Here is a 72089-nt window from a genome sequence, read left to right as displayed (position 1 = left end):
ATTCATACAAGGTTGGCGCCGGTGGCGACACCTGCAACGTGCTGACATGAGGAAAGTTTCCAACCGGTTTCTCATACACAAACAGCAGTTGACCGGCGTTGCCTGGTGAAGCGTTGTTGTGATGCCTCATGTAAGGAGGAGAAATGCGTACCATCATGTTTCCGACTTTGATCAAGGTCGCATTGTATCCTATCGCGATTGCGGTTTATCGTATCGCGATGTTGTTGCTCGCGTTAGTCGAGATCCAATGACTGTTGACAGAATATGGAATCGTTGGGTTCAGGAGGGTAATACGGAACGCCATGCTGGATCCCAACGGCCTCGTATCACTAGCAGTCGAGATGACAGGCAACTTATCCGTATGGCTGAAACGGATCGTGCAGCCACGTCTCGATCTCTGAGTCAATGTATGGGGACGTTTGCAAGACAACAACCATTTGCACGATCAGTTCGACGACGTTTGCAGCAGCATGGACTATCAGCTCGGAGACCATGGCTGCGGTTACCCTTGACACTGCATCACAGACAGGATCGCCTGCGATGGTGTACTCAACGATGAACCTTAGTGCACGAATGGCAAAACGTTATTTTTTTCGGATGAGACCAGGTTCTCTTTATAGCATCATGATGGTCGCATCCGTGTTTGGCGACATCGCCGTGAACGCGCATTGGAAGCGTGTATTCGTCACCCGGCGTGATGGTATGGGGTGCCATTGGTCACACATCTCGGTCACCTCTTGTTCGCATTGACGATACTTTGAACAGTGAACGCTACATTTCAGATGTGTTACCACCCGCGGCTCTACCCTTCATTCGATCCCTGCGAAACCCTACATTTCAGCAGGATAATGCACCACCGCTTGAGGCAGGTCCCGTATGGGCCTTTCTGGATACAGAAAATGTTCGACTGCTGCCCTGGCCAGCACATTCTCCAGATCTCTCACCAATTGAAAACGTCTGGTCAGTGGTGGCCGAGCAACTGGCTCGTCACAATACGCCAGTCACTACTCTTGATGAACTGTGGTATCGTGTTGAAGCTGCATGGGCAGCTGTACCTGTACACGCCATCCGAGCTCTTTTTTGACTCAATGCCCAGGCGTATCAAGGCCGTTATTACGGCCAGAGGTGGTTGTTCTGGGTACTGATTTCTCAGGATCTATGCGCCCCAATTGCGTGAAAATGTAATCACATGTCAGTTCTAGCATAATATATTTGTCCAATGAATACCCGTTTATCATCTGCATTTCTTCTTGGTGTAGCAATTTTAATGGCCATTAGTGTAACTTCTGGCGGTCCCCTCTCTGGATGATATCACCGCTACCGTGTATGGGTGGGCAACCGTATCCCAGATGCATTAACTCTCAATTATGGAACGGTAAAATGCCACTGCCGAACCTTGGGTTCGCACTGCAGTCATGCGTTTTAATGCTGGTAAAGCGGCTGAAATTAGGAGTACCCGGGATTTTTTTTATGCTGTCCATTGTGATCTTTATGATAGTGCTCGTGGAATCCCTTTAAGAGTTATGGAAGTTCACTGCATGAAGGCGAAACTCCTGTAACTCAAAAGATAATTACACTGAAGAGCCAAAGAAACTGGTATACCTGCCTAATATCGTGTAGGGCCCCTGCGAGCACGCAGAAGTGCCGCAACGAGATGTGGCATGCACTCGACTAATGTCTGAAGTAGTGCTGGAGGGGTATGACACCATGAATCCTGCAAGGCTGTCCATAAATCCGTAGGAGGGGAGGAGATCTCTTCTGAACATCACGTTGCAAGGCATCCCAGATATGCTCAATAATACAAAATTGTTGAGGCTTTCGTGGCCACTTGCTGACAAACTGCCTATTGGCTTCCGTCTCGGGTTCTTCGGCCGACGTTCATCTAATGATTTTTCTGACGTTTCGCCAGCACGAGTGGCTGGCATTGTCAAAGCTACACCCTCCATTGCCGGTGGTGAACTGGAGCCGAGCTCGCGGGCGCAGACTGTATGTACCTGGCGCGCCAACGTCCGAGGGCTTCTCCGCGGTCATTTCCGGTGCGGTTCTCCTCTTGCTACCTGCGTCGGTCGTTCGCTGCAGTACGGGAAGCCAGGATCCGTTTACCTTAAGGCTTTCCTCTTTCTTGTTCAAACTGTTCGCGTGTTTTTGTATCTCTACAGCTTCTCTGAACAAGCGAGTGTGATAGTGGCTCTCTACAGCCAGAACTTCCGTGTCGGTGAATTTTATTACGTGGTCGGTCTCATTCAGTGCGTGATCTGCCACGGCCGATTTCTCCACCTGCCTCAACCTGCAATGTCGCTTATGCTCTTTGATCCTGGTGTTAATGGATCGTCCAGTCATTCCGACATAAACTTTTCCACATGTGCATGGTATGCGGTATATTCCCGACATTGCAAGTGGGTCTCTTTTCTCCTTCGCCGATCTAAGACACGGCGAAAACCTGGGACACAGCGTGTATCGAAAACCGACTCACACGGACCGATACTTGCACAAACTGTCAAACTACCACCCGAGCCAGAAAAGAGGCATGATTAGTACGCTCGTAACGAGAGCAGGACGAATATGTGAGCCGCAACACCTCAAACGAGAAATGCAACACCTGGAAACTGTCCTGAGGAGAAATGGGTACTCCACAAATTATATTAGAAGTGTAACTGAGCCAAACACTCGGCGAAGTAAGGAACCAGAAAAAGAAATGTCGGGTACGGCCTTTCTGCCATACATTCCCAGAGGGACGGACAGAATCGGCCGTATATTCCGCAAACATGGCGTAAAGACGATTTTCAAACCGACAAGGAAAATCAAAGAGTGTCTTAGATCGGCGAAGGAGAAAAGAGACCCACTTGCAATGTCGGGAATATACCGCATACCATGCACATGTGGAAAAGTTTATGTCGGAATGACTGGACGATCCATTAACACCAGGATCAAAGAGCATAAGCGACATTGCAGGTTGGGGCAGGTGGAGAAATCGACCGTGGCAGAGCACGCACTGAATGAGACCGACCACGTAATGAAATTCGCCGACACGGAAGTTCTGGCTGTAGAGAACCACTATCACACGCGCTTGTTCAGAGAAGCTGTAGAGATACAAAAACACGCGAACAGTTTGAACAAGAAAGAGGAAAGCCTTAAGGTAAACGGATCCTGGCTCTCCGTACTGCAGCGAACGACCGTCGCAGGTAGCAAGAGGAGAACCGCACCGGAAATGACCGCGGAGAAGCCCTCGGACGTTAGCGCGCGAGGTACATATAGTCTGCGCCCGCGAGCTCGGCTCCAGTTCACCACCGGCAATGGCGGGTGAAGCTTTGACAATGCCAGCCACTCGTGCTGGCGAAACGTCAGAAAAATCATTAGATGAACGTCGGCCGAAGAACCCGAGACGGAAGCCAATAGGCAGTTTGTCATGCTCAATAATGTTCATGTCTGGGGAATTTGGTGGTCAGGGGAAGTGATTAAACTCAGAAGAGTTGCTGGTGCCACCCTGCTTCCATTGCCCTGCCCAAGTCCGTCAGAATGCACAATGGACATGAATGGATGCAAGTGGTCAGGCAGGGTGCTTACGTACATATCACCGGTGAGAGCCATATCGAGACGTATCAGGGGTCCCATATCACTCCCGCTGCTCACGTCCCACACCATTACACAGCCTCCACCAGCCTAGTCCCATGCTGACATGCAGGGTCCATGGATTCATGGAATCGGGAAAATGCCCACTTCATCGATCCATCGGAGATGCTTTGACCCGTGTAACACCACTTTCAGACTCACTTAAATCTTGATAACTTGCCATTGTAGCAGCAGTAACGAATCTAACAACTGCGCCAGACACTTGTCTTACATAGGCGTTGCCTACCATAGCGCTGTATTTTGCCTGTTTACACATCTCTGTATTTGAATACGAATGCCTATACCAGCTTTTTTGGCTCTTCAATTTAGATGGTCTCCGATTTTGTTCCCAGCCACGTTCGATTCGACAGAATGAGTTGGCGTCTGTATATCATCTTATTAGGGTCCTAACGTGATCTCAAAGGACGTGTTTCACTACCATTCGTTCTATACATGGACGTGACTGATCATACCAACCTGATATAACGCGTGACTTTACCGATGTTTTTTTCCAATGTTTACTCATGAGTGGCATCATATTGTATACCGTCTGCTGATATTACTTCCCTCCTTGATAGTGTTGTTATGCCAGCTCTTCACGAGGAGTTTTTGGTACCTTTTCGCAAGGATGAGGTATCTGACGTTGTAGTTTACTCTCCTTCCCACAGATCGGCGGATTTGGACAGGCATCCCAAAGAATTTTATGTTCGGTTTTGGCCTCTAATAGAGATGCGGTAACATCTAAGGTGAATGAAGTGGTGCAAGGGGTACACATTCCACCCTCCTTTAAGATCGGAAAAATTGTTACAGTTCCCAAAACTACGGGACGTCTGTCCGTCTATCAGGTCCGACGGATAACGCTACTCTACTTTGATTACAAAATCGTCGCACGGACGATATGTGGTGTCACCGCCAGACACCACACTTGCTAGGTGGTAGCTTTAAATCGGCCGCGGTCCATTAGTACATGTCGGACCCGCGTGTCGCCACTGTGTGATCGCAGACCGAGCGCCACCACAAGGCAGGTCTCGAGATACGGACTAGCACTCGCCCCAGTTGTACGACGACATTGCTAGCGACTACACTTACGAAGCCTTTCTCTCATTAGCCGAGCCAATAGTTAGAATAGCCTTCAGCTAAGTCCATGGCTACGACCTAGCAAGGCGGCACTAGTAACATTGCATGTATCTAAAGAGTCTCACTTGTATCGCCACAATCTCCAGATGTACCAAAAGGATGGATTAAAGTTAAGTAGTCCAGAAGCTACGTACTTTTATTTATAGCATTCATTACGTATCCTGTTACAGACCTATAACTTGCCTGCTAAACGCGTGCCTTTCGGCTACTTCCGTGGCGTGGCTGTCTTTCTACGCCACAACACGATAAATAGCCGTTTGTCAGTTTTACTTGCTGACATTGTCACGCGTTATCAATGTTGTCTCCCTGGTCTTACTCTCCTGACACCCGTTACTGAATGTATCGACCTCATCTCCATCACTCCCATTGTTCCTGTTGTGGAAGCTTTACTTTTTATTGATTTTGATCATGCGTTTGAACGAGTTAGTTATGAGATTCTATAGACGTGGCCGTCGCCCGTCGTCGACCGTTGGGTGTTACGATTGATTGTTCTCCGGTGAATACTAGAAGTCCTTAACAGACAGAATTCAATGGGCGATCCTTGAACACGAGCGTCGCTCATTCTCGTTGCTCAATAAAAAGTCACACCTTGGAAACTTTATGTGCTGAGTAAAGCCTACTTTGTTGCCCAAATTTTTCCCCTTCCTGCGTTAATGTTCAGAAAGTTACAAAGACTATAGGACAGTTTATCTGACGAAACTCTATTGTTCGGGTGGGCTACGAGGTTATGGCGAGACCCCCGCTGATGGGAGGTTTGGGCCTCCCTGACGTTTGGGCCAAGGCTTCTGCTTCATTTCTGCGATGCATTGTTTTAACGTGTCTTCGCGTCTCCCAATCACTTACAGTCCTCCCGCGCTCGGGTTCCCGGGTTCGATTCCCGGCGGGGTCAGGGATTTTCTCTGCCTCGTGATGACTGGGTATTGTGTGATGTCCTTAGGTTAGTTAGGTTTGAGTAGTTCTAAGTTCTAGGGGACTGATGACCATAGATGTTAAGTCCCATAGTGCTCAGAGCCATTTGAACCATTTTTGAACTTAGTCCGTCTTTTTACCTGTCTCCAACCTGAGAGCTTAACGCCTCCAACAGACGTTGGTAGGATAGATAATAAGTAAACGCATATTCGATATTTCTTTATTGATGTCAGTTATTTGGAGGTTGATATTCTATCCCAGTCGCATCTCTGTGTAAAAATGCCGTTATGCCGCTGGCCATTTCCAAACCTCTATTCCTTTGAGTAATCCCTATCGCGAGAGACAGCCTGGGAGGTTGTTTGGTACATTTTCAGCCTACCTATGTTCCGATGTAAGTGGCGTCCTCAAGATACCAAGTAATTCATATGCTCTTCGCCAGCAACTTTCGACTTTTTCGCATTGGGCTTAGTGAGACAGACTCATCAGTCTGGCAGTTGCCATGAATCGGGTACATTATGTTATCGGTCGGTCGCCTGCGAACGCAGACGCTGGAGCTGGCTACGGCGACAATTGCCCTTTCTTGCCAGGACGACGGAAGCGGCAGTGAGATTCTTCTGCGTCGCGGTTCAGCCTTCTTTCCCAGAACGAAGACCAATACAATTATGTAGCTTGAAGTGCTTTATTTCTATTGCGTTGTGGTGAGCGGGTATGACCCAGACCATTGTGCTTTTCATCAATATATGCTTACCGCCCATTAGACAAGGCAGAGGGTGCCACGCTATCATGAGCTCTTTACGAATACTCTGTATCTTGTACTTAATGGACGAGGAGTTGGGTGGACTACAGAATCCCTTCTCTGTTCAAATGTTTCATTTCTGCTCCACTGCTTTTGGTAAACTTTCAAAAAAAAATGGAAAACTATAGCAGCCCAACATTGAAACGCCACATTCCCTACATGTGTGATTTGCGAAAACCATTACAATACAAACTCAAGATCCAACTAGTACAGTTTGTAAGAACTATAAGAGATGCATGGCAAAACTCTATAATGTCTTTTTTTCATTGTTATTTCATCCCCCCCCCCGCCCCATATATGGGATGGGCTGTCAGCATACAATACCCCACTCTTGAGCCAAGAGTAGTCTTAAAAATATAACAAAGATGAGAAAGAAATATGAGGACTAATTTCCGTTTTTAAAGTGAAAAATTACAGATAGACAGGTAAAAGGGTGCAAAGTATATACAATAATTTTTTATGGGCCCAGACTGCTGAGGTAATCTGCCCCTAGGCTTACACACTACTTAATCTAACTTACACTATCTTACGCTAAGGACAACATACACACCCATACCCGAGGTAGGATCCAATCCTCCGACAGGGGAAGCCGCGCCAATCGTGACAAGACGGCCGAGACCGCGTGGCTGCCCCGCGCGGCCGCTATATACAATTTAAAACACAATTGTAGTGGGGTGATATTCTACAAAAAAGCATTGCAGCACTATTATTTTACTTAAAATTCGAAGAGCCTGCCTGCACTTGGTGAGAAGTTTTGTGGAAGAAGAGAATATGTTCCATACGTCTGCGGGTTGTGGGTAAATATGAGAGTTGCCCAGGAAGCAATGCACCGCATTTTTTTCTTCAACAACTGTTTATTGAACATAATCAGAATTAAACACACGAAAGAATGATGTTTTATCTGCACACCCTATTTTTCCACTAATCTCCATCCCGTTCTGTAGCTTTCCTCCATAGCGAAACAAGAGCATGTGTGCCCTGTCGGCTGGTGGAGCCAGTGCTTCATTGTATGAATCACCTCCTCATCGTCCTCAAAATGTCTCCCACGAATGGCACCCTTTAAAGGCCCCAACAAGTGGAAGTCCGAGGGGTGACAACAGTGAATGGTCTACCCGACCGATGCAAATCGTGAAGCTCCGCCGAGCCACCTTCTGACGGCCACAGTTTCCATGCCCAGCGACTAACAGTACTTCTGCCGTCAGCAGATGTTCCATAAACTTTGCAAAGCCTTTTGTCAATATTCCCCACAGTTTCTTTCTCTGCAGTGAGAAATTCAATGACGGCACGTTGCTTGTAACGTACATCACCTACAGACGCCATTTTGAAACTGTCCTGCAGCTGCGCGATCTCTCGGAAATGACAGGAACTTGGCGCGCTCGCTCAGGACACTTCAAATAATACATACGTACCTTTTCGCATTCGTAGCATTGTTCTCGGCTGAGAAAAAATGTCGTGTATTACTTTCTGGGCAACCCTCGTACATAGGGGTCCGTTAGCTGGGAAAACGACGGAGATCATTGGGAGGACGTGGATAATACGAATACAGTTGGCGGGAAATACGGAGGGTGAGGTGTAGTGTGGTGTGTGGATAGGGCAGTGGCTTCAAGAGGACAGGGATGGGGGTGGGTGAGAGGTAACAGAGAAGGAAGCCCTGATATGGAGTGGGATAGGAGAGAAAGAGTTAAAGTTGGTAGGAGGGATAAATGTCGGGGTAGATCTCATTGCCTGGAAGAGGGGTTGGTTGACGTTGCGTTGAGACAGTATGTGGAGTTTGTATAATTGTACGGACGGAGACACATGTTTGTGAAGGCGCCCGGAGTACCAGCGTTGGTGATCAGAGGAGAGACGATGGGTTCATAGGTACCTAGTTAACTCTATAATCTCGTCGCTTCTCTCAATGTATAAGTTCATGTCGCCTCCTCCGACCGTCTGCAAGTGCAGGCTTATCTCAGGTACTTTTTTAGGGATTTTGATCCAACTTTTACCAACAGACACACTGATTTTCGAGGTAAGTTTTATATAATTTATAAATATTTCACCCAAATTGTCTGAGTTATAATGAATTGAAGTTGTGAAAACGGCGCTATTGCCATGTAACGAGCAGCGACCGTAACTCGAGAGAGGGGAAGTGGCTTGAGAGAGTGGAAAGCCTGATGCAGTTCGGATCTGTACCATACATGGAACCTAATTAGAGCCCGAAATTCTAAAAAGCACTTTTTAAGTAGATGAGAACATGCTCACAAGTGGATCACGTACTCAGATGGTGTCGGTTGCGCTTATTATGACAAATATACGCGCCACTGTGGTCAATTCCAACTCCCTCCAGAAGCGTCGGTGCTTACTGCGAAGCTCATTGCGTTATACAGGGACTTAAATGAGCTATTTACATAAAGATACAGTCAATATTCTAAAAAATACGCTGCTCATACAGAATCATGTTGTCGGTAGTACCAACAACTACTTGCTATACCAGATTGTAGACCATTTTGATGAATTGCAGCATCGTAAGAAGAAAATCACCATGCTGTGGATAAAGTGGTACCATGGTGTCGAGAACAACGAAATTGTCGACGATTTGGCTAAGAGTACCGTCCTGCACTCGGCAAAGTCGTAAGAACATGTTCGTTACGCAGAACTTCAGCAAGGGCAGCGGCGGCAGAAGAGAACCTTGTGAAGCAGTAAGTGGCATCTATCGTACCACTATAGAGGAAGACGTTCATCTACATCTACATCTACATTTATACTCCGCAAGCCACCCAACGGTGTGTGGCGGAGGGCACTTTACGTGCCACTGTCATTACCTCCCTTTCCTGTTCCAGTCGCGTATGGTTCGCGGGAAGAACGACTGTCTGAAAGCCTCCGTGCGCGCTCTAATCTCTCTAATTTTACATTCGTGATCTCCTCGGGAGGTATAAGTAGGGGGAAACAATATATTCGATACCTCATCCAGAAACGCACCCTCTCGAAACCTGGCGAGCAAGCTTCACCGCGATGCAGAGCGCCTCTCTTGCAGAGTCTGCCACTTGAGTTTATTAAACATCTCCGTAACGCTATCACGGTTACCAAATAACCCTGTGACGAAACGCGCCGCTCTTCTTTGGATCTTCTCTATCTCCTCCGTCAAACCGATCTCGTACGGATCCCACACTGATGAGCAATACTCAAGTATAAGTCGAACGAGTGTTTTGTAAGCCACCTCCTTTGTTGATGGACTACATTTTCTAAGGACTCTCCCAATGAATCTCAACCTGGTACCCGCCTTACCAACAATTAATTTTATATGATCATTCCACTTCCAATCGTTCCGCACGCATACTCCCAGATATTTTACAGAAGTAACTGCTACCAGTGTTTGTTCCGCTATCATACAATCATACAATAAAGGATCCTTCTTTCTATGTATTCGCAATACATTACGTTTGTCTATGTTTAGGGTCAGTTGCCACTCCCTGCACCAAGTGACTATCCGCTGCAGATCTTCCTGCATTTTGCTACAATTTCCTTATGGTGCAACTTCTCTGTATACTACAGCATCATCCGCGAAAAACCGCATGGGACTTCCGACACTATCTACTAGGTCATTTACATATATTGTGAAAAGCAATGGTCCCATAACACTCCCCTGTGGCACGCCAGAGGTTACTTTAACGTCTGTAGACGTCTCTCCATTGATAACAACATGCTGTGTTCTGTTTGCTAAAAATTCTTCAATCCAGCCACACAGCTGGTCTGATATTCCGTAGGCTCTTACTTTGTTTATCAGGCGACAGTGCGGAACTGTATCGAACGCCTTCCGGAAGTCAAGAAAAATAGCGTCTACCTGGGAGCCTCAATCTAATATTTTCTGGGTCTCATGAACAAATAAAGCGAGTTGGGTCTCACACGATCGCTGTTTCCGGAATCCATGTTGATTCCTACATAGTAGATTCTGGGTTTCCAAAAACGACATGATACTCGAGCAAAAAACATGTTCTAAAATTCTACAACAGATGGACGTCAGAGATATAGGTCTATAGTTTTGCGCATCTGCTCGACGACCCTTCTTGAAGACTGGGACTACCTGTGCTCTTTTCCAATCATTTGGAACCTTCCGTTCCTCTAGAGACTTGCGGTACACGGCTGTTAGAAGGGGGGCAAGTTCTTTCGCGTACTCTGTGTAGAATCGAATTGGTGTCCCGTCAGGTCCAGTGGACTTTCCTCTGTTGAGTGATTCCAGTAGCTTTTCTATTCCTTGGACACTTATTTCGATGTCAGCCATTTTTTCGTTTGTGCGAGGATTTAGAGAAGGAACTGCAGTGCGGTCTTCCTCTGTGAAACAGCTTTGGAAAAAGGTGTTTAGTATTTCAGCTATCCTTCCTTGGATCTCGGTATGTTCCACAGAAAATTCCTGGCTACCAAACACCGCTTCCGCTTTAACCACGGATGCTTCCGACCGCACCTGTGTCGGCTACAGCTGATTGACTCATCCGTAGCCGGCCGGTGTGGCCGAGAGGTTCTAGGCGCTTCAGTCTGGACCTGCGTGACCGCTACGGCCGCAGGTTCGAATCCTGCCTCGGGCATGGATGTGTGTGATGTCCTTAGGTTAGTTAGGTTTAAGTAGTTCTAAGTTCTAGGGGACTGATGACCACAGATGTTAAGTCCCATAGTGCTCAGAGCCATTTGAACCAGTTTTTTAACTCATCCGTATGTGATTGTGGCCTAGAGGAGGACATCGATCACGTAGTTTTCGCCTGCCCACTAAGATACCATGTGACAACCAATTTACTACAGTGCTTCGTGGTTCGTGGACAACTTCCCGCGAGAATGAAGACACTACATACAACGAATAAAGTGTCGCTGTATAATCACACATAAAAAATTTTACTGACTCAAAAAGTATAATGTAATTAATAACCGTTTAAATGGAAACACCACGATCAGGTCATGGAAACACCACGATCAGGTCATGAAGACTACACGATAGTCGATCAGTTACTAAAAATGTCTTGCTATAATTCGTACTATGTCATGTATCGCAAGCTGGCAAAGTGGATCATGTCTGAGGGCCACAATAAAATAAAAAATAAATAAAAAAACAATAAATGTGTTGGAGAAACCGGAGAGTGGAGAAGAGAAATTCGCAATAGATATAAGAAATATTAAAGTGGAAAGAGCGTACAGTTTGACAAAAAATGTCTACAGCAGGAAATGCATATCTAACAAAATGCTACAATTAAAGCACTAGAGCACAGTTGTAGGACCAGAATGTTTATACGACTCAACAGAACAGAGGTACAAGTCAATTAAGTGGGCTGAAAACAGCCAACTTTTATGTTTTAGGGTGTGCTGGTAGCGAAAATGTTAATGAAAATGCAAGATTAGCTCTCGTTTCGAAGTTATGAAAACATAATTTGCCTATGTAGGCTTATGCAACCTTGGTGTTATCCCTCAGATGAAGGCCATTGAAGGTGCAACCGCTTTGCCTGGCGTTTGAAGTTTTCTGCTGGTGATTGCCTGGTTCGTGTCCAGCAGTAAACGGCTAACATTGGTGCACTCCACTTTCCTGGTATCTCATTTCCGTGTCCGAAATTTGCTAGTAGAAGCATTCTCCGTGCTCGTCGGATACAGCACCACCGTTGTTAGGAAACAAGTCCAAGTGGGAGTCTAGGAAATGTAACTTTAAGGACATGTTACACCCCACACTATTCTAGCTGTGCAGAAGACTTGCCACAAGATGCTTATAGGTTTCTGACATCTTATTTTCTAGAAAGTTTGTTACAACTCAACAAAGGCATCCCAAACTAACTTTTGATCACCTGTTAGGATAGTGTCGAAATACCCGTCTTTGTACAGTTTGCGTGTTTGGGGACAAACGAAAGTCCCCTCTTTTATTTTCGCTTCACTAAGGCGTCGAAATTTCTAACACAAATACAGAAATGCTTCCGCAGTTTTGTCCATGGCCTTATTGAAGTTTTTCGTTAGGCCGAACTTTATGTGAATAACAGGGAGATTTAAATTCTTGGATTCGACAAGGGCTTCATGCGTAACATTGTGAGATCCTGGTTCAACTGACTGAGGCTTGGGTCACTCTTTCTTTCTATAATAAAGTGCTTTGGCGCGGCTATCCTAGAGGCACAGGAAGCGACAGAATTTGGTGTAGCTGTGTTGTAGCCCAAGTAATGTGCCTATGACTTTCGGATCCCGGGAAATTTGCCAATTAAACTTGTCATGTAAGGTGCATACCCAATCAGAATCAATGGTAACATGATGCCATTATGCAGTAGCATACACTTGATACTTACTTTGGAGGAGTCGATGAATAACTTTCACTGATCACTTTCACAGTCAATGCCCATAGCTGGCATTAGTTCCTGTACGTCACTGCAAAATACTAAGTTCTTTTCACGATCAAAAAACTGAAGGAATGGTATATGGCGGTTACGGAACGCAGTCACATTTACCGTCTTATCAAGACAATTCGAGTGTTGTGGTCGCCAACATTTCACGCTCACCGTTACACACAAAATCAGAATCTTTCGAAGAACTGGTTTTTGATGTTGATGGAGCAGCACTAGTTTCACTACCGCCCTCGTCACTACCACAGTCATGGGAGATCGGAACAGGTAGTCTGTCTCCGTGAGGAACTGGTCGCATGGTCGACGGTATGCTAAGATATGTCAAGGAAGACTTTTTCTTCTCGGAAATGAACTTGTCATACAAAAATATTGTAACAATCATTCACATGGTTTGGTGGTTCTCGCCAGATCATGGATATAGCAAATCCCTTGGAAGATCTTTTACGATTCAACCACGAATGAAGACTCGAGACACAAGTTACGCAACATACGTAGGTTGGGACTTAAATAGTGGCAACACTGCTGTGGAGACGCTACGCAATGGAATCCACTTGATACTGTGTGCTGACAGCACACGTTGTTGACATACCTGCCTTACCTCCTGGCAAATGGACTCGCCCGTTCCACGTCACCAGCGTGCGCACAATCGAGGGAAACACAGTCACTTGTGAGCGAGCGGTCTAACGCAACGGTGTCACTATGTTTTTGAAACAGGAGTTGGATAAAGATTGAACGTGCCAGAGGCCGGACAACACGACAATGGCATCAAGGGTTTCAAGAGGCGTGCGGAGAATCGGCATTGCCGTTCAGAACAATGGCACATTGGATAAAAGCCTTCAACGGAGGTCAGACATGCATCGGGCAGGTCGTCCTAGCGTCTCTGAAGAAAAAGCGGATGCTGTTGTTGCGTTAGTGGACAGTCATCGACACCATATGATTCGTGAGCTCGCCCACGAAACCGGATTAGCGCATACGACTGTGCTTCGCATCCTGAACAAACGCCTGGGCATGCGAAAAATTGCATAACTATCGGTTCCGCAAGACTTGACGGAAATGGATGCGTTAAGACGCTGTTCAGACGCACTTGGAGCGCTATAAGCGCGAACGAGAAGATTTCTTATGCCGTATCGTAACGCTGGATGAGACATGGGCCACATCGTACGAGCCAAAACTAAAACGCCAATCCAACGCATGGCGTCATTATGGGTCGCCGCGAAAGTCGAAAATGCGTCAGAGCCCCAGTATGGTGAAAGTTACTCGTGTACGACTGTGATGGTGTTATCCTAACGCATTACGTTCCTCCACGACAGACCGTCCGTGTACAGTATTACTGTTCGTTTTTGGAGCATCACCTGCGACCAGCTTTGCGAAAGCATCAGGGACACTTTCTGCGCAACCCACCCATCATTTTGCACGACAATGCGCGGGCACATACAGCGCAAACTGTGGCTGCTCTGTTCGGTCGTTGGGACTGGGAAGCACTGTACCGTCCACCATACTCCCCGGACTAGAGTCCTTGTGACTTTGATTTGATTCCGAAGTTGAAGACATCACTTCGTGGCATTCGCTTTAGAACTGTTCCAGAGATTCGACGGGTAGTAGTCCGCTCCATTCGCACCATCAACAGAACAGGCTCTGCTAACAGTATACTACGCCTTCCACATCGCTGGCAATGGGTTCTACACAACGCTGGTGACTACTTTGATGGACAGTAACAGGTGCAAACGTAACTCTTTTGTATCGGTTATGAATAAATAGTTGCCACTATTTAGATTCCAATTCTCGTACATGAAGAACCCAGGGCTTATCCTGGTCCCCGATTTCATAGCCAAAGCAGAGGTTGTACATTTTCCTAATATACTATGTGATCAAAAGTATCCAGACACGTGGCTGAAAATAACTTACAAGTTCATGGCTCCCTCCATAAGGCTGGAATTAAATATGGTGTTGGCCCACCCTTTGCTTTGATGACAGCTTCCACTCTCGCAGGCATACGTTCAATCAGGTGCTGGAAGGTTTCTTGGGGAATGGCAGCCCATTCTTCATGGACTGCTGCGCTGAGGAGAGGTATCGATGTCGGTCGGTGAGGCTTGGCGCAAAGTCGGCGTAGGTCGGCAGTGGGTGGCAGCACAATGCACCTAATATGAAAACGTGTTTTTGTGAGTGTCCGGATACTTTTGATCGGATAGTGTATATGGCGTTATAGGCCGCCTTCGTGATTTCAAAGTGGTCTTTCCGAAAATGTAGCAAAAATTGTCAGCACTGTTTATGCATTTGCGGGACATATTGAATGATAGTAATTATTATGACAACACGCACTAACAACCCTTTAGCAATATGTTATTCCATCACACGGACAGATCAAGGCTTGTAACAGACTGAAACTGATCTTAAATGAAACATGCCGCTCCCTTCCTCTTCCCCTTGCTACTTCGAGCCCGGGCTAAAAATAGCGAGAAAATACACACAGCTATTGTCTCCTGAAGCTTCATCATTCTGTCTACCATCAGCGTGATTTAGAAGTATATATGGGATGGCATTGACAATGAACGCTTAATAACATGACACGACAGCTAATTCGAATTTTTCATTATGATGGTTCAAATGGTTCAAATGGCTCTGAGCACTATGGGACTTAACTACTGAGGTCATCAGTCCCCTAGAACTTAGAAGTACTTAAACCTAACTAACCTAAGGACATCACACACATCCATGCCCGAGGCAGGTTTCGAACCTGCGACCGTAGCGGTCACGCGGTTCCAAACTGACGCGCTTAGAACCGCACGGCCACACCGGCCGGCGTTTCATTATGAGTGTGGTCGATATAGTTACAAATATCTATTTACATTTTCACTGTTGGCTAGTGTTATTAGCACCATAATGGATACAATACACAGTACAGATGGTTTGTAAAAGAGAAACAACTAGGATATCTAGGAAAATACAGAAAAAAAAAATCAGAGGTAATGACAAAGCGAAGATTAGATTTACTTGGGCACTGCTACCGAATGAATGAGAACGGGTTAAAGAAACAAATCGTCCTGTATTTTTGGGAAAGAAATCGACGATAGCATGGATTACAGAAATAAGAAAACACCTAGAAAGCAACAATATCAAAGAACCGGAAATAATAGAAAGAAACATTTACAACAACAATATATTTCATTTTGAAGACTTTCAAGATGTAAGAAATCTGCGAGACAGATTGGAAAGTATTGCAGAAGCAGCAAGGGGAACGCATAAAACTAAACTTGAGCAAGCGTGAAGTCAACAAATGTCGACGTGTGATAGTCCATCTCAGACATTCCGGTATTTGTTAGCAGGCCTGGTGCTAGTTTCCATGGAATAGCAGTAATGAATCCTTACAAACTGAGGAAACATTTTAGGTATCATGGACGACCGAAGTATCACGGAAGGAACAGAAGGATTCATATGGATGTTATGAGTCAAAGAGTAAAAGACTGTGTCAAAATGAATTACAAAGAATTAACTACTTGCAATTACAGCAGCAAAGAGCTTAGGAAGGCCGAATTCGTCGAAGAGGGAAGAGGAATGTGACGGCACGGTCCCGGGCCAAAGGGTCTCTTACATCAATGCGCTAGCTCGTGTTGGGCGCGGCTAGCTACAAAAAACCACGAGCCCTTCGGAACACGACTTACACATCTGCAGCAGCAACACCACAGCAAACCCTCCTTGGTGCGTATAAATACCGCCAAGCGGGTCATTAAATCGACGAGTGAACAAGTGAGCGGCCGGGCGTGACGTTGCCTCAGTCCACCGTCATCTTGACGGGAGGGCCTGCCTGGGGTCCGTCCTCCCTTTGATGAGCAGAGGGTCGAACTGAGTCCCCTCAGCCACAGAGCCACTAGGATCCTTGCAAGAGACAGTCACCACCGATCACCGCCAGTCTCGTACTCGGCGAGCCGTATCTACTTGACGAGGCAGCCCTGATGTAACTCGGCAGCCGGTTGATGATCACGCCTCGTGTGGGCTGCACCGAACATAGTAAGTGCTGGTTGCCTACTCGACGCTTTGCCGCCGTGTCCGTGGATCGAGGCCCACCTTCCAGTGCTGCGAGATGTGAGCATGAGCCTGTCATGCGAACTATTGAAGCAATAAAGGGATGTTAGTGTCTTCCAAAGGCTTTTGATTCATCCTGACCCTCCATCCCCCAACAATGCACTCCCACAAGCTCTACTGCAATGGCCATCTCTACCTTGTGCCAAGCGTACAGTACATAAAGAATTGTCAGCGCATTGATAGTAAGAAAACATGTAATAAGTACTACCACTACCACTGTCTTCTTGTTCCAAGAAATTCTCCTGAGTGTATGATGCTTCCAGGGACGCCATGCGTTGACAGTAGGAGAGAACAGATGGACATTCGGCTGATTCTCAGGCCGTCACTACAGCTCGAGGTAAGTGCTCACACAGATACAAGATTGCTCTACTCCTCCCCACCGTTTAGGCAACATCAGAGATGTATGACATCCACCTGAGATGGTTCAAATGGCTCTGAGCACTATGGGACTCAACTGCTGTGGTCATCAGTCCCCTAGAACTTAGAACTACTTAAACCTAACTAAACTAAGGACATCACACACACCCATGCCCGAGGCAGGATTCGAACCTGCGACCGTAGCAGCAGCGCGGCTCCGGACTGGAGCGCCTAGAACCGCACGGCCACCGCGGCCGGCCACCTGAGATGGCTCAAGTTGTTTATGTTAACTACTTCAGAATGACTTCATTTAAGAACTTAGAACTACATAACCCAGTTTATTGTTAATCATACTACTAAGAAAAAAGGAAGGAAGATTGGGTTTGGCGTCCCGTCGATATTGAGGCCATTAGAGCCATAGCACAAACTCCGATTCTGTCAAGGATGGGGAAGGAAATTGGTCCTGCCCTTTCGAAGGAACCATCCCGTCATTTGCCAGGAGCGATTTAGAGAAATCAATTAAAACCTAAATGTGGATGTCCAGTCGCGGATTTGAATCGTCGTCCTCTCTAATTCTAGTCCACTGTGCTAACCACTGCGCCACGGCGCTGGGTAGCCATACTGCTGTCATCATAAATGCTGCCTTGATGTTCATTGATATCCGATGCTGTTGCATATTGTTTTGATAACCTTCAATAATAACATGCGTTGTTTGTGAGTGAAGTTCAAAAATGGCTCTGAGCACTATGGGACTTAACTTCTAAGGTCATCAGTCCCCTAGAACTTAGAACTAATTAAACCTAACTGACCTAAGGACATCACACACATCCATGCCCGAAGCAGGATTCGAACCTGCGACCGTAGCGGTCGCGCGGTTCCAGACTTTAGCTCCTAGAACCGCTCGGCCCCCCCGGCCGGCGTGAGTGAAGTGCCTAAACGTTGGTTATCTTCTATATATAGATCTGAAATCGACTCAACTGTTCTTAGGCTATTACATGTTCTTAGAACGTGAGGTATGCAGGTCTGTGGCATTTTGCAAATAAAAGTGAGCCAAATACTAGTCAAAAAATATTTCCGTTGGTGGACTTGCATCTTGCTTTTCGAGAAGAGCGGTGTAGCTGTGACGATTCAGATAGTTATCCCGGTGCTGGTACAAATTTTTCAGTTGCCGTTTCAATCTACATATACAGGGTGAGTCTCCTAACGTTACCGCTGGATATATTTCGTAAACACATCAAATACTGACGAACCGATTCCACAGACCGAACGTGAGGAGGGGGGCTAGTGTAATTGTTTAATACAAACCATACAAAAATGCACGGAAGTATGTTTTTTAACACAAACCTACGTATTTTTTAAATGGAAACCCGTTAGTTTTGTTAGCACATCTGAACATATAAACAAATACGTAATCAGTGCCGTTTGTTGCATTTACCTTCTTATAATCCCTTCTTTCGAAGATAAATTGAAGTTTTCCCAAAATATACACCAATCATAGCACCAGATCTATCCACTGATTTCCATCAACCTGGTTGCAACATTGCTAATCTATCATGAGGGAGACCGCCAAATGTCATTACGCAAAAATATGCAGCTTGCTTCTCCGTGCGTCATTAAATACCGCTCGTTTCTTTTTCGAAACCAGTTAAGCACGAAACAAACCTGTCTTGTTACCGTCACTACACCTTTAGACATTCTTAGCTTCCCGCACATGGGAAACAGCTACACAGCTAACAATGTTTTCTCTCCCTGCGCTCATTTCTCCACCGCCTTTAAAAGAATCTGGCAGCGATCCCAGGCCTTAGATCAATACTCAGGATTGAGAACAGCGAGAAAGCCCCAGGCAGTCCCCTCTGAAAATAAATTGCTGTCCCCAGCTGGTGCGATAACAAAGTATTTTATTTAGGAGGAGTGCAAACATAAGTGACCATTAAGGAATTACATCCTCTTCACTTCAGATTTAACACTCGAATAATGTGACTGTGCAATGGTAAATACTAGGAGAGGAAATATGTGTGCAAAACCGATAGCAACAAAGACAAGAGCCACTTTTTTTTAATTTTATTCGTACCACAGACACCTTGTGTGTATCGAATTACATCAATTTCGTCGTATTAAAATCACTTTACTTCTTTATTTATTTCGGTTTGTAGCTATTTTCAAGTGACGGCTACAGTTAAAATCGATATCATGGTATCATGAAGTGATTTTCATCTTCGGCCGAAATTTAGTCGTTCCGTAAACTGAAATACTTTGTTTGGCACAAACAGGTTATTTTTACATTAATTTTCTACTCAGCTGTGTGTTGCTTACGTTACTTGCGATAAATTACAAAGACTTTTACGTATCCGTCTTCAGGAACTTAGGCAGAGTTATTGAAATTAAATAGCACAGCACCATCAGCTTTGGTAAATATGCAGAAACTCTGAAGTTGACCAAACAAAACGTGAAACATCAATTCTCGTCCCCAGATTGTCTGTAGTGTCTGCTGACGACGTTCCGCCACCGTTTATATAAGAAGTACAACTTTGCAAATGATGAAATACACTGACAAACAAAATCACAACACCAAAAAATAATTAAGTACCCTGAAAAACAACAAAGCCAGTAGAAAAGAATCAATTACAACTGTACTTAATAAATGGACTCAACCAAAATTGATAACTAACCTTCAGCTCCTGTTTGAAGAAATATGGGAAACTGAAAAGATACCACAAGACTGGAAAGAGGCTCTCATCCATCCCTTGCACAAGAAAGGTGATAAGCAAAATGTAAATAACTACAGAGGTAAATCTTTGTTGCCAGTGAGTTATAAAATATTTTCAACAATACTACTAAAAATGGTAGAAGCAACACTTGATAGCCGCCGGCCAGTGTGGCCAAGAGGTTCTAGGCGCTTCAGTCTGGAACCGCGCGAAAACTACGGTTGCAGGTTCGAATCCTACTTCGGGCATGGATGAGTGTGACGTCCATAGGTTAGTTACATTTAAGTAGTTCTAAGTTCTAGGCGACTGATGACCTCAGATGTTAAGTCCCATAGTGCTCAGAACTATTTTAACACTTGACAGTCAATTGGGAGAGGATCAGAGTGGATTTAGAAAGGGCAGACTTTGTGCAGAACAGATTTTCAACCTAAAGTCCATAATTCATCACAGACTTACAAACTCCAAAGATATAGTTGTAACATTTATAGATTGTAAAAAGGCATTTGAATCAGTTGATAGGGAAATACTAGATAAAGTGATCAGAGAATTTGCCATCAAATCTAAATTAGCAAACCTTATTCGTGAAACGCTCGCAGACACCAAATCAAAAGTAAAGTTTCAGGGTGAAATATCGAAGGCATTCAACATAAAAACAGGTGTAAGGCAAGGTGAAGGCCTGTCTCCACTCCTCTTTAACTGCATACTAGAGAAAATAGTAAGAGAATGGAAACAAAAACGAAAAGAAGAGAAGCTATCACCAATCAGGCTGGGAACTAAAAACAAAGGTATTGAAATTCACTGTTTTGTGGATGAAATTGCTATTCTTTCTGAAAACCTAACAAATGCTGGAATGCAAATCAACCTCTTAGAAGAAATAGCCAACAAAGCAGGTTTAAGAATATCTGTAGAAAAAACAAAATTTTTGACAAATATAAAAAATGCTCTGGAATCCCTAGCAACAGATATTGGCCAGATAAAGAGGGTAAACAAATTTAAATATTTGGGGGAAATTATCCGAGAATATGGCTTAGAAAAATTTGCTATAAGAGAAAGAGTACATAAAATGGAGAGAGCTTATGGAATAACTAGAAATGTCTACAACAAAAGGTGTCTGTCTAAAGATTTGAAGATACAGCACTACAACACACTAGTAAAACCAAAAGTCTTTATGCAAGTTAATGTTCAGTACTGAACTAAAAATTATACAAACTTGAAGTCGTAGAAAAAAAATCATTCAAAAAATACCTGCACCACCAAAAAATGCAGAGGTATGGAAATTAAGAAGCAATGAAGAAGTTTATCACAACATAGAAAACATAAATGAAACACTACGAAAGAGGAGACTGCTATTTTTTTGGACACTTATACAGAATGAACAGCAACAGGTTAACCAAACAGATTTTTTGGGACAGCAAGTCAACGATGGCCTGGATTCAAGAAGTTAGGAAAGATTTGGAAAGAAACAATATAAGTGAAAAAGATGCAACAGAAAGAGAGAGTTTCAAGAGGAAAGTGTTAAAAATGGAAGGATTCCAAGGCAAGAGGGAGAAGAAGACAAGGTCAAAATCGTCAGAGGAGAGGAAAAGGATACATAGTGAAAAGATGAAAGAATACAAGAGGAAAAAGAAAGAACAACAAAGAAGGAAGCATTGAATTTGGCTCATGATCCCTAGATGACTCAAACGAAGAAAGAAGAATTAATGTAGTGTGAAACATCCCCTTAGCATCCTGGCAGGGTCGCCATGTGAAACGTCCCCTTAGAAAAATTAATGAATTACTGTGCTGATAAACCCCTTACATTATTTGATTTTCAAACATCTGAGCAGAGCTGAACGTACTCAGACATTTCACTCTTTACTTATTCTGATCAACACTAAACTGACACACAATATTTTTAGCGCAACGCAATCTGACTTTCAAAAATCCCTATAAAAGAATGGCCCGAACTAACAATAACCTATACCTTTCACAAATCAATTACCTCACAAAAATCTTCGTTACTCGAACTACTGCAATACAGCGAGCGCCACTACTACCAGCTAAATAAAAGATTCGAACTACTGAAGGCACTAACTACTGATAGGCATACTAAGCAAATGAAAGATTTTGATAGAGAACAAACAATGTATTCACCTTAATAGTGTTCAAAAGTCATAATATATATAGCAGTTCATGACATCCAGTCTTACAAATTTACTGTCTCTGATGGACACATGTCCAGATCATCCGCTTTCAAAACTCCGCCATCTCTCTCCCCACATCCACCACTGCTGGCGGCTCACCTCCAACCGCGTAACGCTACTCGCTGTTAACAGCCAACTGCCCAACACTACAATAGCAAATTTCAACAATGCCACCCAGCCACAGGCAGCACATAGCACAGTCAGTGATTTTCACATAGAGCGCTACGTGGCGTTACCAACACAAAAACCTAAACAGCCTACTTACAAGTGTAATGAAATTTCTTAAGTACATTTGTCTAGGTAACATACTTAAGTGATTGACACTGCATGATCACAGGTTAGTTTAAGCGCAAGGTAAGCCAACGCAAATGTGAAATGCTGATACATTAATAACTGGTGTACTTGCCAAACTGTTGAAAGCAAGCACGCAAACGTGCATGCATTGTGTTGTACAGGTGCCGGATGTCAGTTTGTAGTATGGAGTTCCATGCCAGTTGTACTTGGTCGGTCAATAGAGGGAGAGTTAACGCTCGCCGGCCGGGGTGGCCGAGCGGTTCTAGGCGCTACAATCTGGAACCGCACCACCGCTACGGTCGCAGGTTCGAAACCTGCCTTGGGCATGGATGTGTGTGATGTCCTTAGGTTAGTTAGGTTTAAGTAGTTCTAAGTTCTAGGGGACTGATGACCTCAGAAGTTAAGTTCCATAGTGCTCAGAGCCATTTGAACCATTTAGTTAATGCTGGTTGAGGATGGCACTGGAGTTATCGTCTGATGGTGTCCCAATTGTGTTAGACTGGAGACAGGCCAAGCAAACAAGTCGATACTCTGTGGAGCATGTTGGGTTACAACAGCGGCATGTGGACGAGTGTCGTCCTACTGGAACACCTGCTGGAATGCAGTTCATGAATGGCAGCATTAGAGTGCGAATCACGAGAGTGACGTAGGTTTTTCCAATCAGCGTGCGTGGGATAACCACCAGAGTGCTCTTACTGTCATACGAAATTGCGCCCCTGACCGTAACTCCAGGTATAAGTTAAGAGTGTCTAGCACGGAGACAGGTTGGTTGGCCTCCTAACAATCTCTGGCGCCGAGACAGAACCAGCTTTCAACACAGAACACAACAGACCCTCCACTCTTTCCTCCAATGGGATCTCGCTCGACACCACTGAAGTCGCAGATTGTAGTGGTTTGGGGTAGGTGGAATGCACGCTCCAGGGCGTCTGGCTCGGAGCAGTGATTGAAGTAACAGAGTTGTAACAGTTAGTTGTGTCACTGTGGTGCCAACTCTTGCTGAAACTGTTGCTGGAACTGCTGCTGCAGACACAGTACGACGCGCCACAGCCGTACGCCGAACACGATGTTTTTGCCTATCGGTAGTCCGCAGCCCGTTCTTTTTGCGACTGAACATTTTCATAACCATTGTGGTCAGCAGTAATGTACAGTGGCTACATTCCTGCCAAGTCTTTCTGTAACATCGCCGAAGGAATGTCCAGCTTCTCGTAGCCCTATTACACGACCTTATTCAAACTCAGTGAGATGTTGATAATGGCGTCTTTGTCGCATCTTAATGGCATTCTTGACTAACATCAGGTCACCATGTCCAATCTCAAAGGTAACTAACGCTCATGACCGTCACAGCGTTTATTTAAAGAAAAATCGTATTTACACACTCATAGTGCTGCTACTGGCTCCTTCAGATCACCGAAGTTAAGCACTGTCGAGTTGGGCTAGCACTTGGATGGGTGACCATCCGGCCTGCCGAGCGCTTTTGGCAAGTGGGGTACACTCAGCCCTTGTGAGGCAAACTGAGGAGCTACTTGATTGAGAACTAGCGGCTCCGGTCTCCGAAACTGACATGCGGCCGGGAGAGAGGTGTGCGGACCACATGCCCCTCAATATCCACATCCAATGACGACTATGGGCTGTGGATGACACGGCTGCCGGTCGATACCTTTGGGCCGTCATGGCCTGTTCGGGAGGAGTTTAGTTTTAGTTTTAGTTTTTAATGGTACTATCAGCGTTACTCCTATGCGACTGCTGCGAAATCTGAACAGGCACGATCTTTCAGTTGTAGAAACTGATATTCAAGCTAAATCCAAGACTTTGTATGCGGATTTAATGAAAGAAGAGGACGATCCAGCACCATTCTCGGCCAGTTCAGGTTGGGTTGGGTTGCCGCTCCGAGCATCGTTTTGGCTTCCACAACATTAAAACTACAGGTGATGTAGCTGCTGCAGATGAAGTTTGAGGCGAGGAATTTAAAAATGACGTTTAAAGAAATTGTCTCAGAAGAAGACTATATTACGAAGCAGGTTTTCAACCTTAATGTAATCGGCTTATGTTTGAAACGAATGCCTAGCCGCATGCTGATTTCTATTGAAGAAAAAACAGCACCAGGATTTAAGGCTGCCATGGACCGATGCACCTTTCTTTTCGGAGGAAATGTTGCAGGCGATAGAAAATTAAAACCCCATATGATCTACCACTCTCAAAACCCCTGGACACTGAAGAACTGTGACAAGAGTAGGCTGGGAGTTCATTGGGGTTGTAATAGAAAACGTAGGATGACATCTATTGTGTCTCACTGTTTAGAGGCACAAAACGCGAGGATGTTCTCAGTTCGCTACTAAATGCAAATAAGTAGGAGGCCGAGTTGATAGGAGCTGAAGGAGCCCAGGTTGCAACAATATGCGGTACGGCACACTGTTAGAGAGAAGGATTATTATTCAAGAAACACATAGTACAACGAAATTACTCATCTTCAGTAGTTTGTAGGACTGCAGCTGCGGCTATGAACTGACAATCTCGTTACATGGAATACCATGAACTAATACAACATATTCTCAGGGACTAAGCCTGATTGGCCCTCCTCAGAGAATCAATGCAAACATTACAGAACTGGCTGAGGGCCGATTATGAAAGTGCGTCTGCCTAGGTTGAAATCTAGCTAAGAAGTGAACGAGGCACACTCCAGTTCCGTCCAGCTGCACAGCCCGCTAGAGTGCTCTGTGCTCGGCAGACGACGGGCTGCCAACCTTCTGTTGGCGCGGAGTTGTAGTAATATCTGTGGTAATGATGCTACAACCTCTGCTATTTTCGGTGACCGTTCTCTAAAAGGAACTAACCACAGAATTGAAGGCCAACAGCGCGAAAGAAAAAAACCCTTTAAAAATCCTTATCCTCCTTGACAATTTCTTCTTCAAAACCTTGAAGTTCTGTTTCTGCCGCCGAGTACTACAACCTATCGATCAGGCAGTTACCTCTACACTCTAGGCATACTATCTGTATAAAAAAATTTCCAGTTTTATAGAAGAATCTGATTCAAGTAATGAACTTACTATCGAGATTTCCTGGCGACAGTTTAATATTACTATGGCGACTGATGTTATTAGAGACACGTGGACTGACTTCACGAAAAGAGTGTATGCAAGGTGTATGGAGGACATTAGATGAAAATCAACAAAATCATAACAAGGTTAACAGAATACAGTGGAATTAGATCAGGTGACGTAAGGGAATTAGATTAGGTTCAAAATGCTCTAAGCACTATGGGACTTAACATCTGAGTTCATCAGTCCATCAGACTTAGAACTACATAAATTTAACTAACCTAAGTACATCACACACATCTATGCCCGAGGCAGGATTCGAACCTGCGACCGTAGCGGTCTTGCGGTTCCAGACTGCAGCGCCTTTAACCGCACGGCCACTTCGGCCGGCAAGGGATCATCAATTTAGTACTGGAGGTAAGTGTGTGTGCGGGGTGGGTGGTAGAGGGGGGGGGGGGCAGGGTAGAAATCGTAGAGGGAGACAAAGAGGTGAACGCAGTAAGCAGATGTGGGTTTTAGTAGTTCTTCGGAGTGAAGAGGCTCGTGCAGGATGTAATAGCATAGAGAGCTGTATCAAACCAGTCTTCAGACACAAGACCAAAACAACAAAATTTACGGAACTGTCCCCGATCTGTACCAGTGCTAGAAGATAAAGTGATCACTGAGGTCGCCGTTGCAACGATAGAAACTGCGGACACTGCACGGCGGATTGGATTCTCTGATGTCTTGATGTCTTGAATCTGTCTCATTCTGACTATCTGAGCACCAAACATTTGATAGTTTTCAGTGAGAACAGTAATAAAGAAGAAACAGAAGTCGCGAAAGTTAAACTTGTTAGAAAACTTGCAATGATCGACGCTGTAGTGAAAATATTGAGGACCGTTATTTTGAAGAAGTTAGGAATGTGTTCAAATGTGTGTGAATTCCTAAGGGATCAAACTGCTGAGGTCATAGGGCCCTAGACTTACACATTACGTAAACCAACTTATGCTAACAACAACACACACACCCATGCCCGCGGAATGAATCGAGCCTCCAGCGGGAGGGGCCCCGCAATCCGTGACATGGCGCCTCAAACCGCGCGGCCACTACTCGCGGTGAAGGAGTTAGGCGCGCAATAGTGGAGAGAATATTTGAAAATTCTCTTAAATGGTACAAAGAGTTGTATAATCAACTTGCAAAGAAGAATACACAGCTGACAAACATTGCTTTCCAAAATAGTGTCACACTTCAAATGAATGTCAAGTGCCTAGCGAGAGCACTTCAGCTACAAACGACTTGCACGTAAGGAAATACGTCACTGAAACTGAACTGACTGTATCACCATCAACTTTTTCCGATGTAGATGATGCAGAGGCTGTTTAGGATGCAGCGGTAATGAAAATTATTTTAGTGTATTATTGTGTGTTTCAGTAACATTTTCTTAAGTGAATAAATTTTTAATTAAAATGCGTTTCACAAATTTTAGGTACAAATACTAACTAGCTCCTATTTTAAACATAATATGTGAGTAAATAAGAAACTAGCCCTAACATATTACATGTAAAATGACTGTTGATGCACACGAATATGGTGTGCGCAATGGTTCAGCAGAACGTAACTGTATCGGATGCTGAGATTTACCTGTATCTCTTTCCTACTTTTTATTCTTCACCACGCTCTTGTGAAATGTGGAAGGTATGAATAATACCACAGAGTCTCAACAAGTGCTATTCCAGCACAATGGCCGGCCGCGGTGGTCTATCGGTTCTAGGCGCTCAGTCCGGAACCGCGCGACTGCTACGGTCGCAGGTTCGAATCCTGCCTCGGGCATGGATGTGTGTGATGTCCTTAGGTTAGTTAGTTTTAAGTAGTTCTAAGTTCTAGGGGACTGATTACCACAGATGTTAAATCCCATAGTGCTCAGAGCCATTTGAAGCAGCACAATGTGCAGAAGAACTCATGTGAAGTTTGTAAAGTAGGAAACAGGTGCTGGCAGAGTTGGAGGGTCGAGAGTCTTTCCTGGATTGCTCAGTCGGTGAAGATAGTCTTCAGTGCAATAGTTTCACAGTTGGAGACCCGGTCCAGTGCATGCCTAATCTGCCAAGATGTACGAGGTCATGCTGAAAAGAAATTTTTTATTCTGTTCCCAATATCGACGTCATGGATATTACTCTGTCGACTTTTCCTCTTAGCTCATGGAAGTTGCTACCCTCTGGCGCTAGAGGGCTCCAAATTGTAGCGTTTGACACGGTGTTGTGTAACGTAACTATGTCGAAGAGTGAGAAACAGAATCCATAGAAGAATGAAATCTGTGGATGGTGATGACTGTATTGATATCGGCAATATGCGACGTCGGGTTGTCCGTGCTCGTAATTAAGGTAAAGATGGTGCGAACCCAAGCGTGTGTGTCAGAGATCGGAGTCGACGACCCCATGCGACAACCGACGAGACTCATCGAACTGGGGTTGATGAACTCATCAGAGAAAATCTTCGAATAACAAACACCGATCTCATGTAACTGGCGCGTATCACGAGAGTGTGTACAGGCTGCCACGGCAGAAGTGCGCTACAGAAAACTGTGTGCACAGCGGGTGCCTCGTATGCTCACTCCTGACATGAAACAGAGGAGACTGGACATCTGCCAACAATTTCTTTTGCGTTTTGAGCGTGAGGCTGACGATTTCCACGACAACTTTGTGACAGGTGAAACTTAACCGGTGGTCTGCTTCTCTCTATCTGAATAAATCTTCCTAAAATTGTCTACCAAAACTTCTTGTTGTGTACATAGTTCCGCGTAGTCAGCGCGTACACAACTTTCCCACTAGAGCGCGCCCCGCTAAGCACAATAGCGCAGGCGCAGTGCTCGTCCGTCTCCGCACTACGAGATGGCGCTGCCGTAGAGATGGACCAAATCCTGCTTCTGCCGATCCACGTATTAATATGTAACACAGCCAATAAGATTGCTGCTAACGTAGAACCTTTTCTTGTTGCGGATCACACTCGCGCAGTGATACCTGAACGCATGAGGTATTATAATGAGTGTACACACCTCCGATTAACCAGTCTACATTTGTCTGCATTAGTCTGTACCAGTCTGCATTTGTCTGTACCAGTCTATAGTCAGGTTTCAGTCTGTGCCTAATAAGATAACCATATTCCTGTACATAGCCATGGAGATAAATGAATAGACACTTTTGTGAAGTATCAGAGATATGTGAGAATAAGATTAACGTACCAAGACCAAAGGAACTTCAGATTTTCAATTGTAAACAGCCTCCAGAATCAAGTTATGTAATGTCTATGCTTTTTATTATTTTAATAAATGTGTGTGAAAATTAATCAAGTTCTGTTTAAAGTTGGTCACTGTCAGTCTGCTACTCTAAGCATGCAAGTGGCATTTCTATCATCTGACCTAATGGCAGAAGAAAAACACACCACGATAAGACCGCGAGACATATTGCTGACACTCGCCTACTGCATTAGAACGACAACTCAAATAATCTGATGGTGTGTGTACCGAAGGTCTTACAGTACACACACCACACTTCTCAAAAATTATTTCCATACAAACTAACTGCTGACTTAAACTTGTGTTCTGTATAAAACTTTGACTACACTAAATTATACAAACACGTAATAAAATTTGCTCAAGATTGTCTGCAAACTGAAGCTAACTGTTTCTACAAAAATGCAGTGCTACCTTGAATGTAACCTGACTTCTGAAACAATAGCGCAACTGAACACAGAAAAAAACCTCCTGGCCCTAAACTGTATTTTCACTTACCTCATGTCTTGACAAACATTTTTTCCAGACTTCTCGAAAGCAGCGCACAGCATACAGGGCAAAGCAACAGTAAAAAAAACTACAATTGGAAATTCCGGACAACAAAGTGCAATGAGCATACGTACATGACAAACTGTGTGAAGGGTGGGCATTTGAACAAGTAAGAAATGAGTGCCAACTAAAATTAAAATGAAACTCTATATTCGAAAGTAATGCTTTAAAAAATCAACTGAATTTACATAACATGACGTTAAGAAATACCTTTAAGCAAGGGGAATCTCATCTTCCTATCCAATACATATAACGATCCTACTATCTGAGGTCCGTTACTACAATACCAATAACACAAAATACTTGCACACTTACCTCGTTCTCTTAACATTGCAGAAAAACTCACAAATAATGTCCTTAACTTCTCTCCCCATAATTGCATCAAAAATATTCATGCTCCAGTTGTGTCAATGTCAAGTCATACTTGTAATAAAAATTTCCTGATCATTCTTCGGAATATGTCTGCTACTCAACACTCTTCAATTTAGAACGCGAGTAACTTTGCTAGCGATCTCAAACAGAGGTGGTGTAGAAACTCAAAGGTATTGTAGCAATAATCAAAAATTACTCAGCTACATGCTTTTGTTCTCCTTGAGCTATGCATATCGATATTTACGTAAGAAACAGAATTTACAGAGTGACCAAAGTAGTATGCATACCTCACACAGTTGATGAAAGCTGGGATTACAATTTTGACCCCGACAGTAATGGAGTATCACCACAGAGCATCATCGACGCCAAAGACGTTCTAGACCATGCCATCAACACGCAAATCACGCTCGCAGTGTTCTAGGACGTTCAGAGAGGGTGTATTTGAAATTTATAGCTAAAGGCAACACCATGAACTCTACACGGCACTGCGAGACCCTCAGAAAACTGAAAGCACAAATTTGAAGAGTTTGACCGTACAACGAACACTTTGTCCTTCAACATGACAATGTCAAATCACATACCAGCACTGGCACATCTGGAACAATCCTATGCCTCGGGTTCACTGCCATCGAACATTCTTCATAGAGTCCCGACGTGGCCTCATCCGATTTTTCAGCTGTTTCCAAAACTTAAAGAACACCTTCGAGGACTTCACTTTGATAATGATGTAGCGGTGCAAGCAGAAGTGAGGCTGTGGATTGTGACGGTACGTCACATTAATGGACATTTGGAGAAAGGGAAAGGAAGTTTTTGTCGTGCGACTGGTGGAATTATAAATTATTTCAACACTGTGTACGCTTGCGCGATGTATGAGAGAGATTAAAAAAGTTAAATACCAACAAAAATCACAAACAGCGATGTGATATAAAAATAAAAGAACATTCTTTTATCTGTGTAATGAAAATTAACATGACCAGAGACTATTGCTTTATTGAAAGCTCTCCTGTTTTGTTTCGTCTAGCGGCAGGCCACCATTGTAGTGCTGTCTGATAATTAGCGTAAGTTTTATTTGTATTTTTGAAAAATATAATAGAAATTTTTATTGGAAAGTGTGTATTACTGACTTAGTTGCCACCTCGCATGATCGCAACCACTAATAGTAATTAACAAAATTTTTACAGAACTCCGTTGTGCAGGGATCTCATATCCCCTAGCAGGATTTAGTCAGCCATTACGCTGACTGTATTATTTAATTAAGATTTCAAGTCATAATATTAAATGCAAATGTGAGAGTTTTCGCTATTTTCATCTTACAATAGTCTTAGAGTTAACAGGGTAAAAATAGGTTTCGTTTATTAATATTCAGAATACTGAATGAGTTCAGTATGTTTCGAGTTTGGCCGCCTAACCGCAGATGAGATTCTCTCCAGTTTTGCCTTGCAAATAATGAACAAAAATTATTGAAAATCATTACATTCCGCAATATCACAATTAACCTTTATGTAGTTTGGTACATAAATAACCAGTAGCCCCTGAGACACATATCAATAATTACAGTTTGCGGAAGATAACGCATATTTTCTTTTCTAAATGGCAGCGCTCACGCAAGTTATTTATTAGAAGGCGGTGAGTCGCTCGTTGTGTTTAAAAAATATTATATCGTAGGTACTTCGTGGCAGCCGATGTCCGTACGACAGTTATCGCGGTATAAGTTAATTAAAACTCTCATGCTACCCCACAATATTTAAAGCCGCCCCAACCAAAATCATAAAATATAATTATGAAAACAAAAATATATAATAGTCCCGTGATAAAGTAACCACATGCATATACACTTATACCGTGATATGATCCGTCAACAGAGTCAAACATTCTACAGTGGCGGTATCAACAAACTGGTCTCTCGTTGTGAGAAATGTGTTCGTCGCCCGGGTGACTGTGTTGTGAAATAAATACGAGGGTCATTCAATAAGTCGTGGCGACTGTGGTATGTCGTGCGTACGTGTGGCAGTACCGTAATTACAATAAATACGAGTACATTCAGAAGCCCTCGGCAAATATTACCGAAATCAACCGACAAATTTCGATCACATGCGAGAATGGCTCGGTACCAGCGCCTGAAACATTCAGTGTGAGGTTGGCCGTGCTACAAGACGGCTCGTCCCCCACCGACGCTACCCACCAGACCTCAGTCCATGCGACTTCCCACTGAGTCACACACAACTGAGGAAACCATTGCGTGGGAGGCGCTTTACAAGCAGGGCGAATGTCCTCACGGTATTTCGGCGACAGGTGGCATATACTGAAGGCAATGTCAGTGGCATTCAACGCCTCCTCCATCGTTGGCAACGCTGTATGCATGCACCGGAAGACCATCTTGAAGCACAGTAGTTGATTTTGATTCACTTTTCTTCCATTTGTACTGATTCACAATAATTTTATGCGGAGTTCTATGCGATGTTTCATTTCAACCTTTACGTGACCCCACACTTTATGTTGGCATCAGACACACACTGCCGTACCACTTCGATGCACATCGCAAAATTCTCATGTTGTTGCATAATCTCAGGATACATCATAGCTGCCATGACTTATGAAATGACCCTCGCATGTAGACGTGAAGAATTAAGATATGGAATGTTAATAACGTTTGTTTTATTCGAAAAGTTTTAAGAGTTTTCACATAAAAATTTCGGAGGCATTACTTTTCAGCGGGCCCTCGTACCTTTTACGAAGTGTCAGCTGTTTATGGCTATACACTGACGAGCCAAAACGTTATGGCCAGTGCCCACCGCGACGCTGGTTGCGGACAAATGACGCGGTAGCAAAAGTACACTCATGCTCATAAATTAAAGATAATTGCAGAATGTGGTGCCACACAACGTGGAATTACACAAAAGTGGCGCTAATAGCATTGGCACATAGGGAACATGCACGACACAGATCTGTAGGTCCACGGTATTGGTGACAAGTTGAAAAAACGGTCCCGAAACACATGTGCCACAAAACGTTACTGTTTCCTGCGCATGTACTCCGATATCAATATGGGATATGATCACCATTCACACGCACACAGTCCGCACAACGGGTTGGCATACTCTGGATAGGTGGTCGAGCAGCTGCTGGGGTATAGCCTCCCATTCTTGCACCAGTGCCTGTCGGAGCTCCTGAAGTGTCCTAGTGGTTTGAACACGTGCAGCCATACGTCGACCGAGAGCATCCCAGACGTGCTCGATGGGGTTTAGGTCTGCAAACAGGCAAGCCATTCGCCTGATATCTTCGGTTTCAAAGTACTCCTCCACGATGGCAGCTCGGTGGGGCCATGCGTTATCATCCATCAGGGGGAAGGTGGGACCCACTGCACCCCTGAAAAGGCGGACATACTGGTGCAAAATGACGTCCCGATACACCCGACCTGTTACAGTTCCTCTGTGAAAAACATGCAGGAGTGTACGTGCACTAATCAAAATTCCACCACACACCATCACACTGCGACCTCCATACAGGTCCCTTTCAAGGCCATTAAGGGAATGGTATCTGGTTCCTGGTTCACGCCAGATGAAAACCTAGCGAGAATCACTGTTCAGACTATACCTGGACTCGTCCATGAACATAACGTGGGACCACTGTTCCAATGACCATGTACTGTGTTCTTGACACCAGGCTTTACGGGCTCTCCTGTGACCGGGGGTCAGTGGAATACATCTTGCAGGTCTCCAGGCGAATAAAGCATGTCTGTTCAGTCGTCTGTAGACTGTCTGCAGACAACTGTTCCAGTGGCTGCGGTAAGGTCACGAGTAAGGCTACCTGCAGTACTCCGCGGCCGTCTGCGGGCACAGATGGTGAGATATCGGCCTTCTCGTGGTGTTGTACACTGTGGACGTCCCGTACTGTAGCGCCTGGACACGTTTCCTGTCTGCTGGAATCGCTGCCATAATCTTGAGATCACACTTTGTGGCACTCGGAGGGCCCGTGCTATGACCTGCTGTATTTGACCAGCCTCCAGTCACCCTAGTATTCTACCTCTCATAACGTCAGCAACATGTGTTCTTTGAGCCATTTTCAACACACAGTCAGCATTAGCACATCTGAAAACGCCTGCACACTTAATCGTTGCACCGTACTCTGACATGCACCAACACACCTCTGCGTATGTGGACTGCTGCCAGCGCCACCGTGCGACGACCGCAGGTCGAATGCACCGCATGGTTATACCCCGAGGCGGTTTAAACACGCAAACCGCCGACCAGAGCGTTGTTTCCACATTTATCAGCGTTATCCTTAATTTATTAGTATGAGTGTACGTAAACGGAGCAGACACAGACTGGGATAAGCGACTTTGACAAATGGTGGATTATTATTACGCTGAATCTGTGAACGAGTGTCTCCAAAACGGCGAAGATGATCGAACGTTCACGTGCTACTCCTGTGAGCTTCTACGGAAAGAGGTATAAGGACAGTGGAACTACTACTATGCGCTAAATGGTTGGACGTCCACGATTCTTGACGGAACGCGGGTTTCGGAAGTCTACCTGCTCTGTAAATTAGGATACAGTATGACCTGTGGCATCTCGGCCGAAAAAGCAGAATGCTGGTGCACGCAGAAGTGTTTCCGAGCACCCCATTCATCGTAAATTGTCGAACATGGAGCTCTGCAGTAGACGATCCCTACGTGTTCACATGTGACCCAACGACAACGTTAATTACTTCTTTTTACTGAACACACCGCCATTTGACTGTATTCTTCCAGAATGAGATTTTCACTCTGCAGCGGAGTGTGCGCTGATATGAAACTTCCTGGCAGATTAAAACTGTGTGCCCGACCGAGACTCGAACTCTGCCAGGAAGTTTCATATCAGCGCACACTCCGCTGCAGAGTGAAAATCTCATTCTGGAAACATCCCCCAGGCTGTGGCTAAGCCATGTCTCCGCAATATCCTTTCTTTCAGGAGTGCTAGTTCTGCAAGGTTCGCAGGAGAGCTTCTGTAAAGTTTGGAAGGTGGGAGACGAGGTACTGGCAGAAGTAAAGCTGTGAGTAGCGAGCCTGAGTCGTGCTTGGGTAGCTCAGTTGGTAGAGCACTTGCCCGCGAAAGGCAAAGGTCCCGAGTTCGAGTCTCGGTCAGGCACACAGTTTTAATCTGCCAGGAAGTGACTGTATTCTTGTTTATTTAATTACGTACTAGGTTTCAGCATTTTACGCCATTTTCAGCCACTTGAAAATTCCATAAAAGGCCTAAACCTACGTCGTAATTAAAAAAAAAAAAAACAATGCAGACGAATGGCGGTTTGTTCATTTAAAAGTTATTGTATGAATGTTGCTCAGCAACATCAAAAACTGTTTATCGTCAGTTACGATTGCAGTGAGCACTGGAAAATCGGGGTTAGCCCGTCGATCAATGGAAACGTGTCGGCTCTTCGGCTAAACCACATTTTTGCTACACTAGGTCTATGGTCACCTTCACAAACGCAGTCATCGAGGTGAAGGGCTGCTAGCTCGAAACGCGCAGCGCGCTACTAACGCGCTCTGGTGGGAGCAGCATTATGCTATGAGAGTCATTTTCCGGCGCTTGCATGGGACATGTGGTGTAATTGAAGACACGCTGACGGCTTGCGAGCCACTCGCATCACCTCATGTCTGATGTCTTCCCCGTCGGCGATGTCGTCTTTCTGTCTGTATAACTGTCCGTATCTCGGAGCCATAACCATGCTACATTGGTTTGAGGAGCATTATAGTGAAATCATGTTAATGTCTCGGCGACCAAATAGGCCTGATGTAAATCCTATGGAATCCATCTCGGTCGCTTTCGGGCGCCATCACCACGTACGCAAATCAGCGACCCGTTACTTAGCAAATTACATGACCTGTCCGTAGACATTTGAACCGTGCTGGCCCCGGCTTATGCGTTGGTTTAAACCTTGACTGTTACTCTGCATTTGGTTTCTCACGGCTATTGCCGCTATGCCGTGGTTCTGCCTGTTTCTGCGTGTGAGAGTAGCGGTGTGTATCAATATTCGCACCTTTTACTATCTTTGGTCTGGCGCTTATAGTTTCCGGCTAGCCGGTGTGCGGCAGTCGGTCGGTTGGTGTCGATCAACCAGGAAATATCCGCGCGGCGCAGTGGGCCGGGCCGCTGGCGGTCTCTACGCAGTGTCGGAGGGTGTGGGAGCTATTCCGATTGCTACGAGGTTCGGGGCTCACCGACCCAGGACATCAGATTTGAGTGGTGATTTAATTACCGAAGCCAGACTGTTCACATTGTGCCGTTGGTCTTCATGGTTGGTTGTTGGGGGTATTCCCGTGAGCAACAGCGAGTGTTCAAGTTGGCCAAAGTTTTGCCACCATTCGGTGGAGTTTGATTGTATTTTGGTTATTTGAAGTCCAAGTGCACCAGCGGAATTTTTTGCCTTGTGGCCGTTAGCATTCCGGTTTTCTGCTCTGGCCGCTGACGTAAAATTCAGGCAGTATCCTTTCCTCACCGTGTTGTCGCTGGCCAATACGTATGGGTAGTTTTGACAGCTTATGCATACTTGATTGTGGGTGGCTACACCTTTTACGTTTTGGCTTTGGAGTTCTTTGTGTACTCGTCGGGTGGAAAGCAAGTCGTCGGTGGGTCTGTTGACGGTCTCTTGCTTGGGTTGCCGGCGGATAGGATATAGTTGGGCAGAGCACCTGTCTCCCCTAAGCGAACGTTAATACTTCAAGTGGAGACCGACGCCCCGGAAACTTCTGAGCGCCGCTGGCTGGTGTTTGATTGTATATTTTAATGGCTCATAGCCGATGGTTTGAATTTGTATGCTTTTAGTTGGGTTTTAAATAATGGGCCTTCAGCCGTTTTAAAATTGAACCTTACTTGTCAACCCTTGCATTGTTTGGGGCTTCAGCCTCATTTAAAATATTTTTTGGATAAAGCTTTGTGCCTTCTGCCTTTTGAGAATTCATTGTAGTTGTGTTTTTCAATCATGGGCTTTCAGCCATCTTAAAATTAAAATTCCTTACTTGCATAGTCTAAGATTGTTTGGGCCTTAAGCCTCATTTAAAATATTTTTTTCTGGATAAAGCTTTCGGCCTTCTGTCTTTGAAAATTTATTATAGTTGTGTTTTTAAATCATAAGCCTTCAGCCGTTTTAAAATTAAAATTTCTTACTTGTCAAGTCATAGATTATCTTGGCCTTCAGCTTCATTTGAAATATTATTTAAGGATAAAACCTTGCGATTTCTGCCTTTTGAAAATTTATTGTAGTTGTGTTTTAAATCATGGGCCTTCAGCCGTTTTAAAAATTAAAGAGATTGTGCCCTTAAGCCATAAGTTTGTGTGACATATACAGTCGATAGTTAAGCTCGGAAATTTGCGTTGCAATGTTTGGCAACTAAATGAAGTTACATTACATGTGTTCGGTATAACCGACAGCCGCTCATTTTTGGCCCCTTTCCACAATTCCAACTACCTGTTCTGTCCTGCGGATTTAACCAGGCGTTTCAACATCTAACGCCACATACCTCCACAAACGTACTGTGACGTACCCTCTCTGTTATTGTTTTTGTTTTTTTGTTATCGTTTCTTATTGTAGTTGTAGAGATATGAAATTATTGTAGCGGTTTGCTTAGTCAGCCGTACTTCGGAATTTTTGACATTAAATGGAGCCTGAAACTTGCGTAATAAATACTTCGCGTGAAGTGCGATTTGCGGCATAAACAAAAATTAATCGCGGAGACGCAATCCACAGAATATTAACAGAAAAGCTTTAGAACAATGCGCACTACTGACTAGACACATTCAGAGGGTGCGTACATTCGCCTACGAGTTGTTGCGATCCGATGAGAAAGATCTATCTTAAATTTTTTTGTGAAAAATAATTACGTCGTAACACACTCGGAGATTGCGAACGAACAATCAGGGTAGAGGCACGTACTTTCTATCATTCCCCGTGGCCTGGGTGAAAGAATTGCAATTATTTAAATTTAAGAACATTTCTTTTTTCAATCAGACTCCTATTTCTATGCGAAAAGGAAGATTGCAGGTCCTGAATGTCTCGGCAAAAACACATCGGAATTAATCTTAGCGGCCACCAAAGGAAAGTAGTGAGCACAATCACGTACCTCTATTGTCGAGCAGCGCCGTCGTAAAGATCGTCGCCTCCATCAAAAATTCGCCTTCTCCAATTAACAGAATAATTTGTACTCCATTGGTATGGGATTTAGGCTTGATCTTGACAGAAATTATAAAACACATTTTTCATCATTTAACACCTTCATTTAATACACACATAGACATGAAACTATACAGTACGTCTTTACGCCAGCACATCAGAACAAATAGGAGTAGTTAATACTAGAAGTAATAAAATGATAAAAAAGTTTTTTAGAGTATTCCTCTGGTATGACAGTCGAACAAATTTTCTTCTTATATCTTTGAGATTAAATTACAACATTTTTTAGTTCCTTTTCAGTGCCAACAAACTGTCGGAATCCTGATACGCGGAATCAGTGATTTATTTCGTTCCAGAGATGCACAATCCAGCTATTAAGCAGGTAGTCATAACGTTTGGGCTCATCATTGCATATTCCAAATGAGTACCGCCACTTTCAAGTAGTCTGACCAGATCTGTTTCTCCTAGGCAAACTGGCATCGTGTGACAGGCAGCGCAGGAAACCAGTCCCCTACAAATCACACGGAACACGTGTCGACGTTAGCAGATTACTTCGCATCCCATTCCGCAAAGTGGTATTTGGACTATTAGATAAACTGGATGGCAAAGTGCATCTCTGGCGCGGGAGAGGTGCAGCCGCAACGCACGTCCAACAGGCGGCCGTGCGCCGCTACGCACGCTGTGGTTACCCGACATAACTCTCCAGCGGCCACCTCCAGCCGTGATTGCCGGTAACGGCAGCAGGCTGACCTGGCCCGCTACCAGCTCGTCACCTGCTTATACGGGCAGGTAAGTGGCCATAACGAAGCATGATTACCGGCCCGCAGCGCCGGTAAATCTGGCGGCGTCGTAATTCAGTGGACGGTCGCCCCGGGACCAAGCGAGGACAAGTGAGGTTACGGCGGCGGTGGCGGCAAGAAACCTCTCATCTAGCTATGGCCAGGCTCTTCCGTAAAGATCCAAAATTAACCCTGTCCACCGGCCGTAGCGGTATCCCTGACAGGGCCACAAGCTCCAGAAACTGCCCCAGCCAACTACGGTTTTATTTTCACACTAGCTGAGGAATTCGGCGTTGGACAGGTATTTATTAAAACTTACTGGCAGATTAAAACTGTATGCCGGACCGAGACTCGAACTCAGGACCTTTGCCTTTCGTGGGCAAGTGCTCTACCAACTTTGTGTTTGGTCGTTGCGGACGTCACATGACATCCGTTAAAGTTCGTTTGTTGATCCCTCCTCTCAGTTTTTTTATTACAGAGGCCAACCAGCTCTCTGACCGATCACTCTGAGCTACCGTGCCGGCGCACAACACCCAGTCATCACGAGGCAGAGAAAATCCCTGGCCCCGCCGGGAATCGAACCAGGGACCCCATGCGCGGGAAGCGAGAACGCTACCGCAAGACCACGAGCTGCGGACCAACGGAGCTACCCAAGCACGACTCACGGCCCGTCCTCACATCTTTGTTTCTGCCGGTACCTCATCTCCCACCTTCCGAACTTTACAGAAGCTCTTCTGCAAACCTGCGCACACTCCGCTACTCCGCTGCAGAGTGAAAATCCCATTCTGGAAACATCCCCCAGGCTGTGGCTAAGCCATGTCTCCGCAATATCCTTTCTTTCAGGAGTGCTAGTTCTGCAAGGTTCGCAGGAGAGCTTCTGCAAAGTTTGGAAGGTAGGAGACGAGGTACTGGCAGAAGTAAAGCTGTGAGGACGGGGCGTGACTCGTGTTTGGGTAGCTCAGCCAGGAGCGCCGTGGTCTCGTGGTTAGCGTGAGCAACTGCGGAACGAGAGGTCCTTGGTTCAGGTCTTCCACAGTCTGCCGCCGGCAGTGCTGCGAGGCGGTCACGCGCCAGAGCGCTGCGGGCGAGGCGCGCACGGTATGTTTGTGTTTACTTCGGCCGCCGTCAGTGCCGTTTTCCCTTCTAGACCACCATGGCGCACAACTATCGGAAGAAGACATTACGTTTCAACTTTTGTTCCGACTTCGCCCGATCCAAGGCCTTGGAGGTAGAACGATTTATTCGCGATGAAGTTAAAATACCACCAACGGATCTAATTGGTATCCACTTGTCCATAGTTAGCAGTACCGTCTACGTCAAAATGATCAACGATGCGGCGTGCGACAAGGTGCTTCAAGAGGCAAAACGTGGACTGCGCTTCTGCCATTCCGACGGCAACGTCGGACCCGTTACCGTCGATCACGCAGGTCTCGGCACACGGACGATAAGGATCTTCGAACTGCCGTTCGAACTACCTGCAGACATCGTCATCGAGGCGCTCCGTCCCTATGGCAACGTTCTGGAACATGTTGCCGAAACTATCCAGTTTTAAACGGTGTTCGACAGGTCCGCATCGAGTTGCAGAAACACGTGCCTTCCTCTCTACGTATCGGAGGCTGCCGTGCCATTATAATGTACGACGGCCAACCTCGGACCTGTTCCGGTTGCGGGAAAGAAGGTCACCTACGGTCTGAATGCATTCAACGACGTGTCGCGCAGCTCCCGTTGTCGGAAGCGTCCGTCACACCCACGATGACCGCCCTACCGGTCACTTACGCAGCGGCTCTCGCCACGTCTACAGTTTCGTCCAGTCCGTCGCCCGGTCCTTCCGATCGGCACGTCCCACCGTCCCAGTCACCTATGGACGGTGCGGACGTCCCACCTGACAACCTTGCCGCCGAACAGGCTCCCGCACCGGACGCTGAGGAGAACAGTACTTCTTCACAACACCTGTTTGATAATTTCATTGTACCCACCGACGCCTTCGAACCAGGTCGACGCTCCTCCTTGCCGTCGTCCGACACTGAGGAACACGTGCGCAAACAACGCTCGCCGCGTAGGCGCAAACGCCGTCGCCGTTCACCCACGGGCTCTCAAAGAGTCGCCACCTACGACGACGAAGACGACACCCAACCAGCCGACATTTCCACACAGAGGTCGGCGGACAACTTTCACGATGAACAAGACGTTTCGCAGGACGGGACCACTATGGAGGTCGCCACGCACAATGTAACGATCGGTGCGCCGGTTGAGACGCCTGTCTCCCCGCTGACAACTCCAGATCTCTCTCACCACGACGCAATTCCCATGGACATTGGACAGACCCACGGCACAGGAGCATGGGCCGACGACATTGACGAAGATACGCCCCCTCCTCCGGATGAGTTGCCTCCGCCGGACAAGGCTGCCTGTTGACATCAAAAGCGAGGCACTGCAGCTGATGGGACGGGACTTCCTGTCGGTGCCCTCCTCTTACTTCCCATGGTGATGTTAGATGCGCGTCCACCACCACTGCAACAAACGTACCGGTTTGCCACACTGAACATCAACATGATCGGCACTGCACCCAAGCTGCAACTCCTATGTGACATGCTTCGGGCCTCTGACGTCGACGTCGCCCTTCTTCAGGAAGTACGCGTTGCCACACTACCACCAGTCTACGGCTACGACTCATACACGTCCACATGTGATCAACCAGGGCGTGGAGTGGCTTTCTACATACGCGAAGGAATCCCACTCAAGGACACGACAATCCTTCCCTGTGGAAGAGGCATGGCTGTTACCATCTTCGACACGCGTGTCATCAATATCCACGCTCTGTCTGGCTCCACGAACCGTCGGCAGCGGTCCACTATCTTCGGACATGACGTGGCGCCCCTGTTTTCTGGACGCTATGACCGCCTTATCATGGGAGGCGATTTCAACTGTGTCCTCCATCCGCAGGACCAAATGCCTGGTTATTCGCCATGCCCGGCGCTGCTCACCTTAATCGAATATTTTCATCTAGTGGACGTTTGGGAGAAAATTCATGGCAATACCCCCGGTTTTACCCATTATACAGCACATTCTGCGAGCAGACTGGACCAGTTTTATGCCTCTCCCTACCTTGGCAATGAAGTCGCCCAAGCTGAACGATGGCCCCTTGCATTTTCGGATCACTGCGCCGTCATTTGTTCCCTGGCTCTGCCACCTCAGTCAGTGTGGCGCAGCAGAGGTTACTGGAAGCTTAATACCTCCCTCCTTAATGATCCACACTGCCGACAATGTATTGCCACTACATGGGCATCTTGCGAAAGACGCCTTCCGCAGTACACATCCACGTTCCATTGGTGGCTCACATGTGCCAAACCTGCAATCAGAAAGGCATTCACTGAATAGTGCACGGTACATCCAAACCGTCATCGAACCCATCGTTCTACCATTCCTAGACCGGCAAGGGAACTTGCTGTTCCAACAGGACAATGCACGTCCGCATGTATCCCGTGCCACCCAACGTGCTCTAGAAGGTGTAAGTCAACTACCCTGGCCAGCAAGATCTCCGGATCTGTCGCCCATTGAGCATGTTTGGGACTGGATGAAGCGTCGTCTCACGCGGTCTGCACGTCCAGCACGAACGCTGGTCCAACTGAGGCGCCAGGTGGAAATGGCATGGCAAGCCGTTCCACAGGATTACATCCAGCATCTCTACGATCGTCTCCATGGGAGAATAGCAGCCTGCATTGCTGCGAAAGGTGGATATACACTGTACTAGTGCCGACATTGTGCATGCTCTGTTGCCTGTGTCTATGTGCCTGTGGTTCTGTCAGTGTGATCATGTGATGTATCTGACCCCAGGAATGTGTCAATAAAGTTTCCCCTTCCTGGGACAATGAATTCACGGTGTTCTTATTTCAATTTCCAGGAGTGTAGTTCCGCGTAGTCAGCACGTACACAACTTTCCCACTAGAGAGCGCCCCGCTAAGCACAACAGCACAGGCGCAGCGCTCGTCCGTCTCCGCACTACGAGATGGCGCTGTCATAGAGACGGACTAAATTCTGCTTCCGCCGATCCGCGTATTAATATGTAACGCAGCCAATGAGATTGCTGCTAACGTAGAACCTTTTCTCCTCGCGGATCACACTCGCGCAGTGATACCTGAACGCTCGAGGTATTATAACGAGTGTACAGACCTCCGATTAGTCAGTCGGCATTACTCTGCATTTGTCTGTACCAGTCTATAGTCAAGTTTCAGTCTGCGCCTAATAAGATTATCACATTCCTGTACATAGCCATGAAGAGAAATGTATAGACACTTTGTCAAGTATCAGAGATATGTGAGAATAAAATTAACGTACCAAGACCAAAGGAACTTCAGATTGTCAATTGTAAGCAGCATCCAGAATCAAGTTAAGTAAGGTTTATGATTGTTATTATTTTAATAAATGTGTGTGAAAATTAATCAAGTTGTGTTTAAAGTTTGTCACCGTCAATCTGGTACTCTAAGCGTGCAAGTGGCTTTTCTATCGTCTGACAGAAATGTTCCGATTTCTCCACTTGGTATTCCATTTTATAACGTCCACAGCTCCGCTCACTATCTCCAAATGGCAAAATGTATACTGAAATAGCAACAGCGCACTACAAATAAAAAATGACAATCGATAAACAAACCCATGGCAACCGGAATAGAAACATGTGAAAATGTAAATAAAATAATTTAAAAAAATAAAAATAAATAAATAATAAAATAAAAGCTACGATCTAACTCACCAAATCTGTGTCCGAGACTTCCTACTCGTGGAATTTATTTTTTACTTATAAAGCCCCTTTCTGTACAACTTTTGAAGAAGTTTGTTTGGGGAACATGAATGAAGAGCTTATTTGCTTCAAAAAAAAAAAAATGGTTCAAATGGCTCTGAGCACTATGGGACTTAACATCTATGGTCATCAGTCCCCTAGAACTTAGAACTACTTAAACATAACTAACCTAAGGAGAGCACACAACACCCAGCCATCACGAGGCAGAGAAAATCCCTGACCCCGCCCGGAATCGAACCCGGGAACCCGGGCGTGGGAAGCGAGAACGCTACCGCACGACCACGAGATGCGGGCTATTTGCTTCACTAAAGTGAGAGACAGCCACGTACAGCTAGTTGTGCAAAAAGCAACTGACAATAAGGTCCACACCCACAACACAGAGGTACTTTCTTTGTGCTTTGTTTATGGTCATGGCACGCCAGGGATTGCACAGGGGCCTGCCGGGGTGGCCGAGCGGTTCTAGGCGCTACAGTCTGGAACCGCTTTGCTGCTACGGTCGCAGGTTCGAATCCTGCCTTGGGCATGGATGTGTGTGATGTCCTTACGATAGTTAGGTTTAAGTAGTTCTAAGTTCTAGGGGACTGTTGACCTCAGAAGTTTAGTCCCATAGCGCTCAGAGCCATTTGAACCATTTTTTTTTATTGCACACGTTTAAAGGGAAATGGTGAAGTATTAGGAATAAGCGTGATTCCCAGTATAAAAACTAGCCCGCCTGCGACAGTTTCTGTCAAAGTCCGCTCCTATGGTGTTACGTTGGAAAGGAGTAGCTTTAAGCCTGTGAGTGAAGGGTTCTGAGGAGGGAGATAAAGCATGATCAGAGTTACGTTGAGCGTTATTTTTGGAAGGAGTTTCCATAGAGCGAGTAACAAGCTTATGTTCTCGAGCCACAGCAAGTCTCTCCTGAAGATCTTCATTGGATTCTTCAGATCGCATAGTCCTTAGTGTTTTAACCTTTGTCGTGTATTCGGAAAGTCTGGGCCGTTTTCTTGGCTTTTTTATTCCTAACCAAAATGAAACAAAAATGTATTGAGTACGCACCCAAATCACAAAACAAAGTTAATTTATTCGATTTACCTAGCAAAGAATATAAATAAAAGCTATCGAAAGAAGCAAAAAAATCTTACTAAGGTTTTAATACACAAACCGAAATCAGTAAATCCGTGTATCCTAGACAAGTAAATTCTCTGTTAGTTTGCATTCGTAGTGATAAGACTACGGCGCTTAATTCAGTCACTGGCGTAGCCTTACATCCGTCACCGAGTTCAAAAACGCTAGCAACACAATCTATTGATTCTATGATGTACGAGGGGTTAGCCAAAAAAGACCGGCATTATTTTTTAAAAGCTATATATTTTAAAATCGTTCAAAACCATCCTTATCCCCTTCAAAATACTCTGCATTAAAACTAATACATTTGTTCCACTGGTGCTTCCAGTGTTAGTTTTTATAGTCATCTTTAGAAATGGCTGACAGCTCCTCCCTCGTTTTCTTCTTGACCTCTTCAGTGTTGTCAAATCAGTGTCCTTTCAGGCCCCTTTTCATGCGTGGAAATAAGAAAAGCGGACATGCCATTTGTAGTCAAAACCTGTCTAACGGAGGTGGATATTTGCGCAGATCCATGTCGCGGTAGAAGAACCAGCCCCCTGTCTGCCACAAATCGATCTTTTTTTTTTTTTTTTTCGAGCACTGGTGCATAATCTTCTTAAAACTTCCCCAAAGAAAAGGTTTGATTGGTGGTCTGACCTTGACATCAAAAGAGCAAATCAGCACTGTTTTGATGTCTGATTTGACTTGACGACATTTTTTTGGACGGGGTGGCGATGACGTCTTCCATTGGCTTGACTATTGCTTTGTTTCTGGTCGTAACCATAGCACCAAGAATCTTTGCCAGTAATGATCTTCCGTTAAAATTCGCTGAATCGAGCTCTAAGGTAACCCACTAATCTGTGACAGTTGGTTAATTGTCTGTTGACGGTCTGTGAGCACTAGTTCTCGAATTTTCTCAACATTTTCGTCTATTCGGGCAGCTGAGGGACATCCAGGATGAGGTTTGTCATCAGTCAGCGTGTCGCCATTTTTAAATCAAGCGAACCACTCGTACACTTGAGTTTTTCCAGTAGCGTCATCTTGGTACGCTGTTTTCACCGTTAAAACAGTTTCAGCAGCATTTTTACCGAACAGAAAACGAAATTTCACTGCTGCATGTTGTTCACTTAAACTTGTCATCATAAGAAACTAAACAAGAACAAAACGGTGCTAGCAAAAACATTCACTGGAGATGAACAGAACAAGCCAGATCGACAACATAGGCGGTACTGAACTGGCAATGAGTTTCGCAATACACGCCTATGCGGCAGAAATGCTTTATTTCATCAAAATCGGAACACGAAATAAAAGATATCGTACTACGAAGGTTTAGCTAGAACCGTCGTGTCTGTCTGTTCGAACACACTCATCTCCGTAACTTCTACACGAATTTTAATGGGGTTTTCACAGGTAGCATGCGAAAAAATATAGTCTCTATTTCGTCATGAAAATCGGAACACGAAAAGAAAGGTATTGTAATTTAAAATTTTATCGAAAATCGGCTGCTTTAAACATCACGGCCCAGTGAACTAGGAGATGACGCTGTTAGTTTCGTAGTACGAGGGGATAACCCCCCCACCACCCAAAACAAAAAAAAGAAAAATGGATAAACATTCCTGTGGACGGCATTATCCCCATACACGGTGCAAATATTTCTGGCTGCCTCCACTGCTGTCACCGATCTATTGAACTGAAACAGAAGAAAATGTCAGAAATACTCCGATTTCTTCACTTGCCACTTCATTTTCAAGAGTCCGTATCTCCATTCACGATCTGCAAATGAGAAAATGATAATGTGTAAACTTAAGCAGCAGCAGTAAACCACAAATAAAAAACGAAAATTGATAAATAAACCCCCAGCAACCGGAATGCCGAAATGCAGAACAAAAACGTTACCAATTTATGCTCCAGTCTAATGCTAGGACTGCAAGGTACGCAGTCTGACGCTCTACAACGGCAAGGTGACTGCGTGGTTATGTAAGACTCCGATCTGCAACAGACCATGTTACGATCCCCTGCTCGCTATAATTGAACAAATACTTCACACATTCCCCAGGATTACAACTATTCTTATACATTAAGTCAGTGTCAACGTTTTCAGCTAAGTAATCAAACAGAAGACTGATGGTAAATGTAGCAGCACCCCAGACTGTCTCACAAAAACTGTTAACGTAAATTTTTTTTTGTATTATTGTTTTTGTATTAAGTCATACTCACCACGATCAGTCTATCTTGCTGTTACAAAATACAATAGCTCAGTTTCGATGTGTCCTTTATTGATTAGAGTGATACAAAGATACGGTACGAATCGTATTTGGTTCTCCATGTTGTTGAGTTTCAGTGAAGAAATGTTTGGTCACTAAGTTCCTGTGATATGACTCACCAGTATGTCTCAAGCTGTGGTGTCTTTTTCTCTTTTGAATTTTTGAGAAGTGCTGGTTTCCTCCAGATGGAGATGGCTACAATGTTAGTTTCTCCTTGAGGTTGTAGTGAATGAAGGGGGCAGTTGTGAGAAAAAGTTAAGCAGTGTTTATAGTTAGTAACGTGATTGTTGGATGTTAAGGAGTAACACTTTGATTGCGCACTTAGGTATGTGGAACTTGTCGAAATGAAGGCCTTGAGGATATTGATAAGGGTACTGAATTTTGCTTGTTGCTGAAAGGAAAGCACCGAGCCGTTGTATGATGTATTGTGATTTACTAATGCGAGAAGGCAAGCAAACATTTTATTTGTCGAAGTAATATGAAAACCTAGTAATGATGAACAAAGCCTTTCTTTTCCATGTCGATCATGCATTATCTACCTTACGCAATCCAGTAGGAACCGAAAGACATTAATTAATTATTTGTATACAGAGTGTTAGAAGCCTCACTACAATTGAAATCTTTTAGAATTTTTGAAGAAGATGAATCGGTTGAAATGAAACAGTGTTAATATTGGTCAAAGGGTGCGGTCGGACATGACAGGGAGAGCGAGAGAGAGCACACCACGGTCGCTTCACGACCCGAGGGCGTATTTAAGATCAGAGATTTCTGAGCAGAAGGGAGCTGCAGGGCAGTCTCACCACTGCAGATTCGTTCTCAGTTGTGTTCAGGAGTGTCAACTCCCAATAGAAGAGATGTGCAACGTAGCTCCGAACTTGCCTTATTGCAAGTTTCGCAAAAAAGGTAACAGAAGAATGAGGCAGCGAGAAAGGAAATGTTACGTGGAATGAAGGTAACTAGGAAAGAGACAAAGGAAAAATGAGATACTGAAAGGTGGCTACACTGAGCCACTGCGCCAGAGATTGCGCCAAAGAGTATTATTCAGCCGCCTCCACAGTGCTTGGGGAGAGCTCGTAGTAGTCAGTGCCTGTCGAGGACTCGGGGTAGTCTGTGCTGAGATGTCGTAGTGAGGAGTGTTTGTTGAGATGTGCTAGTAGGCAGTGCTTGCTGAGATGTGATATTGGAGAGTTCTGGTTGAGATGTAGTAGTAGCGAGTCGGTGTGGAGAGATTGTAATGTCTAGAGTGCTTTTCATCAATATAAATTAAGGTAACAAACTACTTTTCTTTCTTTAACTCATCTTTCATATTTTTGAAACATGTCCCTATTCGTGAGTCTAACCGTGTTTCCAGTATTCCCATCTCAGTTCTGATTGTTCCTATTTGTGAGTGCAGCCGTGTTTCCATTGTTCCCATTTGTGATCCCAGTGAGTCTAACCGTTTTTCCATTGTTCCCCTATCTGTTTTTAATTCAGATCGTAACTGTGATCCCAAATTTAATATTGCACTCATCAACTGCTCCATATCAGCCGGTTCGAAATTCTTTTCGCCCCTAACATTTCCCACAAAACTAACTTCCTTCTGCATAGCCATAAAGCTATCTGTGTTCGATACTATTTCAGAATCTTCTATCGTTAATCTCGTATTCTGTGAATTCTCTGATTGAGAAAAATTTTGAAATGGTTCCGGACCATTTTCCCGACTTATTACATTGTTTTCCACTTCATTATTCATCACACTGTTTTCCTCTGTTGGCGAATTCGCCATGTTAACAATTTCGTCATTCTCACTATCCATCATTTTTGCCTTCTTCATCGATCGCGTAATCATTTACAAAACATAAAAAATTCGTCACTATACGAAAATTACACACAATGACTCCTCATCTCCAACAATACCATTCACACGAAATGTTTCCCTCAAACACGATTAACGATCAATTGAAATAATTGCACTAAATTGTCAAACGCGTATACAAGACAACAAAATTAAATTCTGAAAAAAAAATTACCATTAGAAGAATGACAATTACCAAATCTACACTTGCAAAATAGACTACAAATACTAAAGTACAAATTACTACAACAATACTACTGTCTACTATTTTTACCATCAGAAGATTCCAAGGGACGATCCGACGCAGCGGTCGCCACGTGCATGGTGGCTTAATTATTTAAAATGAAAATATTTTTAGTAGCTGTAAGTCCGATTACGCAAGTCTCGTAAACGGTTGGCCCTGACTAGTATTATTACGCAATCTGACTGCATAGAACAACAACAAAGAATGAAATGAAAATTTTCGTTAACACAATTAATTAATTAAGTCCCCAGCAACCATAAAACCAACGCAACAACAAGCACAAGAGTAACTGTTCTGTGTGTGGAAGTGTGATTCAACGTACACATCTGGCACGGTTCTTCTTCAATAAGACAAGAAGTTTTAAATATCATTTATACTGAAGTAATTTAAAAAAATTAGAAATGCTATAATTGCGCAAGAAAACCAGAATTACACTCTAATACAAGAACACAAGCCAGATGCTTTGTTGACTGAACCTGTAATGACGCATTATTCAGGACATTGAAATAATGAGAAAAGGAAGAAAAGTAGTTTGTTACCTTAATTTATATTGATGAAAAGCACTCTAGACATTACAATCTCTCCACACCGACTCGCTACTACTACATCTCAACCAGAACTCTCCAATATCACATCTCAGCAAGCACTGCCTACTAGCACATCTCAACAAACACTCCTCACTACGACATCTCAGCACAGACTACCCCGAGTTCTCGACAGGCACTGACTACTACGAGCTCTCCCCAAGCACTGTGGAGGCGGCTGAATAATACTCTCTGGCGCAATCTCTGGCGCAGTGGCTCAGTGTAGCCACCTTTCAATATTTTGAGTGAAAATTTGAAATATATGAACGGGTTAGCGATGGAAGCGAAGAATGAGGCTACTGAAATCAAGAAGGTTGGCAGACGACGTAAAGAAAGCACAGGAAGAACAATTACAGCAACTTCCATTCCTGGAAAAGGAACTGGACAAAGTAAGCACTAGGCAGAAAGAACAAGAAACATACATGGTAGAAATCGGAAGAAGATTGGACAATACTGATGCTGATGTTGCCACGAAATTAGATGAAGCCACACTACTGTTAAAATAGGGAACATAGGAAAAATTAACGTCACGCGTAACGCAGAAGAGATGCGAGGAAAGGGAATTCTAATATAGCTTCAACCAGGGAAAATGAGGAAAATCAATCATTTGTCCTGTCGACAATAGCACAGAAAAGAAGACAAATGGCTCTGAGCACTATGGGACTTAACTTCTGAGGTCATCAGTCCCCTAGAACTTAGAACTACTTAAACCTAACTAACCTAAGGACATCACAGAGTCCATGCCCGAGGCAGGATTCGAACCATCGACCGTAGATATCGCGTGGTTCCAAACTGTAGCCCCTGGAACCGCTCGGCCGCCCGGGACGGATGACAACTGACGAAATAATGGTACTCCACTTATGAGGACGCATGCAGTGAACACGAACGACCTTGTCGAAAGGGAAAGCAGATGTAGTGAGTAGCAAGATACAGAGAAAACAGCTGACAAGACGTATACTCAGGAGAAAGAAGCAGTTCCTTTCCATAAGGCAATTTGAAATGTGTATGGACAACGGCAAATCTATTCATCCAATGGCGTGGATATATCAGTTCTGTTTATCATTAGTACCATCATGGCCATTGCACACAAGAGAGACTTCTTCTGTGCAGATTCAGAAGGAAATCAGACAGTCCAAATGAGTGAGAGCGCACAAACATGTCGCTCATAACAAGAGGTCAGTGATGCTTTCCTTGCGATATATCGATCAAAGGGAACTCAAGAGCGCATCAAAAAACAAAGTGCGATACATACAATCTTAGAATCATCAGAAAAGAGGAGGTGATGTTCTTCTACAATCTTTTGTGGAGGAATTAGTACTTGGATACGCCATATAGCGCGAGGGTCATACAATTTTGCTATATGAAATTACGTATCAGGTATCAGTAAGTATTGCCCAGAAGGTGTAACGGAGACACATAAGCATTCAAAAATGTTTTATGTGACCAGAATGAGATTTTCACTCTGCAGCGGAGTGTGCGCTGATATGAAACTTCCTGACAGATTAAAACTGTGTGCCCGACCGAGACTCGAACTCGGGACCTTTGCCTTTCGCGAGCAAGTGCTCTACCATCTGAGCTACCGAAGCGCGACTCACGCCCGGTCCTCACAGCTTTACTTCTGCCAGTATCTCGTCTCCTACCTTCCAAACTTTACAGAAGCTCTCCCGCAAAACTTGCAGAACTAGCACTCCTGAAAGAAAGGATACTGTGGAGACATGGCTTAGCCAAAGCCTGGGGGATGTTTCCAGGAAGTTTCATATCAACGCACAATCCGCTGCAGAGTGAAAATCTCATTCTGGAAACATCTCCCAGGCTGTGCCTATGCCATGTCTCCGCAATATCCATTCTTTCAGGAGTGCTAGTTCTGCAAGTTTCGCAGGAGAGCTTCTGTAAAGTTTGGAAGGTAGGAGACGAGATACTGGCAGAAGTAAAGCTGTGAGGACCGGGCGTGAATCGTGCTTCGGTAGCTCAGATGGTAGAGCACTTGCCCGCGAAAGGCAAAGGTCCCGAGTTCGAGTCTCGGTCGGGCACACAGTTTTGATCTGCTAGGAAGTTTTATTTTATGTGAGTTTGAGTTTGCTTTCAACGAGAATCAGGTGAAAGAAAGAAGGAGGGAATCGGAGAACAATAGGAAAATTCCAATGATTTTAGTGGACCACCGTTATGGGAGAATATCGGAAGAAACAAAAGGAACAGACCAGCAGACATCGGTGGACAGTTTCCATCAAACAGAGTTGCAGGACACTATTTCCAGCTGAACAATCTCCCACAATTTATAGCAACGTGGCCACAGCCTACTGAAGGGGAGCAGCAAGCGGAGATCAGAGAGATTAGACCACCAGATACTCGCGACAGAGGTCATGCAGCAAATCAGAATCAACAGTGACAAATGTCAGAAGCACGTTCGGTCAATAGAGCAACAACTCTGAACATGCCAGGACGATGCTGTAGGTTCTATAAATATGTCAGAGGGGAATCAGCAAAGCTTGAGACGAAAATGGTGAAAGAAATGCACAATAGGAGAGCGACGGCAGTAATGAAGAGGAACGAATTGTAAATAATGATGGGAACCAATCAGTAAGCATTTATACGTTAAGTCATGCTTAAGAGAAGGAGTAAAATGAGGGAAGAGAGGACGACGAAGACTAAGTCGATTTCAGTTGATGAACAAGAAGTAGATGAAGAATCATATTTAGGACTTCGGAAAGAAAATTTTGAGTGTGATGAGCGGATTCGAAAACACAGGCTGGACCAAAGATAGTGGAAAACCTATGCCGGAGCAGAGGAGATAGGAAAGGTTGTAAGTGGGCTGTTTAGGTTTTTATGTTGGTAAGGTCACGTAGCGCTCTGTATGAAAATCACTGGCTGTGTTGTGTGCAGTCTGTGGCTGGTTGGCAGAGCGCTACGTGACGTTACCAACATTAAAACCTAAACAGCCTACTTATGTAGCCCCCATGCGCCCCATAAAAATTTTACAAATTGTTTTGGGCAATGGCCAATACAGATTTGAAAAATTTTTCATAATTACAACAACAAAGATACCAAATGCACACACTTATTGATACACTGTTGGTCACAAGCAAAAATTGTTCTCATAAAGACAGTCCTGATCATTCATCACAGTAGTAATTGTATTGCACAAAGTCTGATCAGAAAAGAAAAGTGTACACGGAAGTAGTGGATTTCAATGCAGTCTTGAAGAAGTAGTGCTGTCCTTCCAATGGAAAGACAGTGCTGACTCTTGGCATGCAGACTGGTAATGGGCCACAACAGAGCAAACCCACAGCAGAGTCAGTCGAAGTTTTGAAGAATATTGGTAGGTATGTCATCACAGAGCAGACCACTGTAGTCCTGGTAGAGATTTTGGAAATGGTGGGCCACCAAAGGTGCAGACCCACTGCAGTCCTTGTAGAGATGGCCAGCATCCATCTGTTGCGACTGTGCAGGTTCACAGTCACCATCTACTGCGCAACGCGACGCGCTGTTCACATCCAACTGCCCAACACTACAATAGCAAGTATTCCAACAACGCAAACCATCCACAGACTGCACACAGCACAGTCAGTGATTTTCATACAGAGCCCTACGATCCATCAGAAATAGTAAATTTGTAAGACTGGATATCATGAACTGATACATATATATCATGACTTCTCAACATTATTAAGGTAAATACATTGTTTGTTCGCTATCAAAATCTTTAATTTGCTAACTACGCCTATCAGTAGCTAGTGCCTTCAGTAGTTAGAATCTTTTATTTAGTTGGCAGTATTGGCGCTCGCTGTATTGCAGTAGTTCGAGTAAAGAAGATTTTTGCGAGGTAAGTGATTCTTGAAAGGTATAGGTTATTGTTAGTCAGGGCCACTCTTTTGTAGGGACTATTGAAAGTCAGATTGCGTTGCGCTAAAAATATTGTGTGCCAGTTTAGTGTTGATCTGAATAAGTAAAGAGAGAAATGTCTGAGTACGTTGAGTTCTGCTCAGCTGTTTGAAAATCAAATAACGTAAGGGGTTTACCAGCACAGTAATTCATGAAATTTTCTAAGGGGACGTTTCAAGGTGTAAACTACGATCAAAGAAGTGAACTCACAGAAATATCAAGCGAGTGTAGAGTGAAAAACAAAGTCATACAGTGTAAACGTACTCAAGTTCGAAGACCTGTCAGAGATCCTGTTAGAGGAAAAGGAAGCGTTGTGCGCTCAGGAGCTACACTCGGTGGTAAAGATAAGGGAGGAAAAGATAGAACTCGAGGGAATTTTTGATAGTGGCAGTGAAATCTCTGCGATTTTCAGTGTCGCCTCTGAGAGAAGTGAGGAAAAGCCTCGGTGGCCGATGCTGTCTTTAAAAAAGTCACTCATTAAGGGGGCGATTGCAGGCAAATACACGGAAGTAAACAGGCAGGCTGAATAGAGAACTGGAGCGTAGGTTTATCACTGTGCATAAGCTTGAAGCAGAACTGATATTTTGCATAGATTTCATGAGGGAAAATGAGACCACATTACACATGGAACGCAGCCTAATTACGATTGAAAGAGATAAAGAAGTGGTAATATGTTTTGATGAACAAACTATTACGGCCAGTTCCAACGAGTTGCCTAAGATTGGTAGTGGAACCAGAAGAAGGTAGAATCGAGATAAGAATTTTATCGGAACCAGCTGCGGCGATTCCGACAAGAGGAGACACAGAGCAGAAGGTTAAGAAAATAGTAGAGGCAAAGCATGACGTCGAGACTCAACACAAGCAAGAATTATATGGTATTTTACAAAATAATGCGGAGATATTCTTTCCCAAGACAAGTACAATAAGAAATTTCCAGTTAAAACTCGAAGTCAGTTACCTCAGACGTTTTGCGCAATACCATATGCAATAGTATTTGTACGTAGAAAGAAGGTTGGTGAAGAACAGAACAAGATGCTGAATGGAGGAATAATAGAGGACGCAATATCAAAGTACAATTGGCCCTCGCATGTAGTGGTAAAGAAGGATCAATCAGTCCGCCTTGTACTTCACTCTTCGCAGGTCAACAATGTAATTGGGAAAGAGGCAGACAGGTTGGAGAAGCTGGAGACCTGATTACAGAACATTCATGGAATACCATTATTTACGGCGATCGATATACGAGCAAGTTTCGGGCAGACAGAGCTCCATCCATGCTGTCACAAATACACGGCATTTCTTGCTTTCAGTAGATGTTACCAATTCAAACGTCTAGCGTTGGGATTAAATATATCGTCAGCTGCTTCTATCCGTTGTTTGGGTTGCACACTGAATCATACCTTAGAGCAATGTATCACTAGCACCGTGGATGATATATTGACAGCTGAAAGCTCATTCGGAGAGCACAATGAGGTATTGACGACACTCCTTACCTTCGTCATGGCGTCACTGTCAATTTAGATAAGTCACCATTTGGATCGCTGAGTGTAGATTTTTTTGGGACATATCATTTCAGCACAAGAAATAGAACCTAATACGGATAAGATTGAGGCAACTGCTAAACGACCATTCCCAAACACCAGGAAAAAAACTGAGAAGCTCCTTATAAAAAAATTTGTGAAGACTGAGACAAGAGCGACGCCACTCCTATGTGTGTTGACAGGAAAGAACACGCCTTGTATATGGGTCGAGATGGCAGGGGAAAAACTCCAAGCCTTAAAGTCATCATTGATTAATGCACCGGTTCTGGCTCATCCAGATCTGTCTCAAGACTGTTGCACGATGACAGACTCGGCAGGGACAGGGTTTGGTGTGGCGATCTTTCAAGAATACGAAGAGGATGGCATACTGGTTAGGAAAACTATAGCATTCGGGAGAAGTTGTTATCTAAGAGTGAGCAGAACTATTCCGTGACGGAACTAGAGGCACTGGCAGTAGTGTGAGCCTTCCAGAATTTCGTTTTGTTTTTTTTTTTTTTTTTCTGCTCGGGCAAAGACCATAGAGCATTGGAGTTCCTGCTTGTGACAAACCTGAGACATGATGGTCTTGCCAGACAGATCTTATATCTCCAGGAGTTTGATTTTCAGTAACGTACCTGATTCGGCGAAAGTTGTGGCAGCCGCATTATCACGGTCTCCAATAGGGCTGACGGAAAATATGAATGAGATTGCTGAAGATAATCGCTTCCGTTTGTTTTATTTAGCCAGGGAAAGCCTAATAGTCACGTCACAAAAGTAAATTGCAGTAAGGCAAGATAAAGACCCAGTACTACTAGCCATCAAGAATAGATGGAAGGACAAGAACCAAGCGGACATCAGGCAGTACTGCTTGTTGAGAACAGAGATATTATTCTACAGAACGAACGCAGATGAGTCGCCGTGGCTGCTTTGTTTCCAGAAGATTTTTTAACCTTACGATACATTCATTTGAGCTAAACTCACTTTGGACCAAGAAAATGCTTTTTTTTAAGTTAAAGACATTATGTCAGTTTACGAGTATCGAATGAAGGATCAGAAAGGTGTTAGCTAATTGTAAGAACTGCCAAAAGGGTAAACCATCGACACAAGGTACGCAGGCATCTACAGGGTGTTACAAAAAGGTACGACCAAACTTTCAGGAAACATTCCTCACACACAAATAAAGAAAAGATGTTATGTGGACATGTGTCGGGAAACGCTTAATTTCCATGTTACAGCTCATTTTAGTTTCGTCAGTATGTACTGTACTTCCACGATTCACCGCCAGTTGGCCCAATTGAAGGAAGGTAATGTTGACTTCGGTGCTTGTGTTGACATGCGACTCATTGCTCTACAGTACTAGCATAAAGCACATTAGTAAGTAACTTCAACAGCTTAGTGTTCATCACGAACGTGGTTTTGCAATCATTGCAATGTTTACAAATGCGGAGTTGGCAGATGCCCATTTGATGTATGGATTAGCACGGGGCAATAGCCGTGGCGCGGTACGTTTGTATCGAGACAGATTTCCAGAACGAAGGTGTCCCGACAGGAAGACGTTCGAAGCAATTGATCGGCGTCTTAGGGAGCACGGAACATTCCATCCTATGACTCGCGACTGGGGAAGACCTAGAACGACGAGGACGCCTGCAATGGACGAGGCAATTCTTCGTGCAGCTGACGATAACCCTAATGTCAGCGTCAGAGACGTTGCTGCTGTACAAGGTAACGTTGACCACGTCACTGTATGCAGAGTGCAACGGGAGAACCAGTTGTTTCCGTACCATGTACAGCGTGTGCAGGCACTATCAGCAGCTGATTGGCCTCCACGGGTACACTTCTGCGAATGGTTCACCCAACAATGTGTCAATTCTCATTTCAGTGCAAATGTTCTCTTTACGGATGAGGCTTCATTCCAACGTGATCAAATTGTAAATTTTCTCAATCAACATCACGTCATCAAACCAGATTTTCTGAGAACGTTTGGGCAGGCATTGTTGGTGATGTCTTGATTAGGCCCATGTTCTTCCACCTACGCTCAATGGAGCACGTTATCAAGATTTCACACGGGATACTCTACCTGTGCTGCTAGAACATGTGCCTTTACAAGTACGATACAACATGTGGTTCATGCACGATGGAGCTCCTGCACATACCAGTCGAAGTGTTCGTACGCTTCTCAACAACAGATTCGGAGACCGATGGAGAGGCGGACCAATTCCATGGCCTCCATGCTCTCCTGACCTCAACCCTCTTGACTTTCATTTATGGGGGCATTTGAAAGCTCTTGTCTACGCAACACCGGTACCAAATGTAGAGACTCTTCGTGCTCGTATTGTGGACGGCTGTGACACAATACGCCATTCTCCAGGGCTGCATCAGCGCATCAGGGATTCCATGCGACGGAGGGTGGATGCATGTATCCTCGCTAACGGAGGACATTTTGAACATTTCCTGTAACAAAGTGTTTGAAGTCACGCTTGTAAGTTATTTTGCTGTGTGTTTCCATTCCATGATTAATGTGATTTGAAGAGAAGTAGTAAAATGAGCTCTAACATGAAAAGTAAGCGTTTCCGGACACATGTCCACACAACATATTTTCTTTCTTTGTGTGTGAGGAATGTTTCCTGAAAGTTTGGCCGTACCTTTTTGTAACACCCTCTACATCTCCGATTAGTCCGAAGAAATTATAGCCGCTCGCAGCCTGTCCCCTTCTAGGACCCTTTCCCAGGCCATACAACGTTATATTTTTGTTGTTATAGAATTAATTTCAAAATGCAAGACACTCACGACACTGCGGAAAGCATTCGAGAAGGATTTCGTGACACAGATGGGTAACGTGGGAACAGTTATTTTGGATAACGGTCCACAGTTTCGATCTCAACCATGGGTGGAAACGTTAAAAAGGCATACGATTAGACCTATTGTAATTTCATCCTACAGACATGCATATAAACTTGCAGAAAGCATTACGCTTGATTTAGGAAGCCCGTGTAGGACTTATTGCTCGAAACAGCACACGAGCTGGAGCGTTTTCTTGCCAGACTCCCAGGATGTCACGAGTGAGTTGCCACAGGGCTCCACCAAGTATCCGCTCATCACGGTGCAGAAGAACCGACAGCCGGGAGATCGGAGCAGTAGTGATGACCCGCCAAGAGAAAAGGAAAGACACGAGAACAATGTCACACGTGCGCTAATTCATCTTAGGGCGGCAGCCATGAAAAGGAAGGAAAGAGCAGACAAGAAAGCGAGTGTTAGACGGTTCCACTTAGGATAGAGAGTATTCGTGCGTTCTCATCGTCTCTCGAACAAAGATAAATAAATAAATAAATAAATAAAGAAGGTGGTATGCCACAAATTCTTTTCGATCTATGAAGGACCCACGCGAATCAGCAGAACTGCGAACAAGTACGTGCTGCAACTGGAATCCATTAAAACAGGAAAATCAGTCGGCGTCCACCATATCAGCAACGTCAAGCCACTCACGGAATAAGGAGTTTGTGTGTGTAACAAACAAATGCAGAATTAAATGCAAGCAGGAGGTAATCAGTTTTTCATAATAGAGCAGAAGTCGATGCTACATTTTCTTCTGTAAATATCATTTAGCTCATGTGAAAATCATTTGGTTGGATAAATTATTGCGGAATCAAAGGACAGATTAGTAATTCACAGGAGTAATGATTGTTAACTTTGACTTTTTTGACTTTTTTTCTGCCATGATAGCTATTTGAGTAGTAATTAAAATAGCCACAGCTGCGAAAACATTGTAGAGTTGTAAATGGTGTCAAGGCATTGTAAAAGAAGTGAACCGTTACTGCATGAGATCAGTCACATGTTTTTATTTGAGGAAGAAAAAATGGCTCTGAGCACTATGGGACTTAACATCTGAGGTAATCAGTCCCCTAGAACCTAGAACTACTTAAACGTAACCAACCTAAGGACATCACACACATCCATGCCCGAGGCACGATTAGAACCTGCGACCGTAGCGGTCGTGCGGTTCCAGGCTGTAGCGCCTAGAACCGCTCGGCGACTCCGGCCGGCTGAGGAAGAAAAACGGGATATTTATCATGAATGGGAAGATCGGAGAAGTAAGTAGATGTCAACATAAATTGGAAATACTGTGTTATCTTTTGTGGTGACTAGGTATAAAGTGGGGAAGATTTCTGCTATTCAAAGTATCGAGAGCAACTATGTGGTGGTTGATGTTTCATAGGGTTGTTCTTAGAATGAAGGGAAGTGGTACTGTATTAAGGTACACAACGAGGTTGAATTTGGACACAGATTAATAGAGTGGAAAGACTAGGAAGGGGACACTGACGAGCGTAGGCACCAGAATATACGTAGAGAAGGAAATAAGAGTTATGTAGGCTGCAGCACGGTGCGTTTGTCCTGAATATTAAAGAAATTTGGGAGGAAAGGAGATAGGAATTTTTATGGTCTTTTCAGGAGCACGTGGATGCTGGAAGATGTGGAATGTCAAGGACAGCTGGAAACAGAGGCTGTACGGCGTGCATCAACAGAAGTTGGATGACCATCGGCCAAAAATTATACTATAAACGTATGTATACCAATTTATATGAAAGAATTTATTTTCTTAGATAGACGAATAAGATGCAATTGACTTAAGAGCAAAAACGAGGAATAAGATGGGATGTAAATACACACTGACGAGATATCAGATGGCAGAAGAGGACGGGAAGGAAACCATAGTAAGATGGCCAGCAGCTACGAGAGCAAAAGTAGAGGCTGGCTGACCCACTTTCTGTGGGACGAGACCTTTCTTTTTCAGCAAAACCGTTCTGGAATTCTTTGTAAATTTTATCTTTTATGTGTGTGTCATTTATTTGTTTTAATACTGTGTAATTTGTTTCTCAATGTTATGCTGTGTCATTTACTTGCAAATTTATCGTTATGTGATATTGTTATTGTATGTGTTTGAATTGTTGTAAAAGTGGGAATCTCGACTTATTACTTTTTAGATCTCTTTGTAAACTACCTGTGTATTTGCTAATTCACTTTTGATGTTCATTTTTATAAAAAAATGTTTTGATGTTGTGTTTTACAATGTATATTTATTATGTAATTGATTACTTTTCTCATTTGTTAATACTTAATTTCAAGGAAAGGTGTTTGAACGGAAATGACAGATGTGTTTGTGCGTGTGTGTGTGTGTGTGTGTGTGTGTGTGTGTGTGTGTGTGTGTCTGTGTGTGTGTGTGTGAACCTCATGTCAAAGCCCTTGATTCCTTTTACTTTGTAAACTAACATTAAGAAGCTACCTGCATGTTAATAGGGAAGAGTGAGCTGAAGATATTCTTCCCCGTATTAAGTGTGACTGATGTTTTTCGCTGAAGAGAACTGGACCGATCTTGTTTGCTGATTGTTTAACTTCTTCTAGCTGTCGTCATACTAAAACTGAACTATATACGGCTTGCAACGTACATTGATACCTTCTGCACATCGGACAGCAAGTAAGTTTCAATGGGGCAGTTCCCATAAGTATGAGTGTGATAGTAAACATTACGATTTCAATTGCAGGTTGGAAATTAATCCCTTCCCGACACTCGTAGACAATTTTGTTTCCAGATATCCAGTCGGTAGGGACACTCAAATTTTCCTTCAATCTGTAACATACTGAAGTCTGTCACATATCTTGCAAATTTAAAACGTGTATAGTGAAAGACGGCGAAACCGACGGTTTAATCGAATCTCACATAATCAATATTTGATATGTAAATTACACAGATGAATACGTTGATAGAACTGATTTAATTTGATTTGAAAATAGTATATTCCTTTATTTTTATTAAAGATTTTCTGTGATTGCCATTACATGAAGTACTTGTAGGCATTTTATTTCTTGAGGATTTCGTTTGACTGGAATGGCAATTTCACAGACAGTCGATCAAATGGGCCGAAGGACACCGTTAACCTGACGCAGGTTGTAAAAGGTGATGCTGACGCCAGGTAGGACATTATTCACCGAAGGCTGTTGTGTAATGGCCAGCGTAAGAGGACGCCCGTCGCGAACTGACACAATGCAGACAGCAGGTAACGCCACAGTTATTTGGACAGCCACAGAGGTGTTGTTGTTGCACTTCTGCACAAGATGACAGCCACTCCCACGTTTTTAAAGTGCGGTGAGGACATTGTAAAGCACAATGAAGGTTCCGGCAGGTGGGCAACAATGAGTCTTGGGTGGGAGAATGCAGAGAAGACGGAGCCAGTCTGGCGAGGCAGGGTCTGTGAAGCCACAGGTATTTATGGCTCTATGCTTTCAGCATAACTCGGCAGGCGAGATGTGAGGATTCTATACCTGTGAGACTGCAAATTCCTCGTCCCATAAATACCTGTAGCTGGCCTCTCATATGTATAAAGCAGATAGGACTCTTAGGACGGTCGTAGGAAACGACATACTGTAGCGCAATAATGTGCTCCTTTTAGACACTGACAAGCCAGAGAAAAAACAAATTCCTTTCTTTAGCTGTAGGCGTCTGGACGCGAAAATACAGGAATTTCGTTGCTCATGCTGGTCTGACATAGTAGTTTTGGAAAATTATTGAGAAGTGGGAGGACACTCCAGGAGAACTGTTATTTATCATTGGATGACTGCTTGTGAGAGGATAGGACTGGCTGTCAAAGAAGGGCTGACGGGCGAATGTTATGAGGGGAGACAGGAGGAACTAAGGAGACACTTCGTCCTCTTTTAGTGAGAGAAATAATTCGAATTCTGCTCACAGAACTCGACGTGAGAAGTAGTCATTTCACTTCTCAGCTCCAACTGGAGCTCGATGTAAACGTTTGCGTCAGGTAGCTTTTCGGGATTCGCAGACATCGTATCTGACACAGCGGCCGCCGACAGCTGCGTTGGCGCACAACACAACGACGCCGTTAACAAAAACGGTGAGATCTGCGATTCGCTTCCAGGTGTATAGGTAGTAATATACTAGGTAAACGTTAGAATATTAATGAGTAGAGGAAAGACACTCTCGTGGCATGCATAATTTTGCGATCTCAAATTTTCGCATGCATTGCCGTCGTTGTAATAATGTAGCAAACCACCTATCGGTACATTGTTTGAGTCTTGCCAACCTTAGTTATTTGTTTTTGTGATAATTTGTCAGTGAATAGGTTAATTTTACACATATTTTCTTGTTGCACACTGAAGTGACAAAGAAACTTGTATAACCATGCATATTGAAATACAGAGATATGCAAAAGGCAGAATACGGCGCTGTGGTCTGCAACGCCTATATAAGACAACAAGTGTCTGCCGTAGTTGATAGATCAATTACTGCTGCTACACTGGCACGTTGTCAAGATTTAAGTGTGTTTAAACGTGGTGTTATAGTCGGCACACGAGCGATGGGACACAGTATCTCCGAGGTAGCGATGAAGTGGGGATTTTCCTGTACGTCCATTTCACGAGTGACCACGAATATCAGCAATACGGCAAAACATCAAATCTCTAACATCGCTTGTGGCCGGAAAAAGATCCTGCAAGAACGAGACCAACGACGACTGAAGAGAATCTTTCAACGTGAGAAAACTGCAACCCTTCAGCAAGTTGCTGCAGATTTCAATGCTGGGTCATCAACAAGTGACAGCGTGCGAACCATTCAACGAAACATCATTGATATGGGCTTTCAGAGCCAAAGGCCCACTCGTGTGACTGCAAGACTCAAAGCATTACGCCTGGTCTGGTCCCGTCAACACCGACGTTGAACTGTTGATGACTGGAAACATGTTGCCTGGTCGGGCGAGTCTCGTTCCAAATTGTATCGAGTAGATGGACATGTACGGGTATGGAGACAACCTCATGAACCCATGCACCCTGCATATCTGCAGGGGACTGTTCATGTTGGTGGAGGCTCTGTAATGGTGTGGGGCGTGTGCAGTAGCAGTAATCTGGGGCCGCTGATACGTCTAGATACGATTCTGACAAGTGACACTACGTAAGTATCCTGTCCATTGTGCATTCCGAAGGACTTGGACAATTCCAACAGGACAATGCGACACCCCTAACGTCTAGAACTGCTACAGAGTGGCTCCAATAACACTCTTCTGAGTTCAAACACGTCCGCTGACCACCATACTGCCCAGACATGAACATTATTGAACGTATCTGGGATGCCTTGCGACGAAGAGATCTCCACCCCTCCGTACTCTTACCAAATTATGGACAGCCTCCAGCACTACTTCAGACATTAGTTGAGTCCATGCCACTTCTGTATGCTCGCTGGGCCCTACAAGATATTAGGCAGGTGTACCAGTTTCTTTCGCTCTTCAGTGTACATCAGTGCATTTACTGCGCACGTTCTATGTGAGGATTTGTAATAAACAATAGACCATACGTTAACTTTCACTTTCATTATAAATGTGCCACACCTGTAACAAAATTACATTGCATTGTCACTTTTCCACCACAGTTTTGAAGTCTGTAGGGCCATATGATAGCGTTAATTTAAAATCCTTGCTTAACAAATAATAGGTTACAGATTTTATTGGCCATCTACATACTAATACTGGTTAATTACTAAAGGCATTGGTGGTGGGGTTGCATAAAAAATTTATAATTATTTTTTGTTTATTTTCTTATCAACATACTTTAATTAATATTGAAACAAATTATTTGTTTGGTAAACGTGTTTATTTTGTATTTTCTTTAGATCTTTATATCTCACGTATTTTCAGCCTATGAAAACGACTACTTTTTTTAGTGTCATTTGCATATAGAACTGTAACTTTCCATTTTTGATTTTGATTAATATGTATTGTATTTATAAACTATTAGTTTTAATTTAAATATCCAGGAAAAATCCTCATAATTTCCTTTTATGACCGTTTCAAAATACAGGGGTCCAATCGAAAAAAAAATGGTTCAAACGGCTCTGAGCACTATGGGACTTAACTTCTGTGGTCATCAGTCCCCTAGAACTTAGAACTACTTAAACCTAACCAACCTAAGGACATAACACACATCCATGCCCGAGGCAGGATTCGAACCTGCGACCGTAGCGGTCACGCGGTTCCAGACTGAAGCGCCTAGAACCGCACGACCACACCGTTCGGCAGGTCCAATCGACCCATGAGTATAGAAGCGTAAGTTTCTTTCGCCACTATAGTTAAGGTTTAAATAGCTTGGACCAAGCTTGGTTCTTTGTCGATTGTGGGATAATGTACTTAAATTTTTAGTGTTCTGTTAATGATATAAAGTGAAACCTGATGGCAGAGCTTTTGAATGATCTTGATTATCTACTAGTTATTTTCCATCACAGTCATGTAGTGGATTGTGGTGTAGTCTGGCTCAACTAGGCGTCCCACGTGTCAAATTGTGTCCTTCCTTTCTCAACTGCCTAAATAGTAGACATCTATAAACTGTTGTGTTTATAATTGTTTGCCAATGCCAGTGTATTATTTGTTCTATTATTTAGTGAATCGTTATAATCTCCTTGGATTTCAGAGCACAGAGAGTACATGTAGCAGCTGTGTGCAATATTGTTGTGTAGTTTTTCTACTCGAGATTTATTTCGCAAGTAGGAGCAAAAAGAATACATGGATTCTTTGAACGTTTGGCAGTTTGCTGATTATGAGTCTTCGGGATGAAGGAAGGTGAGATTTATCGATGTATGCCCTGTATTTAATGACTGTTTCCTTCACTTAACAGACTGTGGAATCACAAGACGACATGTGAGTTCTTCTTTGACGTTGTTAATGTAATGAAATGAAATGATCGTGTTGAATCCTTCCTATTCGTCGAATACTGAGTTTCTAGGAAACTTGTCTTCTCGGATAGCTAGACAATAATTCAAGCAAATCGTATTAATGGGTTTTATTACAAAAAGCAAATGACCGTATTTAACTTTGGAAATTACATAGATGTGTCGCAAGAAAAGGGCGACATGCAAAATAAACAAGCTTCTTCAGTATACAGGGTGGTCCATTGATAGTGACAGGGGCAAATATCTCACTAAATAAGCATCAAACGAAAAAACTGCAAAGAACAAAACTCGTCTATCTTGAAGGGGGAAACCAGATGGCACTATGGTTGGCCAGCTAGATGGCACTGCCATAGGTCAAACGGATATCAACTGCGTTTTTTTAAATAGGAAGCCCCATTTTTTATTACATATTCGTGTAGTACGTAAAGAAATATGAATGTTTTAGTTGAACCTCTTTTTTCGATTTGTGATAGATGGGGCTGTAATAGTCACAAACATAAAAGTAGGAGGTATCACGTAACATTCTGCCAGTGTGGACGGTATTTGCTTCGTAATACATTACCCGTGTTAAAATGGACCATTTACCAATCGCGGAAAAGGTGAATATCTTGTTGACGTATGGCTATTGTGATCAAAATGCCCAACGGGTGCGTGCTATGTATGCTGCTCGGTATCCTAGACTATATCATCCAAGTGTCGGGACCGTTCGCCGGATAGTTACGTTATTTAAGGAAGCAGGAAGTGTTCAGCCACATGTGAAACGTCAACCACGACCTGCAACAAGTGATGATGCCCACGTAGGTGTTTTAGCTGCTGTCGCGGCTAATCCGCACATCAGTAGCAGACAAACTGGGCTAGAAGCTGGAAACTCAAAATCTTCGGTGTTGAGAGGGCTACATCAACATCGATTGCACCCGTACCATATTTCTATTCACCACGGATTGCATGGCGACGACTTTGAACGTCGTGTAGTTCTGCCGCTGGGCAGAGATGACATGATTAGAATAACACAAATACCCAGTCTCTGAGTGAAGAAAGTCTTCGATCCCTCTAGGGATGTAAGCCTTCGCCCCTTGACATAGAGGCAGCGATCATAACCACTAGACCACGAGCAGTGGTCGTTCTTAGTATAATCGCTAGTTTCAAAGGTAATATGATTAAAAACTACAACTATAACAAGGCAGAAGAGCCCATCGTGTCGTTAAAATTTCTTAATGTTGGTACTGAAGTAGCTGCGCGACAGAACTGGTTCGCATTATGTATGTTGTGAAAAGAAGATAGCTTGGCACGAAAAAGTTGTAGATAGAAGGACTGACTTTGAGGTAGTGGAGTGAGAAGTTTTAAGCAAGTTTAAGGGGCAGAATGAGTGGATAATGGCCTTTCCTTGGCGGTGATCACAGCCATACAGAATTTTCTGATAGAAATTTCCGCCATTTCACAGTTAATTGTTCATTTATTTTACTCAGTCATCATATCGCCTTTATAACCATTGTCCAGTACATCTTGAAATGTTGAAATATGTCTGTCTATGACATTTCTTCGTCGAAAAAACATATTTCTCGTCTTATAGACCAGTTGTCGTGTTACAGGGTGTGATTACATATCGAAGGTATATAATATGGCTGGCATTGTGCACAGTAAAATACCGTACAACGTATTTAACAGCCTATATACAGGATGTTTCAAAATGAATATACGGGTTTTAAGGCCTTGTAGCACATATTACATTCACCTAACAATTATAAATAATACACCAAATGAAAGAGAAACACAAACAGTTCCGAAACCTTGACCAATGTGTCAGGAGTAACTATTGCAACAACATTGTTTCTGAAGTCGGATAGATCAACTGGTATCTGAGGCACATACACATGATCGCGTCAGGTAGTATGTGAACGTGGAGATCATGCATAAAATGCTGTGTCATCCAGCCCAATCCGCCGGTCAGACACAACCTTGTTTAACCATTCGCGTACTGAGTTATGCCCGCGAGGCGACGCACCATCTTGCTCCCAAATAATGATGTGTTGTTCAGCTTCTTCCCACTGAGGCATGGGCCATAGCTGTAGCACATCAAGATAAGAAACATCAGTTACAAGCGATTCACCGAAAAAGAAAGGCCCATAAACTTTCCGCGGGGATATTTCTTCGGGATAAGCTTGAAAGACTCGCTCTCGCTCAACAAGTTTTTCAGTCACGCTTTGTCATGCCATATTCATGCTGTATTATTTACAATTGTAAGTTGAAAGTAATGAATGCTACAAGGCCTTAAACCGGTATATTCATTTCGAAACACCCTGTATTTAACATCCTATATATGCAATCGTCACTTCTGTTCAGTATGATGAATGGGACGAATTCGCATTTCAACGACAGACTATTCATACAATCTACAGATTGTTACCTACAGTAGGCCCAAAATATAGCATCGTTGAGGTGACACAAAACTTCTTTCAGTTACCCCTACCGTCTCTGTTTTCTGCAACCTGCAGATGATCGTAATAGACCACGCAAACTACGTGCGAACTATTGGTCATATAGAAAAAAGAGAGGGACCTTCCTATGGGAAATTTAATTTAGTTAAATTTCGTAGTGGAACATGTTTTCGCTGGAGGCCACGGTTTTCGAGTTATTTAAAAAAACGTACGAAAGTGACCTTAAAACGCCCAGTCACGCCACATTCATCGCTAACCAGTCAGCATTTCTAGTACGTTGCTCGTCGCACTCCCTGCTACTGCTGTACAAAAATTTCCGACTACACCAACTAATCCCGATAGTCTACCTTGTTTGGTCTCTATTGTTTGGGCTATTACGTCCACTGCATTGTCGTATACTTCGTTACCATTACGAATTTAAACGTGCCCAAGAGGGTAATGAAACAAAAACAACTTTTCAGTCGTTACGCTAAAACTAATTACGTTGACAATTCCATCCGAACTTAACCCTTTCATGCATAGTAGTTTTGTATCTGAAGGCCCGACGAATGCAACGGTGTGATTGTTTTATGCGTTAGGATCCACAAAATTATTAGGTAAAATTTGCATGAACTTCAGTTTCACAGTCATTTTTGACAATGTTTCTCTTGGAGAATCGCGGCTTTTTATTACTTTAAAATGAATATAAACAGTATAGAACGCAAGAACCTTCCTTTTTCGGTTACCGGTTCAGACTCTTAACCCCAGGAAAAAAAATTCTCGCTGTCGAGACTGTTCATTTAAAAGTCAGTTTTACAATTTGTAAGTGCTCAGATAAGCCGATGGTATAATATTGTAACGCCAGTCAATGAAGACCAAAAGCGGTCGAATGTAGGAAATAATTCGTTCAGTAGCAAATTTTTGTGCAGTGGTAGGAGGGGATGCCATGAACAACATCGTCACAGATGGAAACTGAGTGTGGGAGTGAGGGTGCATTTGCAGGTCACTTTTGTAGTTTTTTCTTGGATAACTCGAAAACCTTGATCTCCAGCGAAACCGTACCCCAGTAACAAATTTAACAACATTAAATTTCGTGCAAAAGTCCTGTTCATTGTTTTTGTAGGTGTAATAATTTGCGCATAATGAGCGAGAGAATGTAAGAATCTTGCATATGGTGTATGAAGGCTAGTTATAACACTGCAGGTCGAGTAAGACGAAAGCTGTAGAGGCAGCTGTATCACTCGATACGCGTCTTCCTTATAAGCAGGACACCTAGGTTCAAATCCTGGTGCTGGTAAAAATTTTTATTCGTTGCTTTGGTCTACATCACTGTTACAGATAAAGGAGACACTCAATGTATCTCAGCAATGCTAACTACGTGTATAATTTAGACTGAGTTATTAGTTTTTGAGGATGACAGTTGTCTTTCACACTGTATCTGATGTATCCATTACGGCAACTTCTCCTTCTTAAAAATGAACTCGCACACTGCGATTATGGTTTCGCATCAGCTTTATAATATTTCAGTACAAATTGAAGACTCAAAGCCGAATTTCTCACTTGTCACTACCGCTCGCGACAAGTTGAACATCCGCGTTCGAGTCCTGGTTAGGCACAAATTTTCATTTTTTTTTTAAAATATTCTACAGCTGACATGGTAACATAATCGCAGTTTGTGAGTTCATTCTGAACTGAATGAGATTATTCGTTGATCGTCAACACAGTGTCTCAGGCACTGAACAGCAGCCCTTCTTAAATATCATGAATTTTCTTTTTCAAAATGGCTAGTTAGTGAATGATGAACTCTGTAATTTGGCGGTTTCTGATAATTACACATACACACATCAAAAAAAGTTTTGCATCACCCCGGTTCCCAGAACTCCTGAAGACAGACGTTGACTGTGGATATTGTATCACAGGCACAGTCCCTTTGACTGTTCAGAGACGTCACTAAACACGCCCGAAGATGTAAACAATCATGCATGAGCGGTACCTATTAGGCGGAGGGGGTCCGACAGCCGATAAGTTCCAGTCATTCCAATAGAAAGGAGGTACATGGCTCGTGATGTCTGTAGTTCAACCATGCCTAGATTGTCAACACTGCGGTTCGATCGCGTCCGCATTGTTACTTCGTGCCAGGAAGGGCTCTCATCAAGGGAAGTGTCCAGACGTCTCGGAGCGAACCAGAGCGAAATTTTTCGGACATGCAGGAGACACAAAATGGTTCAAATGGCTCTGAGCACTATGGGACTCAACTGCTGTGGTCATAAGTCCCCTAGAACTTAGAACTACTTAAACCTAACTAACCTAAGGACATCACAAACATCCATGCCGGAGGCAGGATTCGAACCTGCGACCGTAGCGGTCGCGCGCAGGAGACACAGAGAGACTGTCGATGACGTGCCTCGCTCATGCCGCCCAAGGGCTAGTACTGGAGTGGATGATCGCTACGACGGCCGGAGTGGTCGCGCGCTTCTAGGCGCTACAGTCGGGAGCCGCACGACCGCTACGATCGCAGGTTCGAATCCTGCCTCGGGCATGGATGAGTGTGTTGTCCTTAGGTTAGCTAGGTTTAAGTAGTTCTAAGTTCTAGGTGACTGATGACCTCAGAAGTTAAGTCCCATAGTGCTCAGAGCCGTTTTTGATGAGTGCTACGGCTCGGAGGAACCCTGATAGCAGCCCCACCATGTTGAATAATGCTTTTCGTGCAGCCACAAGACGTCGTGTTACAACTCAAACTGTACACAATAAGCTGCATGACGCTGCGCGACTGCACTCCCGACGTCCATGGCGAGGTCCATCTTTGCAACACCACGCAGCGCGGTACATATGGGCCTAACAACATGCCGAATGGACCGCTCAGGATTGGCATCACTTTCTCTTTACCGATGAGTGTCGCATATGCCTTCAACCAGACAATCGTCGGAGACGTGTTTGGAGGCAACCCGGTCAGGCTGAACGCCTTAGACACACTGTCCAGCGAGTGCAGCAAGGTGGAGGTTCCCTGCTGTTTTGGGGTGGCTTTATGTGGGGAAATATTACTTAGAATGGAGAACCCCTCGAAGTGGTAGACTGTTTCACTTATTTAGGGAGTGAAATATCTAGTGATGGAAGAATAACCAACGAAATTAATAGGAGGTTACAGAAGGGAGGCAATTTCTACCAAACAATAAAACACACTAATTTGGAATAAGGAAGTTTCAGAAAAAGCAAAACTCCTTATGTATAAGAGTTATTACCTCTTTATTGTCACCTATGGAGGAGAAACATAAACAATGACAGAAAGGGACTGGAGCAGGCGAAATGAAATTTTTCAGAGCAGTTAAGGGAAAAACTAGAATGGACAGAATAAGGAACGTAGATATCAGAAAGGACCTTAAACAAGAAAGTGTGAGAGAAAAAATTGAAAAGAAGAGATTAAGATGGTACGGGCATGTTAAGAGGATGTGTGGGCAGAGACTCCCCAAAATTATGGAAGAACTAAAGATGGACGGAAAAAAACCTAGAGGGCACCAAAGAACACGGTAGAAAACGGGAGTGACAATATCTGTGGAAAGGAGAGGTGTGACCTGGCAGCAAGTGGAGGAAGAAAAGTGGTGGGAGGACCGAGCCAAATGGAGAGGACTCGTCAGCACCCAGACCCGGCAGTAGCTGGAGCGGGATCCGGATATATAGACAGCTTATGTGGGGCCGGAAGGACAGACTCAGCATACAGGAAAGTCAAAACAACCTTTGTTGACATTAAAAGCAACGGTGGTAACATTAAGAGTGCAACGGGAATTCCACTGTTAAATGCAGAGGAGAGAGCAGATAGGTGGAAAGAATACATTGAAAGCCTCTATGAGGGTGAAGATTTGTCTGATGTGATAGAAGAAGAAACAGGAGTCGATTTAGAAAAGATAGGGGATCCAGTATTAGAACCGGAATTTAAAAGAGCTTTGGAGGACTTACCGTCAAATAAGGCAGAAGGGATAGATAACATTCCATCAGAATTTCTAAAATCATTGGGGGAAGTGGCAACAAAACGACTATTCACGTTGGTGTGTAGAATATATGAGTCTGGCGATATACCATCTGACTTTCAGAAAAGCATCATCCACACAATTCCGAAGACGGCAAGAGCTGACAAGTGCGAGAATTATCGCACAATCAACTTAACAGCTCATGCATCGAAGCTGCTTACAAGAATAATATACAGAAGAATGGAAAAGAAAATTGAGAATGCGCTAGGTGACGATCAGTTTGGCTTTAGGAAAAGTAAAGGGACGAGAGAGGCCATTCTGACGTTACGGCTAATAATGGAAGCAAGACTAAAGAAAAATCAAGACACTTTCATAGGATTTGTCGACCTGGAAAAAGCGTTCGACAATATAAAATGGAGCAAGCTGTTCGAGATTCTAAAAAAAGTAGGGGTAAACTACAGGGAGAGACGGGTCATATACAATATGTACAACAACCAAGAGGGAATAATAAGAGTGGACGACCAAGAACGAAGTGCTCGTATTAAGAAGGGTGTAAGACAAGGCTGTAGCCTTTCGCCCCTACTCTTCAATCTGTACATCGAGGAAGCAATGATGGAAATAAAAGAAAGGTTCAGGAGTGGAATTAAAATACAAGGTGAAAGGATATCAGTGATACGATTCGCTGATGACATTGCTATCCTGAGTGAAAGTGAAGAAGAATTAAATGATCTGCTGAACGGAATGAACAGTCTAATGAGTACACAGTATGGTTTGAGAGTAAATAGGAGAAAGACGAAGGTAATGAGAAGTAGAAGAAATGAGAACAGCGAGAAACTTAACATCAGGATTGATGGTCACGAAGTCAATGAAAAAAATCAAATGGCTCTGAGCACTATGGGACTTAACATATGTGGTCATCAGTCCCCTAGAACTCAGAACTACTTAAACCTAACTAACCTAAGGACATCACACACATCCATGCCCGAGGCAGGATTCGAACCTGCGACCGTAGCAGTCGCGCGGTTCCGAATGGTTCAAATGGCTCTGAGCACAATGGGACTCAACTGCTGAGGTCATTAGTCCCCTAGAACTTAGAACTAGTTAAACCTAACTAACCTAAGGACATCACAAACATCCATGCCCGAGGCAGGATTCGAACCTGCGACCGTAGCGGTCCTGCGGTTCCAGACTGCAGCGCGTTTAACCGCACGGCCACTTCGGCCGGCGCGCGGT

This window comes from Schistocerca piceifrons, chromosome 1 (genome assembly GCF_021461385.2).
Source record: "Schistocerca piceifrons isolate TAMUIC-IGC-003096 chromosome 1, iqSchPice1.1, whole genome shotgun sequence".
Classification (NCBI taxonomy): domain Eukaryota; kingdom Metazoa; phylum Arthropoda; class Insecta; order Orthoptera; family Acrididae; genus Schistocerca; species Schistocerca piceifrons.
The sequence above is the reverse complement of the archived record's forward strand: the minus strand, read 5'-3'. Positions refer to the sequence as shown.